Here is a 54,023-nt window from a genome sequence, read left to right as displayed (position 1 = left end):
GTTAACAATCGAAAAAGAAGACAAAATCTTCTATTCTGTACTGATAAGGAAGTGATGAACAAGCATAAGAAGGATAAGCTACCGCGCACCCGGGTTCTTGTTCAAATCCCCCAATTCACTAAACCCCATGTTTTTGGCTTGTTTCGGGTTTCTATTCCATAGGCTACGTCCCGATTCGAGAATTTTAATCAAACATGGTATTTGTTGGGGTAAGTTGATTTTCCCTACTAAAATGACATTCCAATATGATCCTTTTTTTCAAAGCCCGGGTTTTCTAAAACCTTTGAGTATCAACTGCACATATATTATTGATTTATCCTTACTCTTATGTTGCTTATTTGGCTATGGGTTCGATTGACTCTCATGAAAAAGAGTACTTAAATATGCATTCAATTTGTTCTAGTTCGGAGAACGGGAATAAGGAACCAATCAACTGAATTCAATATTCGTCTTCTTGTTCAAAGACTTAGGTTTCTGGAGTCTTCTTCGTTCCTTTCTCACGACAGCACATAGAGCAACACATCGGTTCTATCTCGGTCTCAATCAACAACATGAATAACGATCGTTTCTTTGCTTCGATATAGTAACAAAAAAGAAGAAAACGAGTCCCGCCTACTATACGTCGGTCTTCAATCCTGCGTCTATACTAGTTCAGTCTTCACCCCGTCGCCTATACTAGGCGTTATTTCGGTCTTCAATATTGAGTCGTCTTACTTAGTTATTTAGCTCTGCTTCACTAGGTCTAACGACCCAGCTCTAAAGACCCTACAGGAGTGGATACAGAAACAATAGCTATCTTCGAACCTAGTGTAAAGCATAAGGCTATTTACTTGCTTACTTTCTTACTTTAATGAGTAAGGTGAGATCCTTTATCAATGCATTTATTTCGAGATGCGAATCATATTCTAGTAAAGATATGCCCCTTGGGTTCGACTTTCCTTTCTTATATTAAGAAATTCTATAGTTATAGGGAGGCTAGACATTCGTGGGGGGATTAACCCGGTCTTCTGAACTGGAATAAGAATAAGTCTTTCTCGAGTAACTGAGACTCTTAGTGGTGCGGAGTAAGCTATAAAGTTGCTGTCCGGAAAAAACCGATAGAAGAAGGTAAGCTAAGTTCGCAGCATATTACCTATTCCGCTTCTAGTCCTCTTCTAGGCTATCTTTAAGCAAAGAGAACGCCCTACAAAGCTTTTCTCTATTCCCTCGGATCACAATTTATTGCCTCTATTAAGAGATGGGATAGAGGCTTGCATGCCGGCTAGAGATTGTTCTGGAACGCAAGAGTCAAGATGTAGTAACACCTTGATAATAGAATTCAGGCTCTTTATCAACCAGGGGAGAATTCCCCGTTTGTCCTTGAAGAAGAGTTAGTTCTGAGTGCTAGGAGTGGGATCCCCTTGAAAGGAATGATGTCCTTCCAACAAGTGTATTATTCCAATAGAGGGTTCAGAATTATTAGAAAGCTAATTCTTCAGTGAGGTCAAGTGATCGGAATGCCTAGGTGGAGGCCGCATCCGATTAGTAATATTAATGCATAATTAATATTATGGCTTAATCTTGATTGAGCCCTTCGGGTCGCACCCCAATCTAATAACCGGTCCGAGACGACGAATCAATCCGGAGAATTAGATGAGTCATTAGAGTATTACGAACAAAGACATCGGATGCCGAGCTTCGAGCGTCGAAACCGAGCATCATAAGTCGAGTCGAATTTAGATTTCGACAAGATGAGAAATCAAATAAGCGACAAGTTCGAGCTAGGCTGTAGCCTCGCATTGGCCTAGCCATGCGAGTGCTAGGCTAGCTTAAGCTACCATGCGCATCGCAAGCCATACCGCAAGCCTATCATGCATTGCGTGCTAGGCCAAGCATGCTAGCAAGGCTGGGTGCACAAGGCCGTAAGCATGCTAGCGTGCTAGCATGCTGGGCCACGCACCTAGCCCCAAGCATGCATCACATAGCATTCGCACAGCAGCTCGCTATGCGTGCTTATGCTATGGGCTATGCATGCTAGGCATCGCATAGCAGGTGCACCCACAGCAAATAGGCAGCAGCAGCTAGCAGCCCGCAAGACTTACGTAGCGTGCTGGCTACGCATGAGCATGGGCAGGCTGGCCAACAGCCTATCCTTGGTGCTAGGCGCCAGCTGGCAGCCTTGGCAGCCAAGGCAAGCTGCCAGCCAACCAAGTGGCTGGGACAGCTTGCGTTTTGTGTCGGGACCGATTTTAAGGGGGTTTCTTGGTGAGCAAGGGGTTTGGTCCCCCCCTTGAATGGTCCTCACCGCTCTTGCTCTCCATATGACACTAATAGCTTGTTGATTGATTTGCATTATAATTCTCCCAAATTGATAGAGAAAGGGAGATCAAGGCTCTATTCTCTATAAATACCCAACTTTTGGGTTTGGGAAAAATCACTTGAGTTGAACTCAATAAGGCATCTCATCATTAGTGAGAAAACCTTTAAGTTTTTAATACTCTAGTTTTATTTGGTTTAGTCCCGAATAACCTTCGGGATTAAGACCGTTCGGGTCGGGTCGAGGGTGCGAGCCGTAGGAGGCCGTCGCACTTGCGTGGCTCGAGCTTTGAAGTAAGAGCTCGTGAATCGATCGAAGCACGCATCGAGGGTGAGAATGTCTTTTCTCCTTCTCTCTCTCATGTTGTTAATTATGTGATTCCATGTTTAGTTGCTTTAATTAGTGGGCGGGTCTTGGGCGGGTTTCTCTTTCGCGTAGTGTTGGACACTACGAAACCTAACACCCCTAGCAATAGTTCACCACTTTCCCAAAGAACCGGGTGAAGACCTTAGAAAGAGCTCACTTCTCTGAGAAAAGATGGTTTCAATCTTGAGTTGACTATAGTTTTTTAATATCCTACTACCCTTCCTCCCTTTTTCTGAAAGCTAGTGTCAGGAAACATAGGAAACCTGGTACTCTGATATCTCTGGTTTAGGTGAAAGGGTTGGTCTGTGAGAATACTTCAAAGCATCTATTGATGGTCCAAATTCATCATCTTCCAGGGGGTGATCTCCTTGTAGCATCTCTTCCAAGAGCAAAACTTATTCGTCTGAAAGAGCTGATTCGGCAACAGAAGAAGGGAATACAGGCTCAGAGCTAAGCAGAGAAGGAGGAACGGAGAAAGGCTGATAAAGGGCGGGTCGAGCTGAATGAAATCCGGGTGGTGTTAATTGAGTTACCGCCTTTTCCACTTCCTAACTAAGATAAGGGGAATTCAAAGGCTGGTTTCTCGTATTATAGAAGAGTTGTGTGACCAGGGCAAAGATCACCACTAGCCCTACTAATGTTCACCCTTATTTGGGCAAAGCCTAAACCGTTGTACTCCTAGTAGTTTAGTTCACTCACTCGCTTTCCAACTCTTTATTATGACCTCATCTTACAACCCCGGAAGACGGAATCATTTAAGACTCTTTCAAGATTACCTGAGTCAAACCTCAACTTGAGTGTATAGCAGATCAGGAAGGACTTCATTAAACGGCCCTGAGGAAGACGGGTGCTAAGCAAGACTGTTTCCTTGACCTTGTAGGGAACTTCTTTTAGGGATCAGTCTCCACCCATAAGGGTCGAGGGTTTTTTCTCCCTCCATTACATTCTTCGCTCTATATCAATCATTTCTTTTGGTATATGTAGTACTCTTGTCTTCTTATTTCACTATCTCTCAATTATAGCATATTATTGATTTTGATTACTCTTTTCTTAAGAACATCCAAGAAAAGATATTACTTCTCACTTCGCTCTAGTAAAAAATTAACATGCTAGAATCAATAGGCCATACGGTTCATGCTTACCAAAGACAATCATTCCTTCTTTATCATTGCATGGAGACTAGGGAGTTTGATGCGCGAACCTTTAGAGGACAGGTACTAGGGCTTCAGGAGAAAAGGGTATGAACCGCTTGGTTACTTATCAAAGCTCTTTCCCTCTCTTATTCCACTTTCGGTGGCAACGACTCTTTGAAGAAAGACACTTGTCACTGCTGATGGTCTAACTAAGGAAATGTGCGTATCAGTTTACTTGTATGCGAATGAAGTCAAGAGACTATATATAAGGTGTTAGGGGCTTTGTTCCTTGGCATATACTATATGGCGCTCTTCAAACCTTGCATTGTATTGCAAGCAAGCTCTCTTTAGATTGCCTATGGAGGTGATCTCGACGAGCTCACGATCACTTACCAGTTCCGTCTCTTTGACCAGGTCTGGTTTCCCTCGTATATCCATTCCCTTGTGGGTTAGATTGCCTAACCTTCCTCTTCATTGCTAGACTGAGGATTCCTTGAGTAGAGTTGGTAGTATTCTAGGTGTGCCTCTCTTTGCAGATGCTTATACTTCTCAACAGCTTAGGATCTCCTTTGCTAGACTCCTGATTGAAATGGACATCACTCAGCCTCTACCTACTGAAATTCAGGTTGAAGATGCTTCTGGTAATAATTATACTCAGCCTATTGCGTATGAATGAAAGCCACCATTCTGTGCTTCAGGCAAAAATCAAAACCTTCTAAAGCTAAGACAGTTCTGAAGTTCCTACTATTGAGCCTAGTGTTCCCGTTGTTACTACTGGTCCTGCCTCTATTACTACAGTGCCTCCTTTGCCTGTTATGGCCACTCCAGCTTAACATGTCCCTCAAGTGTCCTCTGATGATGATGGGGGATGGAAAGTGGTGACTAGAAGGTCTAGAGAAGTGGCAAGGAGAGTGATTTGTAACAACAAAGGTAGCCTCAAAAGCTCATTTATATGCTGGCTTGCTTTGAGTAACAGGCTGTATACAAAGGATAGGAAGCCGAAGTGGGGATTGCCATGTTCAGCTGACTTTGTTCTCTCTAATCAAGGATAAGAAACAGTAGCTCATCTGTTCTTTGAATGTGGATTTTCTAAGCAGATGTGGAGTAAAATTCTTACACTCATGCAGATCATAAGCCTGTGTTACAGTGCAAATCTTGATCGTGGTGGAGCCTAGAGTGAGCGGATAGAAGGCTAGGATTTACCGATTAGATTAGCGTCGAAGCTTCGGGGTTCTCCGGTGGTATTTGCATGCTTTGGCGCAATTCCGAGTTCGATGTCGACTATGTTTATTCGAATCCTCAACTTCTTCACTGCTTAGTGACGAAGAGGAAGACAAGAGAGTCGGTGCTCGTTACTAGTGTGTATGGGGAAACTAATCCTTCGGGGCGCATGGATCTATGGGATTCTCTTAATATTATTTCTGGCAGTATTAACAGATCGTGGCTTGTCATGGGTATTTTAACATATACTTGTCTCCAGAAGAGATAAGTAGGGGTACTACACCAAGTACTCAATCGATGGAGGCTCTCAAAGGTTGCATCATCGACGTGAATCTCTTTGACCTTGACTTTGTTGGCGATAGATTCACCTGGGAGAGAGAAGGGTTCAAAGAACGTTTGGATTGGCTTTTTGTAACCAATCTTGGGCAGCTAAGTTCCCCCAGATTCATGCTTGGAATTTTTTGATATACGGTTTGGATCACAACTGCAGAAGGGCTAAGAAGATCAAAAGTAAAGAGCAGAGCTTCGACAAGAAGAGCATGAGATGCACTTAGGACGATGTCGTGTACATGGTGGAAGACACCTGACGAGGAGCCATGTAAGAAGAAGAACTGAAGGAGAGTTACTAAGCTAAGCTCACTGGCCATCCTGATCAGGAAAGAACCCAAGACCTCTACCTCATGGAGATCCGGAAGTACTTTCTTGATGATGAAGATCCTATTGAAGCAGAAGAGAGTATCAAACCCGCTGATATTGAGGAAGAGGGTATCACTGAAGTAAGTCCATCTTCCCTATTCATAGAAAATCTTCTAACTTGGATGGACTCTACTCTCGATCTACGACCCTTTCACTAGTTACACGGGTACACTTAAGCACCAGCTAAACGACTTCCTGAACAGCGCCCTTAAGCATCTCTAGCCATTTCCAACTCTTCAAAGTTCCCCCAAAGATCAATCACTTGTCTCGGATCTCGGAGCAGCCAGTCAGAATCCATATGGATATGAAACCCCTAAGCATGTATGCTCCGGCTAAGGAAAGCTCGTCTCAAAATCTCACTTAAGTATAGATTCGTTTGGACATCTGAGGGAAGAAGAAGAGAGCTTTAACGCCACGTATACGCCCATTTGAAAGGAAGTGAAGTAACACCCATTATAGAGAGATGGAGCTTTAGCTTTAAAGTATTCTCCTAGAGCTTAGCTCAAGCAAGGGATCCTGGGGCATAAGCTCGGTAAATTTAAGCTGTCTAAATGGAAGCGATAAAAAACCGGAAATGCAACTTGAGGGGTACTTTGTGGAGATTGAGCCTCAAAAGTATTGATTCAAAAATAGGTCCGAAAAAGCCACGTTTGGATGCTATGCTAATCAAGGTAATCCCTAGCGAAGGGTCCTAAATTGGCGCTAGAGCCCACGCTTTTGGCCTGTGTAGTTTGGTTCGTAGCTCTAGCCTAATTGCCGAGGATAAGTCGGCAGAGATTTCAACGTGGGATCGGTAGTGAAACTAGTAATTGAAAGAAATGGTGTCCTTCCAACAAGCGTATTATTCCGGTAGAGGGTTCAGAATTATTAGAAAGCTAATTCTTCAGTAAGGTCAAGTGATCGGAATGCCTAGGTGAAGGCTGCTTCCGATCAGTAATATTAATGCACAATTAATATTATAGCTTAATCTTTATTGAACCCTTCGGGTCGAACCCAATCGAACAATCGATCCGAGACGACGAATCATCCGAAGGATTTGATGAGTCATCAGAGTATTACGAACAAAGACGTCGGATATCGAGCTTAGAGCGTCGAGACCGAGCGTCGCAAGTCAAGTCGAATTTAGAATTCGACGAGACGTGAAATCAATCAAGAAACAAGTTCGAGCCTAGCTGTAGCCTTGCCTTGGCCTAGCCATGTGAGTGCTAGGCTAGGCAAGGTCCCAAGCAATGCGTGCCTAGCAACCCCTAGCACACGCACATCACATGGCACAAGCATCGCAAGATGCGTGCATGCGTGTGGTGTGGTTGTGCATGCGTGGCTAGGCGTAGCCATCGCATCGTGCTAGGCATGGGCTAGCACAGCTCGCAAACATCGCAAGCATGGTGCGTGCTTGTTAGCATGCTAGGCCAAGCACCCAGCCATTGCTAGCCGCAAGCATCGCACATGCTAGCAGCGTGCTGGGTTGTGCGTGCTTGTTCGCGTGGTAGGGCCTAGCGCATTGCTAGTAGAAGCACGTCACACAACACCACGCACCAGCCAAAAGCGTGCTGGGCATGCTTGGCTGTGCGTGGGTGCTAGCAAGCAGGAGCCTCGCATAACATCGCCTAACATCACGCACCAAGCAGCAGCGAGGCATGCGGGCTGGCTGGCCTTGTGCTGGCTAGTTGCGCATGCATTGCGGGCTAGCTGTGCGTGTGTGCAAGCTGGCTGGCTGGGCTGCCCAGGCTTGGTGCTAGGCACCAGCTGGCACATGGAGAAGTGGTCCGGTTTCTTGTGTGGGGACCAATGGTTGGTCTTTGCCTTGGGGAGCAAGGTGGGTTGGTCCCCTCCCGTTGTGGTCCTAACCTTCTCCCTCTCCTCCCATTGCTACTTGTAACTTGTTGATTGAATTGCAATTTTATTTTGTTTTAAAATAAAATTGGAAAATTGCAAATCTCCACATTGATTGAGAATGGGAAATCAAGGTTCATTTCCCTAAAAATACCCAAGTTTTAAAATTTGGGAAGAACACTTGAGTTGAACTAAAAAGGCATCTCCGTAGAAAAGTGAGAAAACCTTAAAACCTTAAGTTCGTAAAACTCTAGTTTTTATTGGTCAAGTCCCGACTAACCTTCGGGACTAGGACCGTTCGTGTCGGGTTCGTGGTTACGAGCCATGAGAGAACTTCGCATTTGCGGGGTTCGGGTTTTGAAGTAAGAGCTCGGGATCGAGCGAAGCACGCGCCAAGGGTATGAATTTCTTTTCCTTCTCTCTCTTAATTGTTGTTTATGCTTAGTTGCCTTAATTAGTGGGTGGATCTTGGGCGGGTTTCTCTTCCGCGTTGAGTCGGACTCTACGAAACCCAACAAATCCTGCTTCCGATGTCCTTTCTTCTTGCAGTAGAAACATTCGAAATCGAATTTAGAAGAGGCTACCTTCTTGTCCTTGCCGCTTTTAGCAGCGCTTGACTTAGGAGGAAAATTCTTTTTCTTTTTCCCTTTAAAGCTTCTCTTCTTGCCCGAGCGCTTGAATGGCTTGCCCTTTTTTTTTATCATGAGCATGTCATGCTTCCCCTCATCCTTGAGCGTTAGCTCGGCTTACTTCAACATCCCATGAAGCTCAGTGAGGGTCTTCTCCATGCTGTGGATATTATAGTTCATCTTGAACTGATCATAGCCTTTGTGCAGCGAATGGAGAATGATGTCAATTGTCATCTCGGTTGAATACCCAGCATCAAGCCTTTCCATGTTCTCAAATTATCTAATCATTTTAAGTACTTATGGGCTGACTGAATCTCCTTTCTTGAGCTGGCTCTCAAGGATCTGCCTGTGGGTTTCGAACCTTTTAGTTCGGGCCTGCTCTTGGAACATGTTCTCACGTTCAGAAATGATCTCAAAAGCCGTCTCCTTTTCAAAATAAAGTCTTTTGGAGGTCTTGAGACATTGTGGCCAACATGATGCATTTGACATCCCGATTGGTAGTTTTCCATCAGTTTAAGGCAACCTCAGTGACCTCCTCACTGGGAGCGTCGGGCATTTCCTCATCAAGGACATATTCCTTTTGCTCTTGCATGAGAACTATACGCAAGTTCCTTTGCCAATCAAGAAAATTTGGCCCACTGAACTTCTCCTAGTCGAGAATTGAGCGTAACGAAAATTGGTTGTTTGAGTTATTTACATACATGAATTTACAATTGAAAGAATTTAAAATGAAAAACCATTCATAAAAGCAAAAATTTTGGATAATAAAGCATACATGCAAATTTTCAATCTTATTGAGCGTTTTATCCACACATTAATATTTTTCCCTTTTAGGCGAGAATAAAACGATTCCAAGATCCCAAAAATCAAAAAGTAATTAAGCATTCTTTGTCTTGTCTTAACACTTAATATTTTAAGGTAAGCAATCCAATTGCTAATAGCTCTAAACTACTCTTGGTTCGATAAAACGTCGCATCTAATGCTTCCTTGACATTTTATCTCAATTGCCACGACATCTAAGGACTCCTTACTAATATCATTGAGCTTAACCAAGACCAACTTGTATACCTAGTATACCTTACGTTCCTAGGGAAGTAGTGATGCCTCGCTTTGGCGTAGCCCATCACTACGCGCATTAATTCAGTAAGTGTTGTTCTTGGAATGGCAAATTTGGCTCAATATTATAGGGACCTAGGGTTTCTATGTTGGTTGATTTAAGTGAACTTAATTAATCATTGCAACATTTGAAATCCCAAACATGCATCTATCATACCATTCATTCATATATAAACATAATTATATATATATAAAACATAAGTAAAAGATGCATTTGGCAACTAGCATGACCCCTTGAGTCTTCGAGTCTTCAAGGGTCTTCGGTGGATCCTTTTGGCTTGTCTTCTTAGAAACGCCATCTTTGAGACATCTCCACCAAATATGCATATTAGTTATTATGATTAGGACTAATCTAAATATTAAGGTACAAAAATACGCAACGGTACGCAAACCGTATTTTGATTTACAAAAATACATAACGGATCGCAGTCCATATTTACTATCCTAATCGGACCCCACTAGTTGCCATTTTCACAAAACCTGTGATACAATATATATTCCATTCATCCATTCACTATTTGTGAATGGCCCATGCATTTTACAACGTAAAACAAGTAACAATGCATAACACGTGCAAACAAGTTACTAACTTAGGTGGCTAATCCAATTAACGCGCCTAATTAAAACTAGTCAAAGTTGTTAACTGATTATGTGATTAAGCGCAATAAAATTAGCTCAAGTAATTAACGAAGCTCCCACTAAATTCCACATCCAACTTAATTAATCCAATTAATTAAGCCGGTTAACCCATATTTTGCCAAATTATTTTGCAAGAGCCGGCAAAACCGAGGCTTAGCCTCGTTAAAACAATAAAATAATTAAAACGGCAAAAAATCGCAAAACACATAGCCCAACGATGCCCAAGTGCCTTGCACCAAGGCTCGAGGTACCTTGCGTGGCCGCACCCGCACAACCGCTTGTGGCCCAAGCACGTGGGAGTGACTTACATTGTCGCTTACGCGTTACATCGACCACATCAGCGCACTTGAACACACACAAGACATGGCCTCAAAGGTCCTTAATCATGCGAGCTTATGCTGCCTAGCAACACATCGTACCCTTATCGTACCATGCGTGCATAACCCATGCTTCCTCGATGCACCAAGCACGCACACACCGCACTATGCGTGTAGCAACAAGCGTGCACCTGCCCAACACGCCACACAGCAGCAACGCTTTGAGGCATGAGTAGCACCATGCGCACATCGGAACCCGACTAGCCGTAGGTTGTGCTTGGACGACCTTTGCCTCGATTTGCGTGCTTTTATCTTTGGATTTAATCCCGATATATGTGTGACATAAAATTGTTTCTAAATTTATTTTAGAACCAACATTGAGCAAGAATGAAAATAAAACAAGTCTAACTTAAATAAATTCAATTTTAGTGCACTAACCAAAATAAATTCAAGAACCATTGTTTAAATTATTTTAGGTTCATCTTGATGCTACAAATTGAAGGGCTATACTCACAATTAATTTAACCATACATAAATTAATAATGAGATTTTACAAAATTAAAGGGGTTGGAAAAATAAACCCATTCATCCAATAAAAAATTTCCAACACTAACTTGTGTAAAATTGAAAAATTACATCTTCCAATATGAAGATTAATTAAATTTCAATTACAATTTTTGAACTTTTAGGACTTTACTCAACCTAAAAATGATTAAATCAAAAAATTAGTTCAACATGAAATTTAGAAAGTAAAGTTCCAACCAAATAAAAAATTAAAGATTGGATCTTTAAGGGACTTCAAAATTACAAATTCACTATAAAAATTCACATTTGAAGCAATTGATTTTCACCAAATTAAGCACCAAATATGACTTCATAAACATGATTAATAAGGCTTATTATTGCAGTAGATTAGTGATGCAACCATACATATAATCTACCTAAACATGCCATAATTAATCAAGGTTTAAAGATTTAAAATTATAGATCACTTGACCTCACTGAATAACTAGCTTTCTAATAATTCCGAACCCTTTATCGGAATAATACACTTGTTCGAAGGACATCATTCCTTTCATCACCAACCTACAACCTTCATTTTGTCTTTGGCCTGTGATGAATCTTTTTCAACTTTGGTGGTAGCACTAGGTCAGAAGTCAAGGGCCATTCCTGAGGTCCATTTAAAGGCTCTAACAAGTGTTCATATGCCTTTAAGTATGTTGCCTTTGTGTAATAGTTATTTTTATATGGCTTAGGATTGTTTGACTTGTTCCAAACAGCAACCACAACATGTTTGTAAGGGATGCCTCTCACTTGCCAAGCTCTACAGCTGTATGTCCTGTCAGATAGGTTTACCACAAATTTGTCTTGAGTTGGACCCTCCCTTACACCATTACAGAACCCCCCATCCCAGTATGCATTCCAACCCCTAGCCCAAATCTTGCATCTTTCTAATTTTTATTGGATCTAGGGCACAACAACATGTCTTTTTTTGCCAATCTGATCCCTCTTCTTATGTAGCCTGTCCATTAACCCTTCTGTAATGTCCTCTAGCATAGTGATAATGGTTTATGTCTAGAATTCATAATGTATGCATTAATTACCTCACTAATGTTGTTTTCAACACTGTCACAGCATGAAAGAGGAGTGTAAAATGCCCTGCACCATTTTTTATAATTCATGCTCATAAGATCTTCAGCTGCATCTTCTGAAATAGTCCTCAACAACTGTATGTCAGCCTTAAACTCATTCTCAGTTGTACTTTTTGGAATCTTCCAGAACTGCTTCCTGAACTCAAGACCCACACCAAAAACACCTTTAAAATTACAATACATATGTCTTGCACAAACCCTTGTCTCATCCTCTGGCAATGTGTTAGCCACAGCTGCAAGTAACCCTTTCTACTAATCACTCATGAAAGTGTATCTAACCCCCTGAATAATGCCTAAATCAGAACCTAAAAGTTCTAAAAACCATGTCCATGTGTCTATGCTTTCTACCTCTACCACTGCCCTTGCTATTAGGAACATCTGGTTGTTCCCATCCCTCCCTACTGCAACTAATAGATGTCCTCCAAAGGGGCCCTTTAGAAAGTAACCATCTAGGGAGATGAACCTTTTGCACCCAGCTATGAAACCCTTCTTCAGAGCATCAAAACATAAGTAAATCCTCTCAAAAACATTGGCATTCATCTTGATCTTCACAGTTGTGCTCCTATTACTTCTTAAAACTTTTGCAGCATACCTTGGCTGAAGATCAAATTGTTCTTCATGCTCCCCAACAATCATCCTTTGACCAATATTTCTAGCCCTATATGCTAGGTACCTACTCACTTTCAGCCCTTTCTCAAGCCACATAGTTTCAATTATATCATGGACCTTCATATAGGGAATAACTTTGAATTTGCTTTGGAAGTTTGTTGCAACCCAGGAAGATGTAATCTTTTTGCTGCTTGGTGCTCTACCACATGTATGGTTACCCAAATGAGTTTTAACCGTGAAATTCCTCTTACCCTTTTCCTAAGATGCCTATATCTTCAATGGGCAACCTTTATCTTTACTCTTGCAATAACCACCTACCCTGTTCTTGTCAAACCTACTGAATTGAATGTCTTTACCAATCTCAATACAATAATCACTCATAGCTTTCTTGAAGGTGGCTGCATTCTCAAATGACTGACCAACATAAAATTTTTGAACTACTCCCTTCATATCCTCCTTTCCTTACACTAACACTCCTACTCTCTAGTTGAACTAGATAGCCAATGTCCTCTTCATTAGATTACTGACAAGGGCTATCTGTGTCACTAAGGCCATCAGAGTCACTAGCATATCCATTAATGTCCTTGCCTTTTTATTCTGCTAAACTCTTCAACATCTCCAATTCATCATCGTAAGAATTTTCCTGCTCTTTGTCCTGAGTCAACCTTGTTCTTGTTGTAACCACCTCAACATCATCTTCATCTGAACCCTCAGTATCGTAGTCTATAAAAGGATCAGTAAACCTAGGCACAGTTACACTACTAAGAAGCTTGTTTAGCGTAAAAATACCCCAACAAGTAGTCCAATCCCATAGTGACACGTGGCCCAAATAAAGGGCGGCACGTATCCCTATAGGAAGATGACACATGGCAACCCTAAGAGCACCTTAATGAGAGAAAGGCCTCCTTATATCAGGAGGCCACCGAATGCCGAGAAAGTCGCAAAACGACGCCTCTAAAGGACACGTGTCCTTATCTGATTGCGCCGCCAATCAGAGCCCAGCTACTAACCTGAAAGGGGCACACTTTCCCACCCCTATTAATACCCAATCATTTATGATGGGAGGGGTGGATTAAGACATCATTCAAGAGCATTGAATAGCTCCAATATCTTTCTACTTTCTCTCTCTACATTACTCTGTTTTCCGGTCACTAACTTGATCGTCGGAGGCGAATATTCCGTCAACCGGAATTTTCGTTCCGAGTCCATCCGCCCGTGTTCAAGGAGAGGGTGTTCGAAAGAAACCCTAGGGCAAGACGGCCAATACTGAGGACGTTAGGAATACTCCGTTTAGAAGAGATGCAAGGTCACCTAGGGTGCCTCGGATGAACTGGTCCAGGCTACTTGAGAAAACACAGTCGACTGGTGGGCAGACCAAGCAACCTTAGAGGTAGCCGAATAAACCGTCCTAGCGTTAGAAGGATGTTAGAGACTATCTCCAGCACAAGCGGCAGGAGCAGGCACACTATTCGGACACCGCCTCCACTCCTACCATGCCGGATGAATTCTCCAACCACACCCTCTCCAAGCATACCAGCTCGCCAGGACTAGCAGGAGTTAAGCTCATTGTACTATGAAATTGTTATTTTGTATGATTTTAGAGTGATTTAAAGCCTTAGAATTGTGAGAAATCAATGCCTTAGTTCACTAATTACTCTACTTTTATGCATTTTTTGTGTATCATATGCTTCACGGGTTTGCTAGTCTTTTACTGCATATTTAGGTATAAATAGGGCAATTTGAAGCTTTTGGACAAAAAAGAAAAGAAGTTGGAGACAAGAAGAGGAAATAAGGGAGCTATGGAAGAATGAAAGAAGCCAAGGAAAAGTGTCCAAGAGTGAAATAAGAGCATTAAGAAGGGTTTTGGAAGGATTTTTTTCTTAAGATCAACTTCAAATGACCATCACTTTTTTTCTACTCAAGTTTTTGAAGTGATTCAAATTGGAGATTAAAGTTCATCTCAAGAATTTTCCAACGATTGGTTACATGCCTTATTCCAATGAGTAATGAAGAAGTTATGACCTTCCGATATGAAGTTGTTTTGCTAGAAAAAACTGCACATCCGTGAAAGGTCAGGCAGTAGCTACTGTTCTCATTTTAACAGGTCTCCACGTTTGTGCAACATTTGGCATGTCCGTACCGACCTGTAGATGGGCTGATTCTTGTTGTCTCTGACCTTTTACTTGAGGGTTATATAATATCCCTTTAGTTTCATTTAGAGAAAACTTTTCTGTAGTCTTTAGCTTAGGTTAAGGTTTTTAGAGAGAGAAGCTCTCATTTTCTAGAGAGACAAAGTAAGAGAAACTTGTTGAAAGCTTGGATTAAGAAGAATTAAAGAAAGGAGACTTGAAGATTTGAATACTCCTTGCAATATCAATGAGAATTTCTTACTCTCTCTCCTATTTTGTTATTTTATTTACTTATTTTTGTATCTTTTCATCCTTAATTACTTGTTAATGTTAGATTAGTTTTTGATTTCATGTTCTTAGTTGTTAATTCCTGTAGTTTTTCAATTTATTATGATTTGTGAGTAGTTCTTTTACTTGGGATTGTTGAAACCATTGATGAATTCACAAATACTTGTTTGTATGTGTTGATTTAGCTAATGTGGGATGTTCATTAGTTGAGCTTAAGTGGTTTCATTGTTAGTTCTTGTAAGTGGCCATTGCTAGAACTATTTATCTAAGATTTCTCAACGAAGGATCGAGAGATGAACTTGAGTTAGCTCTCTTAATGCTTAATTTACTTTAAATGCCATGAGAATACGAATTTCTAGTCAAGGGAATGTTTATGTCATCGTGATTATGCTTTACCACTTGTTTTATGCTTTGTAACCACGAGAGTAGGTTATATTCATGACTCAAGTAATCCCTTTAGCTTCAGAGAGTAGTTGGGTGCCTTAGATGACTTCCCCTAATTTATCCCCAAATTGCTATGTCTTGTGTGTTAAATTGTAGTTTGTGAATGACTTAATTTGTGGATACCTTCCCAAAATCCTTTTTATTATTGTTTGTAGTTTTTCTTCATAACTCATATCCCAAAAAGACTTGACTTAGTTTGTCACAAATCGATATTTGTTAGTGCTCCCCTTAGTCCTTGTGCGATCGACCCTTACTTGCCCTTTCTACCGATTAGAGAGATCAAGTTAGGTTTTTATCTTCTGTAGGCTCGACGACGGCCTATCAAATTTTGGCACAGTTGCCGGGGACTTCGGTTGACATTGTCTAATTATTGATTAGATAAGTCTAAGTCTTTGTAAATAATTTTTTTTCCTTTTCTTCTTCTTTTTTATATTTTTTTTTGGGGTTTCTTCCATTGAAATAAATGGCAATTTTTCCCTTCCCCAATACGAGAATGAAACATTTCGGAGATGTTACCATAGGGTTAATGATTATGTTTGTTATAATTATGGTCATAGACTTTTAAAGGTGGATATTTGTGAAGTAATTTTAGAAGGTTTAAATGATGAAATGCGAATTGTTGTCGAATCTACGCCCGAAGGTCAATTTATGCCTAAACCATTAATGAGAATTGCCGTATGTTTGAATGGCTACCTAAAGATGTTGGGTTTCGAAGAGTCTGACTCTACGCGGAAGAGAAACTCACCCAAGACACGCACACTAATTTAGGCGGCTAGGCTTGCAATCACTAATTAAAGAACAATTAAGAGAGAGAAGGAAAATACATTCTTACCCTTGGCGCGTGCTTCGCTCAAATCCCAAGCTCTTACTTCAAAACTTGAACCCCGCAAATGCGAAGGTCTCTGACGGCTCGTACCCACGAACCCGACTCGAACGATTCGAGTCCCGAAGGTTAGTCAGGACCCGACCAATTAAAACTAGAGTTTTATGAACTTAAGGTTTTCTCACTTTTCTGCGAAGATGCCTTTTTAGTTCCACTAAAGTGTTCTTCCAAAATCCCAAAACCTTGGTATTTATAGGGAAATGAACCTTGAATTCCAACTCTCAATCAATGTGGGAGATTTGCAACTTTTCCATTTTATTTTAATTAAAGCAAAAATAAAATTGCAATTCAATCAATAAGTTACAACTAACACAAGGAGGATGAGAGATTAGGTGAGGACATTTCCACGCGGGGGGGGGGGGGGACCATAGCCTTGCTCCCTAAGCCAATGCGAAGCTACGACCTAACTTGAACTTGTAACTTGATTGATTTCGCGTCTCGTCGAATTGTAAATTCGACTTGTCTTGCGACGCTCGGTCTCGACGCTCTAAGCTCAATATCCGATGTCTTATTTCGTAAAACTCTGACGACTCATAAAATCCTTTGGATTGACTCGTTGTCTCGGATTGGTTGTTCGATTGGGTTTGACCCGAAGGGTTTAGTCAAGATTAAGCTGTAACATTAATTGTACATTAATATTTCTGATCGGAAGCGGCCTCCAACTAGGCATTCCGATCACTTGATCTTACTAAAGAATTAGCTTTCGAATAATTCTGAACCCTCTACCGGAATAATACACTTGTTGGAAGGACACCATTCCTTTCAATCTCCTACTTGTCCTTCCGGACAAGTGTGCAATTTGTGTATAGCCCTTTTCCTATGTCAGTTAATGTCTCTTCATGAACTATAAGGTAAGATTCTTCGTCATCCTTATTATGTCCAGAAGTTTTTCTCGATTCCCGAGTTTGACTGTCAATAAACAGATGATTTCTAAAATCCATCTAAGCACGGCCATGAATTTTCATAGTCTAGCTCTTCGAGAGGCCTTGTAAACAACAAAGACATATTCCCTATTATTAATACGGGGACATTCCCAGTCTTGTACTGTAAGCTTCCCTTACTAAGAGGACCTAGTCGCCTAAGTGCTGCAGTTATAATCCCCATTTACGGCAGACGTTTGACAACATCAAAACGACTAGTACTCAAACAAGAGAACTTGCAATACTCATGGTCGAGGAAAAAGGTTCTGATAGCTATAATGAGAAAAATACTTATGACGATTTGATATCTCTTAAAGTATTCTCATAGGTCTATCTGGTATAGTTCCAAACTAGTACTTGTGTAAATGATTTATGACTCTCATGTCCTTGTAGCACAAATAACGGTGCTATAAATCATACTACACACTAATCTCAAGTGGTCATTAATCGTCCATCGTTTAAATGACCTCGATTAGTGATAATTTTCGATTAAAATATTCAATGTTCACTTAACAGGTGTTTCTTTATCCAAGACATGGTCTTGATACCCTGTTTTGAATATTCTCAAAAATCGAATGGACTCATTATTTAATTCTAAACCACAATTAAATAGATATGGAGCAATCATAAATTTGTAGAAAAATTAATTGCTCCAAAATTGAATGGTTCAACCTAGTGTTTTACATTAAGACATCGAGTTTAATTAAAACATCTATACAGGGAAATCAAAGCCAATATCCAATGTGCTTGATTCCCCTTGCCTCAACGTGCTTTTTGTGCTTCACTTGAGACAAAGGTTTATTTAGAGGATTGGCTACATTTTCGTCTATTCCAATCTTACAAATTCTGATTTCACCATCGGATTTCCATTCCCTTATCATGTGAAATCGTCACTTGATATGTTTGACCTTCTGATGTTCCCTTGGCTCCCTGGCCATAGCAATAGCTTCATTGTTATCACAATAGAGGTCTATTGGACCCTTGATTGAGGGTACAACACCAAGTTCACCAATGAACTTACGAATCCAAATTGCCTCCTTAGCTGCTTCCGAAGTTGCCAATTATTCGGCTTCAGCTGTAGAATCTGCAGTGGTGCTCTGCTTAGCACTCTTCCAACTAAACGCTCCTCCATTAAGGCAAAATATGTACCCCGACTGCGACACTTGGAGTCGTCTCTGTTAGTCTGGAAGCTCGCGTTAGTATAACCTTCAACAACCAACTCATTACAGCCACCATAGACCAGGAATTTATCCTTGTTCCTTTTCAGTTACTTTAGGATATTCTTGGCCGTAGTCCAATGCGCCTCTCCTGGATCTGATTGGTATAGGCTCATAGTACTCAAGGCATACGATACATCTGGCCTAGTACATATCATGGCATACATGATCGATCCAATAAGCGAAGCATATGGAATCTGACTCATTCTCTCTCGCTCATCAGGTGTCTGTGGACATTGTTTCTTGCTGAGAGTTATGCCATGGGACATGGGTAGGTGCCCTCTCTTGGCCCCTTCCATGTTGAATCATGCCAGTACCTTATCTATATAAGTACTTTGGCTCAATCCAATCATCCTCTTAGATCTATTCCTATAGATCTTGATGCCCAATATGTACAGTGTCTCTCCCAAGTCCTTCATTGAAAAACACTTTCCCAGCCAGCCCTTTACGGACTCTAACAGTTTAGTACTGTTTCCAATGAGTAATATGTCACCGACATATAAGACTAGGAATGCGATGTAACTCCCACTGACCTTCTTGTAGACACAAGACTCATTTGGATTCTTGATAAAACCAAACTTACTAATGCCTTCATCGAATCGCAGATTCCAACTTCTGCTTGCATGCTTTAGTCCATAAATGGACTTCTTAAGCTTGCATACCTTCCCAACATTGCTTGGATCAACAAAACCTTCCGGCTGTGTCATATACACAGTTTCTTCCAAAATCCCATTAAGGAAGGCGGTTTTGACATCCATTTGCCATATTTCGTAATCGTAATATGCAGCAATCGCTAGGATGATCTGGACGGACTTAAGCATTGCAACTGGTGAAAAGGTTTCATCATAATCAACTCCGTGAATATGCTTGTAACCTTTTTCCACCAGTCTATTTCCATCTTTGTTTGTTTTCAATTTGAAAATCCATTTGCATCCGATAGGTGTATAACCTTCGGGCAAATTAACCAAGTCTTAAACTTAATTTTCAGACATGGAGTCAATCTCGGATTTCATGGCCTCTTTCCATTTAGCAGAGTTGGGGCTCGTTATAATTTGTTTGTATGTCGCTGGCTCATCTCCATCTGTAACTAGGATGTCTCGATCTTCGGTTAAGACAATACCAAGGTATCTATCTGGTTGAGATATTGGTCGTTGCAACCTACGCAGGGTAATAGGTTGAGCATTTGCATTATCGGTTTGACTCTGACCAATGTCAATAGCTGCTTTTAAAGCACTTTAATTGTCAATTTTGTCATGTTGACTTTGTTGCTCTACCTCTCGAACTTCGTCGACTTCGATTTTCCTCCCACTTGTCATTTTGGAAAGGTGTTCCTTCTCCAAAAAGATACCATCACGAGAAAAAAACACTTTGTTCTCGGATTTATTGTAGAAGTAATACCCCTTGGTTTCTTTTAGGTAGCCCACAAAGAAACACTTGTGTGATTTTGGGTGAAGTTTGGGTGATCTTGACATATGCTTCGCAACCCCAAATCTTAAGAAAAGATAACCTCGGAGGTTTCTTCGTCAATAATTCATATGGAGTCTTTTCGACAGCTTTTGACGGAGCGCGGTTTAGTGTTAGTGCCGCAGTTAGAAGTGCGTGTCCCTAGAAAGAGATAGGAAGTTCACTAAGACCCATCATTGATTGAACCATGTCTAACAAGGTTCGATTCCTCCGTTCGGATACTCCGTTCCATTGTGGAGTTCCAGGAGGTGTCAACTCTGAAAGAATACCATTTTCTTTCAAGTGATCGTCGAATTTATGGCTCAAATACTCGCCACAAAGTGCTTTTATTTTCTTGCCAAGTTGATTTTCAACTTCACTCTGAAACTCTTTGAATTTCTCAAAATATTCAGATTTGTTCAACATAAGGTAGCCATAACCATATCTACTGTAGTCCTAGTAGTATCTCGACCTTTAACTACTAGAGCATTGTAAATATTGGGCATCTTTCCTGGAGGAAAAGCTACGTCCAATACCGAACCAATAATTTGAGCAATACGCCCCAGGTTTTTTTTTTCAAGGGTGAAAGTAATGAAATATCAATAAAACCTTGCCTTGCGGGTGTATATACTCATTGGTCCACATACATCCGTATGTATTAGACCCAATAAGTCACTTGGCCTTTCTCTCAACTTGGAGAATGGCTGCTTTATCATCTTGCCTAATAGACATCCTTTGCAATTTTTAAACGACTCCAAGTCGAATGAGTCAAGAACACCTTCTTAAAGAAGTTTCTTGATGCGTTTGACATTAATGTGGCCAAGACGACAATGCCACAAGTAGGTTTGATTCGACTCGTTGGTCTTAGCCCTTTTGGCGGTACCATTAGTTTGTCTAAACATATAATTCTATAGAACATATAAACAAGACATTTTTAACAAACCAACCATTGATTAAGTCTTGTGATCAAAATAACATGGTGTCCAACACCATAAATCAAAAATATGTTCAAAATCATAAGAAACAACCATTGTTTAATTACAAGTCATAGACAAAATAAATGTGCCTACAAGCACGATCAAAAGACTATCTTTGTCGTTCGCTTGTTGATGCACATGGTATCCAATATCCTCTTACTTGTGATGCCCTCTCACTTGGTTCCTGAAAAGGAAACATAAAGTGAGTTATACATGGTATCCAATACCTATGAATAGCTTTAAACACAAGTGTTAATGAAGATACCTGAGGCAGATGCAACATTCCTCTCCTCCTCCTCCTTTCGAAAGAGCTTGCATTCCTTCTTGTAGTGGCCTTGCCCACCACAATAGAAGCACCGCATCCTTGCCTTGTTCTTGAACTCCTTCTTCTTTCTCTCAAAGGCCTCTCGGTCACTCCATAGGCGGTGGCTCGGCTAAGTAGTTGCACCACCTCTTTTAAAAAGCGTGTCTCCTTTCCCGCAGCTATATGCACTCTAAGTGCATCATAGCCCGAGTGGAGTGAAGCAAGCAAGATGTGCCCCGCCATCTCATCCTTTAATGAGATTCTGAGAAGCTGCATGTGTTTGAAGAGCCTAGTCATTCCAAGCACATGAGGTCGGAGGGGCATCCCGGGTCTCAATTTGGTATTGTAGACCCTTGACCAAAGCCGGCGCCTTTCCTTAGCAAGACAACCCACATTCGGTGGCTTTATCTTCATGTTTGAGAGTATCCTAGTCAAATCAAACACGAGTCCATCATGGTTGCCATTGTCATTCTTGGTGACTCTTATGTTGACAACATCCTCCAATGATTTGAGGAAAATGTCCGGAAAATAGAAGGAGAGCTTTTCCTTCCAATCTTCCGGGATGGAATTAGCCATTAGATGTGTGACTTTCTTGCAATCGAAAGACCATTTATCATGAGCCTCATCGCTCATGATTCCCTTAGAGAAGAAGCTTGGATTAGGAGTATCAAGAGTGTACTCTAAGGAACAATTCCGAAGAGTTTTCCTGAGTTCCTCCTCTCATTCCTTGAAGTTGACCAAGTTAAGGCTAAAAGTCAACTTGTCGGGGAGTTTCGGGCACATAGAGTTGTTGTTTGAATTACTTGCAGACATATTTTTACAATTGAAAGAATTTGAAATGAAAAACCATTCATAAACCAATAAGTTTGAAATTTAAAGCGTTTATGCAAATTTTCAATCTTATTGAGCATTTTATCCACGAATTAACATTAGTCTCTTTTAAGAGAGAATAAAATAATTCCAAGATCCCAAAAATCAAAAAGTGATAAAGCATGCTTTGGCTTGTCTTACACTAGTAGAAAAATTGAAAAAGGCACCCCCCTTTTCCCACTGGTTCTTAAAAACCGGTGGGAAAAGATTTGGGCGGGATTCGGATATTTACTTTTCGCACTGGTTCTTTCGAAACCGGTGGCAAATGTATGTTTTCGAACCGGTGCTAAATGTGTTGTTTAAAAAAAAAAAGGGGGTAAATGGATATGCCACCGGTTCAACCCAAACCGGTGGGGAAAGTACGCAAATTAAAAAAAAAAAAACCGTGAAATACTCTTCTTCTTCAATTCCTTCAGCACGAACAATTTCATTCCCCTGCTTCCTCTTCAATTAATCTTCTTCTCTCGTTCTCGCCTGCCCTCACCATCTCCTTCACGCATAGGTTGTCCTCCATTGAAGCGCATTCCCTGGGCTTTCTCACCTCCATTGCCGCGCAACTCCTCTCTTTCTCTCCATATATAGCTATCTCCTCCATTGAAGCGCATACTATCGAGCTTTGTGACCTCCATTGAAGCGCATTCCGAGCTTTCCAACTCCATTGTAGCAGCTTCGAGGTAAGAAATATTTCGTGGTCTTCCTAGTCTATTGAATACCTTTGCAATCTAGGGTTAGTCGTTGATTTAGGGTTTTCTGTTCTTTGTGGTTTGGTTTTGTGACCTTAATTTCGAGTTGTGCATTCAACAATAGTTCATTGTTTTAGGGTTTTCTGTTCTTTACGGTTTGCTTTGAGATTTTGGGTGGATTCTCCTATGCTTAAAATGTGAACATGGATCGAATGACTTTCTTCAATACAATCTTTGATGTTGTGTGTGGTCTTTTGTCTTTATCCACCAGTATTATGTTTGCAAATCATGTAGCTTCCATTAATTGTTATGTCTACTGCTCCTTGTTCACTGTCTTTTTGTTCTGTGTTAAGTTGTGTGTTAAATTTATTATTTCTGCCTTCATGGAATTCTGTTGTAAAATAGTTCAAACCCTCTGTTACTGTTAGTTATACTTCCTCTTTCAGGGAATATAATCATAAAAAATAAAAATTGGTACTATTATAAAATTGGCATGATGAAGGCGATATGCTATACTTCCTCTTTCAGGGAATATATTTTGTTGATCATTGAATAGGTTTGCCTATTTGGTATGCTTGATCATTTGAGTTGATTGATTACCAATTTTTTCGAATTCGGTTTTTTGTTTGGTTTAATTCTTGTTGAGCATGCAGTTGCTTATTGGCTGTTGACTAATCGGTGATCAAGTTAGCTGAATATAAAGGTTTTGCGCTATTCAAATTTTTCGAATTAGGGTATTTTTTGGTTTGATTCTTGAGCATGCAGTTTTTTGTTAGCTGTTGAATATTTGGTGATCAAGTTGGCTGAATAAAAAGGTTTCGGTTAATTGAGGTTTGATCTATTGGCTCATTGATTATAAAATTCTTCAAACTTAGGGTTTTTGGTTTGATTTTTGATTATTAGAAAGGCTTGCAGGATTGGTGTTTGATCTCTAGAGCTGTTATGATTTAACGTTTTGTCTGTTGCTGCATTGTCCTTTATTACATAAAAATGTGGCAGAGTTTTGGGCAGCTAATTTTGCAGTTTTTTCAAGCTTGTGAATATTACCAGTTATCACCAAAAATTATCCACAAACCTATCTTAACCAAAAAAAATTTGGGTAAACATATAAATTCTATATAACTAATCTGATATTGTAGTTTGTTTGACTTGGTATTAATTAATTTCTGATTAGTGATTAATTTTACGAATATTATTATTGTTAATGGTGCTTTTTAGTGACTAATATGGCTAACTACCCGTACACCGGGACTCGCAAAGAAAAATTGCCTTGCGGTGAGGAGATGGGTATATGATTGAAGTTTGAGGTTTGAAGTTATCATAATCAGTTGATTTATTGGTGGAATTTCCTTTGCCTTGACTTGCTTCTTTGCTGTTAAGTTATTGGTGATCAAGTGGGTTCTTTGCTAAAAGGTTTGCTTATTACTGGATATTTCTTTTTATTTGGTCATGTGGCTATTTCTTGACAGTTGAATTATTGATCATCAAGTTGGTGTTGTGTCAATTGTTTCTTCTATGAAGCATTTGGTCTAGGTGGTGTAGTGCTCTGCAGATATGTAAGTGCTATCCAGGAAGTGCTTCTCCTAAGTTATTGTTATTTGTTATTTAGTTAAAATCAAGTCATGGAATCTCTTGGTCCATTATACCAGCGTTCACATGGCCTGTCGGATTTTTGCACACTAATCCTCGTCATGTATTTGCTTATTCATTTTTTCTGTTTTGGTAGGGATTGAATGTCCAACAACTATATACAAGGTCCTTGGTGGCTTCTCTTTGCTTCCATGCTTACCAGCAGGTAACCCCCCCCCCCCCCCCCATAACACACACACAAATTTTGTAATTGTGTTATTTTTGCTATTGCAGAACATTTTCCTTATAAACTGTACTGTATCTTGAATCTTGACATGTTTTCAGCATCATATCTTTGCAATGACGCGTCTCAATCTCATGGAATTGATGATTTGTTGTTGCATGCTTATTGTGTCTGCTTTTGTAACTTTTGTTTTTTTTGTGTCTGCGGAATTAGTTTTACATGGTAGAATGTAGGAGCCTATGAATTGTTCGTATATTGGAGCCATTGTCAGTATCTGTATTTATAGTCTTTCATTCTTAATATGTGATTCTCTTTTCTATCATGTTGCTGCTGCTGATTCTCTTTGCTATCATGCAGCTCTGGAGCCCGCAGTGATCGGAACAAAGAATGTGATTACAGCAGCAGCAGATGCAAAGGTGAAGCGTGTTGTGTTGACATCTTGAATTCTTCTTGTTGAACTATGATCCTCAGTTTACTTAAAATACAGTGAAATTAGGTTCTTTCATCATCTCAGGCTTCTTACACTAGTAGAACCTGTTTTCATTGCATAACCTGGTTTGTGCCAAGAATTTGGTGATAGACAAGAGCATCCAAACAGCATACATTGAAGCAATCAGATCTGCTCAACATTTCATTTATCTCACTCAACTATTCTTTTAATATATAGATTTATTTCCCTTCCATTTTCTAGAACTCACAACTCGATTCTTTTCTTTTAATTTCTGTGAGAAATGGTATGCATACTTTGCTATGAGTTAATTAATATTATCTCTTATCCAATTTGTGAATGACAGCAATTAACAAAGGTGGAAGACAGAAGCCATAGAGAAATGTGATGTGATGGTACATACAAAAATCTTCCTCAAGTTTCCATCTAAGTTTTGGCCTTTTGGGGTGGAGAAAGAGTTCTTCATCTATGCACATGACAGGAGAGGCTACTACACATCAGTGCAGGAGAACAGAAACAGTCGCATAGCAAACAAAAGAGCAGCCTGTCAGCCTGAACACACAACACAACAGCCAGCAGAGCAGCCACCAGCACAAGACCAGGATAGTTCTTGCTGGAACTCAGACAATATGCTGTTTTTGAAGAAAATATATATGTTAGTGTTTATATGTCCATTTTTTTTTTTTAGTTTTTTTAAAGTGTAATATTACAAGTTATTGAGGCAAATATATGTGTTTTATGTATATTATGATTATATACAAGTATTTGGGACAATTTAAGTGAAAAAAATGCAAAAAAAAAAAAAAAAAAAAAAAAAAAAAAAAAAAAAAAATTAATTTTTTGGGGCACTTTTGGCACCGGGTCAGTGTGCAAAACCGGTGGGAAATGTTATAGTTTTGCCACCGGTTCACTTGAAAACCGGTGGGAAAAGTCCTCCAGCTACAAGATAAATCACATGTTTTTGCCACTGGTTCACTCCAAAACCGGTGGGAAAAGTGGTTTTTGCCACCGGTTTTGAACCGGTGGGAGGGATTTAGCACCCCCCAAATCAAGAACGGTTCAAAACCGGTGGGGAATGTGTGGTTTGAACCGGTGGGGATTGGGGTTTTTCTCCTAGTGTTAAAACTTAATATTTTAGGGTAAACAATCCAATTGCTAATAGCTCCAAGCTACTCTTGGTTCGATAAAACGTCGCATCTAATGCTTCCTTGACATTTTATCTCCATAGCCACGACATCTAAGGACTCCTTACCGATATCGTTGAGCTTAACCAAGACAACTTGTTTACCTAGTATACCTTACGTTCCTAGGGAAGTAGTGATGCCTCGCTTTGGCGTAGCCCATCACATACGCGCATTAGTTCGGTAAGTGTTGTTACTACGACTAGGATTAATCTAAATATTAAGGTACAAAAATACGCATCGGTGAGCAGACTGTATTTATATTTACAAAAATACATAACGGATCGCAGTCCGTATTTATTATCCTAATCGGGCCCCACTAGTTGCAATTTTCACGAAACCTGTGAAATAATATATCTTCCATTCATCCATTCACTATATGTGAATGACCCATGCATTTTACAACGAAAAACAAGTAACAATGCATAACGCGCGTGAACTAGTAACTAACTTAGGTGGTTAATCCGATTAACGCGCCTAATTAAAACTAGTCAAAGTTGTTTAACATTTTATGTGATTAAGACGCAATTATTTCATGCAATTAACGAAGCTCCCACTAAATTCCGCATCCAACTTAATTAATCCAATTAATTAAGCCGATTAACCCAAATTTTGTCAAAATTAAAATTTTGCAAGAGCTGGAAAAAACCGAGGCCTAGCCTCGTTAAAATAATTAAATAAATTAAAACGGCAAAAATTTGCAAAACACATAGCCCACGCATCGATAAATCAGCCTTTTCTAAACCGAGTGTCTAGCATCCTAGCCATGGGGCTAGGCTTGCTAGGCACCAAGGCTATGGCTGGGGGGTTGCTTAGGCGTTGGCAGCATGCCTAGCAAGCCACTGCTGCGCCTGCTAGCACCAGCATGCATCGCAGCATGCTGCGCATGCTAGAATGCGTGCTGGCAGGTGTTGCTGGGCCTGCATGGGGCTCCCTGCCTTGCTGCCCAGCTTCATTGCAAGCATCCTAGCAGCCACGCACCACAAGCCACAAGCATGTCCTTTGCGCACTCCTAGCCCTGCCACACAGCCGCAACGCTTCGAGGTGGGAGCACCACCATGTGCACCAAGGCAGCCACATGTGGGTTGCATGAGCAGCCCGGCTAGCCTTGGTGGCGTTTGGGTGATTTTGCCTCGATTTGCATGCTATTATTTTGGGATTTTAATCCCGATATACATGTGACATAAAATTAATTCTAAATTTATTTTAGAATCAATTTAGAGCAAAATGAAAAATCAAAATAAGTCCAACTTATTTAAATGCAATTTAAATAGGGCACAAACCTAAATTATTGAAGAACCATTCTTTAAATTAATTTAATTAGGTCTATCTTGATGCTTCAAAATTTAAGGGCCACACTCATAATTAATTTAATCAAATGTAAATTAATAATGAGATTTGACAAAATTAAAGGGGTTGGAAAAATAAACCCTTTCATCCAATGAAAAAATTTCCCAACAATAACTTTTGTAAAATTGAATAATTACATCTTCCAATATGAAGATTAATCAAAATTCAATCACTAGTTTTGAACTTTAAGGACTTTAATCAACACAAAAAAAATGATTAAATCCAATATAGTTCAACTTGGAATTTAGCAATCAAAGTTCCAACCAAATAAACAATTAAAGATTGGATCTTTGAAATTTTAGGGGCTTTAAAGTTGCAAGTTCACTATAAACATTCACACTTAAAGCAATTTATTTGCAATAATGTGAAAAATTCAAGTTTATGTGAAAAGTGAGCACACCAAATTAAGCACCAATTATGACTTCATAAACATGCTTAATGAGGCTTATAATTGCATTAGATTAGAGATGCAACCATACATTTAATCTACCTTCAACATGCAATAATTAATCAAGGTTAAAAGATTTAAAAAATTTCGTCAAAAACGAAAATAACCCTCGAAAAACATATTTCTGGGTGGATTTTAGCTTTTGGACATCCTTATAAGGATCAGAAACGATTTAGAACATCGATTCCACTCAAAAATCACTATTTTTAAGTCGAAATCTGGGTTTGTCAGCCAAAATTAGAAAAAATACGAGATTAAAATTAATTAAAACGAGCTTCTAATCTAATAGCACAACCAGAAATTTAAATCCATTTTAAATCACCTTAATTAATTATTAGTCACAATAATTAAAGTGAGCGCGGCTCCGATATCGCTGTTTGGTTTTGTAGAGTCCGACTCTACGCGGAAGAGAAACCCGCCCAAGACCCGCACACTAATTAAAGTGACTAAGCATGCAATCGCTAATTAAACAATAATTAAGTGAGAAAAGAAAAGACATTCTTACCCTTGGCGCGTGCTTCGCTCGAATCCCGAGCTCTTACTTCAAAACTTGAACCCCGCAAATGCGAAGGTCTCCGACGGCTCGTACCCACGAACCCGACTCGGACAATCCAAGTCCCGAAGGTTAGTCGGGACCCGACCAATAAAAACTAGAGTTTTACGAACTTAAGGTTTTCTCACTTTTCTAAGGAGATGCCTTTTTAGTTCCACTCAAGTGTTCTTCCCAAATCCCAAAACCTTGGTATTTATAGGGAAATGAACCTTGAATTCCCACTCTCAATCAATGTGGGAGATTTGCAATTTTCCCATTTTATTTTAATTAAAACAAAAATAAAATTGCAATTCAATTAATAAGTTACAAGTGGCACAAGCAGGATGAGAGATTAGGTGAGGACCATTTCCAAGGGGGGGGGGACCATAGCCTTTCTCCCTAAGGCAAAGCTCACACCCCTTGGTCCCCACTAGCAAACCGGCTCTCCCAATCCAAGTGGCTGACTGGCAGCCTGCCTTGGCTTCCAAGGCTGCCAGCTGGCACCTAGCACCAAGGCTGGGCAACCTGGCCAGCTAGCTAGCATCCCACACGCACAGCCAGCCCGCATGCGCAGCCAGCCAGTGCATGCATGCTACTAGCGAGCCACGCATGTTGGGCGTTGCTGCTAGGCGAGGCATTGCAAGCTGTTTGCTGGGTGCTACTATGAAAAGCACACGCACCCACACGCACAGCCAAGCATGCTGCTGGCTGGTGCGTGGTGTTGTGCGATGCTATGCGAGGCACACGCACACACATGCACAGCTTTGCACGATGTTGGCTGATGCGTGGTGTTGTGCGATGCTGCTAGCGCCTAGCATGCTAGCAAGGCCTAGCCTTGCGATGCTTGCTGGGCTAGCTGTGCGCCAGCACCTAGCATGCCAGCAAGGCCTAGCCTTGCGATGGCTGGGCACATGGCATGCTAGCACACACGCAAGGCTGCGATGCTTGCGGTGGCTAGCTAGAATGCATGGGCCTAGCACGCCTAGCATGCTACGCTTGCGACTAGCATTACGATGCACATGCTAGCTTGAGATAGCTTCCCTCGCATGGCTAAGCCAATGCGAAGCTACGACCTAACTCGAACTTGTAACTTGATTAATTTCGCGTCTCGTTGATTTCTAAATTCGACTCGACTTGCGATGCTCAGTCTCGACGCTCTAAGCTCGGTATCCGACGTCTTAGTTCGTAAAACTCTGGCGACTCATCAAATCCTTCGGATTGACTCGTCGTCTCGGACCGGTTGTTCGATTGTGTTCGACCCGAAGGGTTCAGTCAAGATTAAGCTGTAATATTAATTATATATTAATATTACTGATCGGAAGCGGCCTCCACCTAGGCATTCCGATCACTTGATCTTACTGAAGAATTAGCTTTTTAATAATTCTGAACCCTTTACTGGAATAATACACTTGTTGGAAGAACACCATTCTTTTCAAAAGATACTTATGATTGGGAGATGGCTAATCATGAGACTTATGACCATTTTAATGATGGGAACTCATTTGAAGAATGTGATGATAATGTTTTGGATTCTAATGTTTCAAGTTTTGGTGATGTAAATTGTCAAAATTCCCTAACTTTTTTCTTAGATTTCAATTTTATGTCATGTACTCCTTATGATGTGGCTAATGTGCATCATGTTGACACCTCTTCCCAATGTGATTTTCGAAATTTCTCCCATCCTCAAGTACCTAAGTCTTCTTTAGAGCTCACTCTAGAATGTTTTTTAGAGAGTAGTGAAGAGATTTCTAAGAATCTAATGGACATAAAGAGCAATTGTACATCCATGAATCATCATAGTGAGGCTTTTAGGGTTCAAATGAATGAAAATGAAAATTTTGAGAAGCCTCTTCTTGAAAAACCTTAGGTTGATGACCCTATTTTTCCAAATATCATCAATTTGTATAATGAGCCTAATGTACCATTAATTATGAATAATGACAAAGTTGATGATTGTTTGTTGAATTCCACTAATGATATAAGTCTACTAAAGTCCAAATATAATGTTGATGATATTCTTAAATTTGATTATATTGATGATTATTCAAGAGGTGTTGAGGATAACTATCAATTTGGAAAGAGTAGCCTAGATATTCATGATGAATTTTGGGAAAGTAAGGATAAAAGGTATGAAGTGGAGGAAAGTCCTTCTTTTGAGGACCACAGAGTTGAGAGTGAGGTGATTGTTGAGTCTTTACTAATTGACCATTCTTTTTTTGAGCCTCATGTCCCTTTCTCAAAAACTCTTGATATTATTGTCTCATTTCCAAGCCTTTGCCCCCCTTTTCTTCCCAAGTTCACTTCACATGAGCCTCTTTGTACTTTATTCTATGATTGCATGATCAATTTCTAACCAACGATACTCAATTGGGTGAATTTGATGTAATATGGTTTTTAATTTACCAAATGAATCTCCAATAAAGTGTTTTGTTGATAGTTATACTTTTATTTTTCCTTATTCTTTTCAATCTAGGACCTTTTTTTAGATCTTTTCATTTTCATTTTAGGAAACTTTGTAGATTAATGTATATCCTTTTCTTCTTCTCTCTAAATTTTCTTCTTATTTTTATGGTTGCAATTTGTAAAATTTGCTCAAGTGCATATGATAAGCTCCTTAGGAGTTTGTCAAATTACTTACTAGCTAAGGTCTAGCCAAAGACCGAAAAGAAAGGCAAATTTTCTTTTTCTTTTTTTTATATGATTATTTTTGAATAACGATGTGCATGGATTATAATTGTATGATGATTTGAACTAACGAGCTTTATGAAATGATTCTCAATTAGGTACTCTTTATCACTCCATTCCAAATTACATCATATAGTCTCAAATTCACAAGAATTTTGGAGTTTTTGCTACATTGGAAAGACACAACATACTCTACAAAGTATTGAAGAATTTATGAAGTATTTTGCATCAAATTAAGTAATATCTCTTCCTCTCTTCATCCCTTCTCAAGCTATTGATTTTATAATTATTTTTTCCATTCATTGGTTGCTTGTCAAAGAGTTTGGTTTGGGGCTAGATTTTATTGTTGTGGTTTTCGTTGTAGTTATGGATGTTGGATTAGATGTAATTTGTTGAGATTGATTGTGTTCCCTTCCCTCCCTCCCTCCCCCTTGATTATGTCTTCAAAGCATTGAGGACAACGCTTCGTCTAAGCTGGGGGGGGGGTAGCTTCACGCTTTCATGAAGAGTGGTTAATTGTTAGTTTGATGCTTGAATTCGTTCATAGCTGTACATTTGGATACGCATGATTCTCTTTTTTTTCTTTAATATAACTTGAAAATTAAAAAAATTAAATATAAAAAAATTGCCCAAGGATGAGACTCAAATGACGATACTTATATGTTTTGCTTGCTTGACTCTTAAGTGATGAGTAAAAGTTCTTTTAAAAGGTTGTGTGCAAGAGTTGGGGTCACTTAGAGTTCTATTAATCTTGATTGCATTAGAGTATATGAAATGAAAGCCAATGAATTCTCAATCGCACGCCTAGTATAGGATATTGTCTAATTTGCTCAAGTAGGATATGTTTGAATTAATTTGTGGTCCCTTAGCTTGTTCCCTTGATGTGCCCCCTTTCCTCTTCGAAATGAAACTCTATTAGGGAATTGGTTCTACTTGTATCATGTGTAATAAGTGGCGTAATAAGCCACACGTTCTCAATAAAGAAAGAGCCGCTCACAGTTAAAAGAGGCGAGGGCATTGAAAATTGAAAAAAAAAAAAAAAAAAAAAAAAGTAGAGAGTAGAAAAAGGGGAGAACAAATCCTCCCCCAAAACTTCTCAAAAAAAATTTCTTTTCGCTAGAGGTCAACTCGTGGATGCCTCCTACACCTTGTTTGCATTGTTGTTTTTAATGAAATTCCCGAGTTAGAGTGTAGTAAAGGGGACTTGGGTGTGCATTTTGGGAGGTGGACTAACATTTTGAGATTTTATAACCGAAAGAGGGCTTGTTACAACTTTGGAATATCTAGGTGTGCTCTAATGAACTAGTAAAAGGCCTAATGAAGTATCCTAGTACAACCTTGCTTAGTTATCCTCTCTACCCCCAACTCATGTGTACATTTGTATGATTGGTAATTCTTGAAAGTTGTTCACTTGTCTTGCTTGTGTCTCATATCCCGATGAGTTGACTTGGGCGAAAAATTGAAATTGTGTGATTTTGGACGATGTGTTGTGGATTGCATGAGTTGTGGGGAAATCTCATTGGAAACCCTCACGATATAAAAACTCGTCCTCTAGGGCGACTTAGAGGTTTAAATTGCTTCTCACTTGCGCTAAAAGTGATTGTGGTTGCTACCATGCGGATTAGTGTGTATATGCATTCTCCTTGTTGCCCCTCGTTATTTTGATTCTAGCAAGTTATTTCCCTTCTTTGGTTTGACATTATTGTTTTTCTCGATGACGAGCAAAAGCTTAGCTTGGGGGGATTTGATAACTTGTTATTTTGTATGATTTTAGAGTGATTTTGAGCCTTAGAATTGTGAGAAATCAATGCCTTAGTTCATAATTACTCTATTTTTATGCATTTTTTGTGTATCATATGATTCGCGGGTTTGCTAGTGTTTTGGTGCATATTTAGGTATAAATATGGCTCTTTGAAGCTTTTGGACAAAGAAGTAAAGAAGTTGCAGACAAGAATAGGAAATAAGGGAGCTATGAAAGAATGAAACAAGCAAGAAAAAGTGTCCAAGAGTGAAATAAGAGCATTTGGAAGGGTTTTGGAAGGATTTTTTCCTTAAGGTCAACTTCAAATGACCATAACATTATTTTACTCAAGTTTTTAAAGTGATTCAAATTGGATATTAAGTTCATCTCAAGAGCTTTCCATTGACTGGTTACATGCCTTATTCCAATGAGTAATGAAGAAGTTATGACCTTCCGAAACGAAGCTATTTCGCCAGAAAAAGCTGCACGTCTGTGCCAAGTGATGCACGTCCGTGCAAGGTCAGGCAGTAGCTACTGTTCACATTTTAACAGGTCTGCTTGTCCGTGCAACCTTTGGCACGTCCGTGCTGACCTGTAGACGGGCCGATTCTTGTTTTCTTCGTCCTTTTACTTGGGGGTTATATAATATCCCTTTAGCTTCATATGGAGAAAATTTTTCTGTAATCTTTAGCTTAGGTTAGGGTTTTTAGAGAGAGAAACTCTCATTTTCTAGAGAGACAAAGTAAGAGAAACTTGTTGAAAGCTTGGATTATGAAGAATTGAAGAAAGGACACTTGAAGATTTGAATACTCCTTGCAATATCAATGAGAATTTCTTACTCTCTCTCCTATTTTGTTATTTTATTTACTTATTTTTGTATATTTTCATCCTTAATTACTTGTTAATGTTAGATTAGTGCTTGATTTCATGTTCTTAGTTGTTAATTCCTTTAGTTTTTCAATTTATTATGATTTGTGAGTAGTTCTTTCACTTGGGATGGTTGAAACCATTGATGAATTCACAAATACTTGTTTGTATGTGTTGATTTAGCTAATGTGGGATGTTAATTAGTTGAGATTAAGTGGTTTCATTGTTAGTTCTTGTAAATGGCCATTGCTAGAACTATTTATCTAAGCTTTCTCAACGATGGATAGAGAGATAAACTTAAGTTAGCTCCCTTATGCTTAATTGACTTAAAATGCCATGAGAATAGGAATTTCAAGTCAAGGGAATGTTTATGTCATCGTGATTATGCTTTACCACTTATTTTATGCTTTGTAACCACAAGAGTAGGTTATATTTCATGACTCAAGTAATCCCTCTAGCTTGAGAGAGTAGTTAGGTGCCTTAGATGACTTCCCCTAATTTATCCCCAAATTGCTATGTCTTATATGTTAAATTGTAGTTTGTGAATGGTTTAATTGGTGGATACCTTCCCAAGATCCTTTTTATTATTGTTTGTAGATTTTTTTTCATAACTCATAACCCAAAAAGACTTGCCTTAGCTTATCACAAATCGATATTTGTTAGTGCTCCCCTTAGTCTATGTGAAATCGACCCTTACTTGCCCTTCCTACCCATTAGAGAGACCAAGTTAGGTTTTTATCTTTGGTAGGCTCTACGACAGCCTATCATACTCCAACCCCAATTCTTTTAACTCAACCACTTCAGTTTCAAATGCCCCATTATGGTCACCTAGGGTCCCTTTATCTATGAGCAGTAGGGGCAGTATGGCCAGCCATACAACCAGGCAGCATATCTGGGCAGATCGGCCGCATAACCTCAGCCTATTAATTAGCAAATGCGCTTGTTGAATCTTGGCGACAAGCCGCCTCCGTTTTCTCAAGAAATTTTCAACTCTCCTCAACCAACTAATGTGAAGAGTACTTGTGGGTGCCTATGATGGCACGGGCAACCCGGAAGAACATGTTACTTTGTATAGAAATTTGATGTAGTTGCAAAGTGTGGATGATGCCACCTTGATAGGCGTGTCGCGTACCTAACAAAAATAACCTAACTCTTCCTCCTAACTATGTAGTCGGGCAAGTAAGGTTCGAATCCCAAGAGACTAAGGTCCACCTAAATTATCTAGACTCAAATAATTACCAAGCAAGAATCAAACAATGGTGGAATAAACTAGGAACTATTGTATGAAAAACTAGAATTAATCAAAAGAATATAATGAATTAATTAGCTAAAACATCCAAGATCAAGTATCACCACAATTACGATCGATGCAATTATATATCTACCCCTAACATACAATTCCAATTAACACGGGGAAAAGCAAACCCTAACAAATACCAAGGACCTCTCTCGAGTATCAATGGCTTCCTAACCCACAATCAAGCCTATTCTCATGGTATCATGCAAATCAGAGACATTAAACACTTTACTTCAATTCCCAATTATCAATTCAACTATTCTCATGATGAAATTTAAACCCTAAATTAATCTACTCAAATCCGTTAAAACCCAACTCTCGTTGTGATTAGAACTATGGAATAATAACAATACTAATTATCTCTAATCTAGTATTGGCATAATTACAATCAATTTAGCATAAACAATTGCAATACTTATTAGAGAATTTAAAGAATTAATTCATGCATCAATCATAATTGGGCTACCCTAGATCTTGGAATAAGAAAACTACTCACACATAGTGAAAGAAGTAATAAAAATAATAATCAAGGAAAACATAATTGAAAACAAAAATAATTGAAAGAGAAAGGAATAGAGATGAATACCAATGATGCTTCAATTGAAATTACTCAAATTGTTAATCAACAATAATCAAATCTAATGAAATAATTAAAATGCTTAAAAGAAATAAACTAGGGTTTTTGAGAGAAAAATAAAACTTAAGGAGATAATAAGTGTCCACTAATGATGATTACAATGGGTATTTATACCCTTAATAAAATAAAATCTCGAAAATAATAAAATCGTCACGCGCATACCTTGCCCGGTCTGACCGGGTGAGCACCACCCGATCGGGCAGGTGGTATCTGATGGCTGCGCACTTCTTCGTAGCCTTCTCCTCGGCGCCCAATCCAACCGGGCAAGTGGCGCCCGATCGGGCGCGAGGCTCCACTTGGGTGCCTTGCTTCCCTTGCTTCGTAGTCTTCGTAACAACATCAACCACCACGTGCCCGGTCCAACTGGGCACAGCTAGCCCGATCGGGCGCGTGGGATAAATGCCTAAAACAACTTCTTCCTCTTCGCATTAGCTCTAACCAAATCAATCCTTCTATGTCTGGTGCAACCGGCCATGCATAGGGCAACCGGGCAACGCAGAGTTGAACGCTTTATGGCTCGATCTTAGCTTGGTTCTCCATCCTTTCTTCACTAACATTTCCCATAGACATCAAAAATGTGTCTGAATCATCCAAAGAACTCGCATTTCCTGTAAAACTTATAAAAATGCACCGAACACACTAGAGAAGAGAATGTTAGCGGAAAATGGCTCTAAAGAGCCTCAAACCATACAAGAATGTATTGAAAAGTAGGTGAAAACATATGTGTAAAACGTGTATATCACACCTGGTGCAAATGCTTCCCGGCCACCCTCAAGGGTGAGGCACAAGACTGGTTCAACAGTCTGTCGGCCGGATGCATCAATTGCTTCACAACTCTGAGCTTATTATTTGTTGGAAACTTCTCCTACAATATTCCGCCCCGAAAGACTAATCTTAACTCGGGAACCATCGTCTAAGGAAAGAAAGAGGGGTTGCGCTTGTACGTCCAGTGGTTCAACTTGGAGAAAGCTCAAATTTAGAATATTCCGGATGAAATGGCCTACTCGGAGTTCCTTCGAGGTTTAAGGCATAATGGTTTCAAGTTTGATCTCATCAGGAAAAAGATTCGGACATACGCAGGTGTTCTGCGAGAGGCCGAATTTTATATTGAAGTAGCTTATTTTTATTCTCTTACAAAATCAGAAGAGCCAACCAAGGGGGCTGAGAAGAAACAATCTTCTCAGCAAGACTCGGCCGCCAAAAAGAAGGAAGGAAACAACAAAAGAAAGGAAGTGTGGGTGGCCGACTGACAACAGACGAAGTCAAAGAAAGCCAAGACGTACAAGCCTCCATACGAGTACAACAAAGATTATTATTTAATTTTGATGGAGATCAAAGACAAGTTCAAATTCGAGAAGCCTCAGCCTTTGAGAGGGCCGACCTAGTACAGAAACAAGAAAAAGTACTGTCATTACTACAAGGATGTGGGGCATGACACGAACGACTGCAACAATTTGAAGAGGTTACTGAATAAGCTAGTCGGGAAGGGCATGCTCTACTCGTACGTTCAGAAGTCCAAGTTCACCTACTCTCGGACAGACAACAAATATGAGAAGAAGAAAGAAAAAGAAAAAGGTGATGATGGAAACTGGACGGATTCAGGGTTCGTGGCCGTTATATCAGGCGTCTTTCCTGCAGGCAGCCCAACCATGAAGGGAATCAAGCAAGATGTTTGGAATATTTAAAATATAATGCACACCGAAGGGATGAAAATTGAGCCCTTCCCAGAAGTGACGGTCTGTGAAGCTGACTGAGGCCATATCAAAGCTACCCATAATGATCCCATGGTGTTCATCTTGAAAGTTGCTAATTTGAAGGTCGGACGAGTTCTAATAGACACAGGTAGCCCGTCCGACATAATCAGTCTAGCTTGTTTAATGAATCTGAAGCTCCTAGAGGACGCCCTAAAGGATATCTCTCACCCGTTGGTTGGGTTCAATGGGAGTATTATCCACCCGATCGGACGAATAGACTTGCCCGTCCGGTTTGGGCAGAAGGGAGAAGGGAGGGACATGGTTGTCCGCTTCCTAGTTATTAAAGAACTCACTGGCTACAATGTTATCATTGGCCGCCCAACTTTGACATCAGCAAAGGCAGTAATCGTCCCTCACTTGATGCTGATGAAGTTTGAGCAGTTGGATGGGAAGATAGGTATCATTCAAGGAAATCAGAAGATGGCAAAAGAATGTAATCAGCAGGCTGTAAAACCAACAGCACACGGACAGGGAAAAGCGTCTGAGCAAAATCCTGAAAAAGGGTCACTCCAAGCATACCAGGTCGGCAAAAAGCGCAAGTTGATCAAGAAAGAGCAAGAATAGCAGCTAATGACCGTCGGTCGGCCAAAAGAGTTGAGGCTCCAACCGGCCGGTGATCATATGGACATAGTGCTTGACCCAGACCAGCTTGGTCGGACGGTCAAAGTGGGCACTATGGCCATGGGATTGCTTGGAGATAACTTGGTGAGTTAGTTAAGAGAATTCAGAGATGTGTTTGCGTTTGAAGTTCATGAGATGCTTGGTACCAGCCCAGACTTACCAGTTCATAAGCTAGCTATGAACCCGGCTGTGAGACCTGTTCGTTAGAAAAGAGGAATCATGGTGAAGAAAGGAATCAGGCGGCCGCAGCCGAAGTTAAAAAGATGTTGTGCGCCGGTTTTATTCGGCAATGTTACTACCCTAACTGGGTGGCTAATGTAGTTCTTGTCAAAAAGCCGAATGAAACTTGGAGGATGTGCGTAGATTACATCGACCTCAACAAGGCATGCCCTAAGGATATCTTTCCGTTGCCTAAAACTGACCGCATGGTTGATTCAACGGTCGGGCATGCCCTGATGAGCTTTATAGACACATACTCTGGATTCCATAAAATCTCTTTGTGGGAAGAAGACCAAGAAAAAATAGCGTTTGTGACCAAGTAGGGGCTATATTGCTACTAAGTCATGCCATTCGGCCTGAAGAACACCCCTACCACATTTTAGAGACTTGTGAATACGGTCTTTAGATATCAGATCGGCCAGAACACAGAGGCTTATATTGATGATATGATTGTTAAATCAAAGAGGCCGGCCAATCATCTGAAGGACCTCTGAGAAACATTTATAGAACTCAGGCGGCATAAAATGATGTTAAATCTAAAGAAGTGTGTCTTTGGTGTTGAGTCCGGCAAATTTCTCGGATTTTTAATTGATTACTGCAGCATTGAGACCAACCCTGAAAAGATCCAAGCGGTCTTAGAGATGAAATCGCTCAGAACCATAAAAGAAGTTCAAAGATTGATCGGCTGCTTAGATGCACTCGGACAATTTCTATCAAGATTAGGGGATAAGTGCCGCTATTTTTTCCAGACTATCAAGAAAAAAGCAATGTTCGAGTGGATAGAGGAGGTCGAGGAAGCCTTCGTACAGTTGAAGAATCATTTGCATACCCTTCCTCAGCTCATCAGTCCCCTCAAAGATGAGAAGTTATACATGTATTTGGCTATTTCAGATCATTCCTTAAGTGTCGTCCTGCTTGCTGAAAGGGACGGTCATCAGATCCTGGTGTATTTCATTAGCCACATTTTGCACAATGCCGAGCTTAAGTATTCACCCATTGAAAAGTTCGGCTGGGTATTGTTCATGGAATCAAAAAAGCTAAGGCCATACTTTCTTGCTCATTCAATTGTGGTCTACAAAGACCAACAATTGAAGAGGTTGTTCACGACATTGGAGGCCAGCGGCCGAATGCTTAAATGGACCTTAGAATTGAGAGGATTTGATATCATATTCGAACTTAGAAAAGCAATCAAGGGCCAAGCCTTTGTAGATTTCTTGGCTGAAATGAAACGACCGGATTTACAGCCGGTAGGGGATCAGATCTTGAAAGTTTTTGTGGATGAAACTGCAACGACGACCGAATGCGGCGCTGGTATCGTATAACTATCTCCCGAAGGAGATAAGTTTGAATATGCTTTGAGATTTCAGTTTCAAGCCTCTAACAACGAGGCCGAGTATGAAGCCTTTCTGGGCGGCCTTATAATGTGTAAGGCGGTCGCGGCAACAAAAATTAATGTATGTTCGGACTCTCAGCTGATAGTCAGTCAAGTGAATGGTGACAATAAGGCTAGGGAGCCAACAATGATGAAGTATTTACAAATAGTGAAAGATGAGGCTGAGAGCCTAGAGAATTTCATGCTACAACAAGTCCCTCAGTCCAAGAATCATCAAGCGGACGCCCTGTCCGAACTAGCCTCCTCGGCATCATGTGATACTCCGAGATCTGTGTTTTGGGAAGTCAAGTAAAAGAGGAGCATCGATGTCGAGCTCGTGCAAATCATTGACATAAGCTCCACATGGATGGACGGAATAATCTCCTATCTTAAAGATGGAGTTCTTCCGAACGACCCCATGGAGAGCTAGCTGATAAAAAAAAAGGCGACATGGTTTGAGATGAAGGGAGAGGACTTGTTCAAAAGATCATTTGTAAAGCCCTACTTGAAATGTGATATGTCCGAGAGGGGGCATGAGATGCTGGACGACCTCCACCAGGCGCATTGCGGATCACACATAGGCGGACGAGCCTTAGTCGAGAAAGTTACCTATCTAGGGTATTACTGGCCGAGCATGAATTCAGACTCCGTGGAAATGGTGAGAAAATGTGACAAGTGCTAGAGATTTGCGACCCTTATCCACCGCCTGGAAAACAGCGGGTGCACTTCCCTTTGTAAAATGGGGCATGGACATCTTGGGGCCGTATACACCAGCATCTGGACAGAGGCGGTACGTGTTAATAACACTTGACTACTTCACGAAGTGGGTAGAGGCCGAGGCCGTCCGAGGAATCAAATGGAAAGATGTATCCACCTTCATATGGAAAAACATAATCACACGCTTTGGTGCGCCACAATCAATGGTGTTCAACAATGGATCACAATTTGAGACCGACCATCTCAGAGATTGGCTGAGTGACCAGGGCATAACACACTGCTTTGCCTCGCTCGGACGCCCAAAGGCTAATGGCCTAGTTGAAGCGTACAACAAGTTGATCTCCTTTGGCATCAACTGGAAGCTTGAGAAAGCAGGCGGCCTATGGGTTAATGAGTTGGTAAATGTGTTATGGTCCTTTCGAACGACATCAAAAAGTTCAACAGGGGAGACCCTATTCTTTTTGGTCTACGGTGCTGAGGACGTGCTCCACCAATTGAAATGTATGAGCCGACTCTACAAGTGATGTTGTATGATGAATCGGCCAATTGGGAGGCCATGAAGACTGCCCTACACTTCCTTCCAGAAGCTAGGGGCAATGCAGCGCTTAGACACAAAATTTATCATCTAAGGATGACAAGGGCATATAATCGCAAAGTGTCAAAGCAGCCGCTAAAGATTGGAGACTTGGTCTTGAGGAAAATGGAAGCGGTGAGCCGAGAAAAAGAGGATGGCAAACTAACCCCAAATTGGGAAGGGCCTTACCGAATTAAAGAAGAAGTCCAAGATGGTACCTACCGTCTTGATGCCTTAGATGGCCGTCCTATTCCCCGTACGTGGAATACGGACAATCTAAAAAAATATTATGTATATGATAAGTCGTGTTTTGTGCATATTTGTTAGCTTATTTTTAGTTGGTTTTATTAGCTTAGTTGAGTGTTTTAGTCTATTTTGGTGTAATTTGGTTTAGTTTCAATGATTCGATGCTTTTATGGGTAGTTTCGTTTTTTTTATGTATTTCAGGATTAACGGAGCTAATTTGGATATTTTACGAAGTCACGAAGCTAAACCGAGGCCCACGAACCTTCACGAGTCTTGTTGATTGAAGAACGAGCTATTTAGGGACTTTTGGAGTAACGCACGTTCGTGCCTAGCAGAGGTACGTCCGTGCCTCCAAGTCAGTTTACACAGCTATGAGCTTCGACATTAGGCACGTCCGTGCCTAGCAGGGGCACGTCCGTGCCCAAGACTGCAGAATTACACTCGTCAAGAGGCACGTCCGTGCCTGGAAGTCAGAAGCCAAGGAAGTTTGCACTCGATCAGAGGCACGTCCGTGCCTCTTGTAGGCACGTCCGTGCCTCCTGGGAGAATTATGCGCCAAGTCTTTTGAGCGTTTTATTATCTTTCTAGGGCTATAAATACACTAAGTATTGTTTTATTTGAGAATTAAGTTTTTATTAGTCTAGTTTTACATTGTTAAAACCTAGTTCTCTCCATTAAATTGCTTTGCTTTTGTAATTCAAGATTCAAGATTTCTACTTTCCGTTTTCCATTCAATTCAAGATTAGGTAATTTCTTTTCATCTTTAATTTTCTTAATTATGTTTTTGTTATTGTTTATTTCATTATGAGTGAGTAGTTTCTTTATTCCAAGATCTAGGGTAGCCCAATTATGATTGATGCATGAATTAGTTCTTTAAATTCTCTAACGACTTTTGTAATTGCTTATGCTAAATTGATTGTGATTATGCCAATACTAGATTAGAGATAATTAGTATTGTTATTATTCCATTGTTTCTATCACAACGAGAGTTGGGTTTAAACGGATTTGAGTAGATCAATTTAGGGTTTGAGATTCAACATGAGAATAGTTGGGTTGATAATTGGGAAGTTAGAGTAATGTTTTTAATGTCTCTAATTTTCATGATACCATGAGAATAGGCTTGATTGTATGTTAGGGAAGCCATTGATACTCGAGAGTGGTCCTTGGTATTGATTAGGGTTTGCTTTTCCCCATTCAATTGGAATCGTATGTTAGGGGTAGGAATATAATTGCATCAATCGTAATTGTGGTGATACTAGATCTTGGATGTTTTAATTACCTGATTCTTCATATCCCTTAGTTTATTTTCGATTTTCCATACATTAGTTCATTAGTTATTCGACCATTGTTGATCCTTGCTTAGTAATAACTTGAGTCTAGATAATTTTAGGTGAACCATAGTCTCTGTGGGATCGACCCTGACTTGCCCTACTACATAGTTAGGAGTATTAGTTAGGTTATTTTTGCTAGGTGTGCGACCGCCTATCAAATTTTGGCGCCATTGCCGGGGACTAACAGTTTCATTTGATTATTTGTGATTCGTTTTTACTAAGCCTCATTCGTTGCTTCAGCTATTGTTTCAAGAGGTTACAGAGACAATGCCCTCATCACGGTATCCCAGTGTGGTTGTTGATTCAAACCTTCTATAATGGCCTAACCCATGAGTTCCGAATCTACATTGATGCTGCATCAGGGGGTTCTCTCTTGACAAAGAACGCAACTGAGGCAAAGGAGCTGATTGAGAAGATGGCGGCCAATGATAATTATCATCCAAGAGGTCGTCAGAATGTGAAAAAAGGAGGTAAGCTTAATGTAGATGCTTTGACTATGTTAGCCAGTTCTGTGCAGGCACTAACAAGCAGGTTTGATAAGCTCCAAGCTGAAACTTTAACTAGCCCCCAAGAGGTTTGTCAAATGTGTAATGTGCAGGGCCACATCGCACCTGATTTCCCGCAGAACATGAGTGAGATGTCTATTGAACAAGCCAATTCTTTATACTCCTCAAATCCCAAAAATCCCTATGACCCCTACTCCAATTCCTACAATGAAGGTTGGAAACACCATCCTAACTTCTCTTATAAGAACACCCAAGCACAACAGAATCCACCACCATCGCCTCGACCCAACAACTACAACTCACCACCCGGCTTCCAACAAAGACCACCTATGAACCAACAACCAACGCAACTACTTCCCCAAAAATCTAGCCTTGAGTTGATGATGGAGAGCTTCATTACCACAACCAATAGTGCCATCCAACAACAAGGTAGCTCCATTCAACAGTTGCAAGCCCAGAGTAAGCTTATGGAAACCCAAATAAGTCAGCTTTCACAACAGATGAGTCGTTTATCAACTCTTCACGATCAAGCGAAGGTTCAAAAGGAACAATGTAATGCCGTTTTCTTGAGAAGAGATGAACCACCTCCGAGGCAAATAGATGAGAAGGTGTGCAGTGTGGAGTCTAGAGAAAATGAAAGGGGCGAAGATGTTCAAGGTCCCTAATATGTTGCTCCACCGGCTTATGAGGAACCGATGCCCTTCCCGCAAAGGTTGTCAAAAGCCGTACTCGATAGACATTTTGGGAAATACTGCGAAGCTCTTAAGAAGGTACACGCCTCTACTCCCTTTTCTGATCTTTTAATTCAAATGCCTCAATTTGCAAATTTTGTGAAGATTATTAAAGATCAACAAAAGGATAAGGAAGTAGTAAATAAGAAGGGCCCTACTCTCTTATATGATAACCTACCACCTAAGCTGCATGATCCGGGTAGTTTCACTATTCCCTGCACGATAAACGAGAAATTTTTCAATAGGGTTTTGTGCGATTTAGGTGCTAGTGTTAACTTAATGCCCTATTCATTATATGAGAGTTTAGGCTTGCAAGGACTTAAACCTTCCCTTATCTCTCTTCAATTGGCTGATAGAACCTCTAGACTCCTTAAGGGTATGGTTGAAGATGTATTAGTTACGGTTGGTGAACTTGTTTTTCATGTTGATTTTGTTGTCATGGATATGAAAGAAGACCATATGATCCCGATTATATTTGGTCGACCATTCCTCGCCACAAGTCAAGCCGTAATAGATGTTCCCGAAGGACAAGTCACCATTAGGGCCCAGGATAAACAAGTCATGTTCAAGCTCTTTGATGAACATAATTCTATATTTGATGGTGGTACTTGCTTAAGAATCGATGCTACTAACCCCTTGGTTGATAAGTATGTATTTGATAGAATGTTCGTGAGAAGCAAAGACAAAATTCCACCCGATGATGTGTTTGGCCATATGAAGGTGAGTTTGGATACAAGGCAGGTTAATTATAAAATGAAGGAGTCACTTGGAAGCAGATATTTTCATGGGAAACATCACGGAGTTCCTTCTTCGTGTGGTGACCCGAGCTGAGCTATCACTACGGTTAAGCTAAAGACCTTATAAACAAGCGCTAAATGGGAGGCAACCCATTCTCGATCTTTTACTTGGTTTTTATTCTTATCTTTATTTTGATTTTAGATTTATTTATTAGTGTTCTTTATTTTATTTTATTTTAGTTCTCTCTCTTTATGCAGGTGAAAAGAACAGATTCTACGAAGGAGGACTACATGGAAGGGGCATGATGCGTCAGCATTTTCAGGGCGGTCCTAGCTCCGGCCCGAGGTATGATTCTCACCCTCCCGAGCAGTAGAGTTGTTTCCCTCTCCCCTTGTCCATTTACACTGATATATGCATGCATTGAGGACATTGTATGGTTTAGCTTGGGGGAGGATTCACTTTTCACCATGTATATAATTTTTTTTTTTAGTATTTGGTTAGTTTCTTTTTTTTTCTAGTGTTGTTGATATGCCTTTACATGCCTATTCTTCTATGATAACAATCATATATGTGTGCTTTGCGAAAAGAGTTTTCGAAAACCCATTCACCGATTTGCTTGGAATTGAGTTGGTTTGTGGCCAGGATGGTCTCCCCGCTCTACTTATGTGAATAGTTTGTGTACCCGGTGAGATTTTTGAGCCATATTTGACTGATTGCACTCTATCTCAGTCGTGTTTCTTCATGTGTGATTAGTTGTCCTTCACATAATTGAATTCTTGGTCTTGCTCTTTGACTGTTTGAGACTTGAATGATGCATGTTGCGAAAAAATGATTGAAATTTCCTTGTAGAGAATAGAGCCTCCACATTCTAGGCCTGCATAATTTTTTTTTATTTTTCATTCACCCGTAGGTTGAGCCAATTTGAGCCGTGTTTTAACCCCTTCTTGATACCCTACGTTTAAAGCCATAGAGCTATTTTCCTAGGTTTATTTTGAAGGAGCATTACACTTGTTAAAGCCCTATGAGTGATATATGAAAAAAAAAGAAAAAAAAATGAAAAAAAAATTGAAAAAAAAAAAAAGAAAAAGAGAAAGAAGGGAATTGATTTATTAGAAGGAAGGAAGGAAGAAGAGGAAAGAAAAGAAAGAAAAAAAAGGGTGTTGAACTTGCATACACCCTTACCTCGAATTAAAGAGTTTAAAGTCTTCCTAAATCCTAATTTGCTATGAATCCCTTTCTTTTTGCAAAAGAAAAAAAAAATGAATGAAAAAAAAAAGAGAAAAAGAAAAGAAAAAAAAAAGAGAAGGAAAAAGAAAGAAATAAGGGGCTATTCTTATTTTGTATGAAGTTGGAGGAAATAAGGTAGGTTTGAACCCAACATTTGAATGTGTAGTGAGATTAGGATTTGTTATATTTTAAGCACCACATTCCCAAATAACGTCGTCCAACCCTTGTTTACCAAGCTTACCCTTTATGGATTTCATGATTTTTGTAATTGCATCAATCATTAGAAGTGGAGAAAGTCACATTGCAAGCCTAAAGAGGACAATTCATGTGAAGTTGACATGCATTCTATGCTTAGGTTGAGTGATATCGTATTTCACCCCATAACACACATGAGCGTTATTTGTTTTTTATTTTTCACAACTAAGGTGAGAGCTATTCATGTTTGTGTGAGTTGGTATGGGGAGATGTGTGGTAAGATGTTTGTCGATTCCAAGTTTAAGAGGTTTATGGTGGTTTTATGCATATTAACTCTAATTTTTGTTTTCCTCGTGATTTCAAATTGATGGCACATTATGATGGTTTGAGAAGTTGTCTTTCTCCTCCCTTGTGATTCATGGTTAAATGCTTGAGGACAAGAATTAGTTTAGCTTAGGGGAGTTTGATAAGTCGTGTTTTGTGCATATTTGTTAGCTTATTTTTAGTTGGTTTTATTAGCTTAGTCGAGTGTTTTAGTCTATTTTGGTGTAATTTGGTTTAGTTTTGATGATTCGATGCTTTTATGGGTAGTTCGTTGTTTTTGATGTATTTCAGGATTAACGGAGCTAATTTGGATATTTTACGAAGTCACGAAGCTAAACCAAGGCCCACGAACCTTCACGAGGCTTGTTGATTGAAGAACGAGCTATTTAGGGACTTTTGGAGTGAGGCACGTCCGTGCCTAGCAGAGGCATGTCCGTGCCTCCAAGTCAGTTTACACAGCTATGAGCTTCGACATTAGGCACGTCCGTGCCTAGCAGGGGCACGTTCGTGCCCAAGACTGCAGAATTACACTCGTCAAGAGGCACATCCGTGCCTGGAAGTCAGAAGCCAAGGAAGTTTGCACTCGATTAGAGGCACGTCCGTGCCTCCTGGGAGAATTATGCGCCAAGTCTTTTGAGCGTTTTATTATCTTTCTAGGGCTATAAATACACTAAGTATTGTTTTATTTGAGAATTAAGTTTTTATTAGTCTAGTTTTACATTGTTAAAACCTAGTTCTCTCCATTAAATTGCTTTGATTTTGAAATTCAAGATTCAAGATTTCTACTTTCCGTTTTCCATTCAATTCAAGATTCGGTATTTTCTTTTCATCTTTAATTTTCTTAATTATGTTTTCCTTAATTATTTTTGTTATTGTTTATTTCATTATGAGTAAGTAGTTTCTTTTTTCCAAGATTTAGGGTTGCCCAATTATGATTGATGCATGAATTAATTCCTTAAATTCTCTAACGACTTTTGTAATTGCTTATGCTAAATTGATTGTGATTATGCCAATACTAGATTAGAGATAATTAGCATCGTTATTATTCCATTGTTTCTATCACAACGAGAGTTGGGTTTAAATGGATTTGAGTAGATCAATTTAGGGTTTGAGATTCAACATGAGAATAGTTGGGTTGATAATTGGGAAGTTAGAGTAATGTTTTTAATGTCTCTAATTTGCATGATACCATGAGAATAGGCTTGATTGTATGTTAGGGAAGCCTTTGATACCCGAGAGAGTTCCTTGGTATTGATTAGGATTTGCTTTTCCCCATTCAATTGGAATCGTATGTTAGGGGTAGGAATATAATTGCATTAATCGTAATTGTGGTGATACTAGATCTTGGATGTTTTAATTATCTGATTCTTCATATCCCTTAGTTTATTTTCGATTTTCCATACATTAGTTCTTTAGTTATTCGACCATTGTTGATCCTTGCTTACTAATAACTTGAGTCTAGATAATTTTAGGTGAACCATAGTCTCTGTGGGATCGACCCTGACTTGCCCTACTACATAGTTAGGAGGATTAGTAAGGTTATTTTTGCTAGGTGTGCGACCGCCTAACAGTATAAATTTTTGTGCTTAGCCAAAATTTGTATATACAACTAGGTCTAAACGGCCGAGCAATGTAATTAAAGCCATACGGCCAAAAACAATGTAATTTTGACGATATTAATGAAAAAGTCAAACATTGTTATTAAACTCTTGTAATATATTTTGTATATTTACTTATTGTTAAGAAGAAATGCCGACTAAAAACAGAAACAAGGGTGGCTTGCAACATAGCAGCTCGGCCCCTGACAAGGGTAGAGATGAATAAGCAATGCCGCCTAAAAAGAGAAACGAAGCTGCTCCCAACATAGCAGCTCGGCCCCTAAAGGGGGGAATAAGCGGCCGAGTCCAATGCCTAGCAAGGGCATTCCCCAGCAAAGCAATTCGGCCATAAGGGTCAAAATGTTAGACGCTCCATCCGGCCCTAGACCGGTCGGACGGATAAAACATAAGGTAGTCCGAAAATTGCCTAAGGTATTTTTACTCTAAGGGAAAAGGCATACCTAGGCGTGTGAGCCTAATAAACACTTAGGAAAGATCAGGTTGAGATAATACTTGAAATTTCACGAGTGCGTCCGAGAGATAGCATCAAAGCACGACTCGGCGTGAGCCAATTAAACGGTCGTATTGCTAAAGTTCATTCGGCATTCACCTAGTCCAAGTGCAATCATTATTATGATTTGATTAACTTACTAGTTGTCATACCCTTTGAGGTATAAAACCTACTAAGTTAATAAAACCTCTTTGTATGTGGACTAGGCAAATGTAGAATAAAGGGTCATACCCCCACTGTAAAATCATTCGTATGTTAAAGCAAATAAAGGCATGAAAAGTTGCTCAAAGATGCTAAGTATGGATAAAAAGAAGTTGAAGATACTTTGTAAATCAAAGCCATTCAAAACGGACGGCAAATAAAAACAAAAAGAGTATATTACAAGACCGCTCAAAACAGACGGCAAAAGTTGAAATTGTTCCAAACAAAGAAATAAAAATGAAGTACTGAAAGCTTAAACAGCTGCAGAAGAAGAAGAGAGCTCCTCATTTGGCCGCCTCCTCTCCACCATTTCCAGCGGTCGACTCACCTTCCTTAGCTGCATCGTCTGCCTTGGTTGGCTCATCATCCTTGGCCGACTCTTCCTCTTCCTCCTCCCCGTCTTCATCATCATCACTTTTAGTAGGGGAGGGGGTGGCGACGAATGGAGGGACAGGCTCCCCAATAGCTTGGCACTCCTCCTTGAAGGTGACATAGTCCAACCGGTTGGTGAAGTGCTCCAGGTAGTAGCCGATTTCGTTGACGTCAACCATCATAAAGTAGCCCTCCTCAAATCGATTCTTAAGTCGAGTGATGGTCGACTGCTCGATTCGGACCATTTCCTGAGGGGAGATATTCTTGGGATCCTTGAGCTGTTCTTTCAGCTCTTCTACCTCCTTTTTGAGGCACCTCAGCCTCCTGATTGTGTTCTTCTCCTTCCTTCAAAGTCTTCTCAAGGGCTACCAAGCAGGTCTCCAGCTCGGATTTGAGCTTTTCCGAAGCCTCGACTCCCTCCTACCACTCGGCAGCATGGGCGACCGCCTCGTCCCTCTCTTTCACGAGAGCCTCGTTAGCCAACCGTTCCTTCTTGAGGGCATCGCCCATTTTGACTATGTCCTCAGTCTGTTTGGCAGACTTCTCGCTCAACGCATCAAGGGCAGTCTTGTGCTGGATGCTTTGGAGGGCCAGCAGCCTAGTGCTCTCGTCCTAAATCTTCTTTATGTCCTCCCAGGCCGACTGGATTTCGCGCCTCTCCCGAGGGGTGCCAGTCTTGGAAGGCAGAGAGCCTAAGTAAGAGCTATGGATGAAAGAAGAATACAAGTTAGTAAAAGAAAAATGAAGATAAACTAAGTGTTAAAGTTCAAAGAAGCTTAAATACCTCAACACAGCTATTTATCATGGGGCCGAAGAACCTGTAATCCCCCATATTTTAGAGTAAATTATAATATATTTCTTTATTATTTAAACAAATATTTTATTTCGTTTTCATTAAATAAGTTATTTTATGAAAAACTTAATTAAACACTATAAAATTAATAGGCACTAATTTAATTTGAATTTCTCTTCCTATACATCAACTTATTTTGTCAATAATGTTAGTAGCCCAATCTTGAATAAAGAAAGCTCAAACTCTTATTCAAGCCCAAACTTCCACTTAATTTGGGAAACCAAGCCCACATACTCATTTAAACCCCCCCCCCAAAAAAAAAACAAAAAAATACCTCAAAATTTCCCCCCTCATTCACGTTATTTTGCTTCTACTGCTTTCCCCTACTGCTTCACGATTTCACAAAAAAAAAAATAAAAATAAAAAAAAGCCAATTTCGCTGTTGTACCTGCTGCCCCTGCTCAGCCACCATCGCCCACGCTGCTGTCACCGACCACCGCAGCTCCACCCGCAACACCCCACAACTACCAGTTCGCCCCTTCTCTCTCTCCCTCCTTCCTTCTTTCTTTTCTTTGATAAATTGATTCAATATGTCAATCTTTATTACATTTTGTTCTTAAATTGTTATTATTATAATTTGATTATGCATATGAATTGCAAAAGATTACAAATTTCTAAATTTTTCTATGTTTAATTTAATGACAAAAATTTCAAATTTGGTTTAACTAAGAACTAAGGGTTTAAATGTTGATTTTTCATGGTTTTAGGGTTTAAAACGTGTTGATTAAGTTATCTAATTATATTGTGTTTAAATTATGTTAAAGCATAATTATTTTGATTATATATAAAATTTCAGATTTATTAAAGTTTCAATTTTAGGTTTAAATTGTATTAATTTCATATTTTTATGTCCCTAATCTTATTAAACAATGGTTGTGAGTATTTTATGATTATAAAGCTTTGAACTTTAAAATCTAATCTCATGAATTAATTTTCAGATTATTGTTTTATGTTTTTGAAGTCTCCAATTACATTGGATTAGTGTATTTCTGGGTTTTAAGCATACTAACTTTAAGAACTCTATATAAGCTTCGAATTTTAGTAAAAGGGAAGGTTTTAAAGTGTTGTTTAATTGGATTTTGAAGGTTTTAAAGTAAGTTAGTATTGTTGTAAATTTAATTACTTGGGTATTGATTGAATTAATGTTGTTTGGTATAGGAGAGGACTTCGTAGAAGGCGATTTTTAGTTCCTAAAGTTGCCAACCAACTCATTTACTCAAGATACGTACAAGGATACGAAAACCTTGACTCTAGGAGCATGTTTAAGGACTTGGAAAATCTAGAATCATATTAGAAAACTTGCGGATTGGTTGAAATTGTATGGTAGTAAGTTTGATTGGTGATTAATGTGATGATTGGTTTTGATTCATGTATGCAAAATGTGTAACTTGTAAGTATTATTTATTCATTAACCTGCAAGATGAGTTTAGAGGCAAAGGTACATGAATATGTGGATTGAATTATTTTATTACTCATTCATTAATATTGAAATGGAATGAGTAAATGAAGAATTGAAGTCTATAAGACGAGGTTTAGGATTTGAAGTGTCTTATGCACTTAAGGTGTTGATACACCGAGGTAGTTTAAAGGGTTCAACACTAAATGTTGTTTGTCACTAATAATTTAAGAATTGAATTGGAAATTTGAATTGTTTAATGATTAATGTTTGATTGGTTATGTTGTTTTGCATTTGAGACGTCACCAAGTTTAAACTTGTAAATCACGTAAAGTGTAAGATGAATGAGCAATAAAACTCTGGATTTGTGCACATCTAGAGTAATGAAAAACAGGGGTTGGGGTACACGGGGTATTAGCCGTGCCCTTTTCTAGAGGCCGTCTGATCTACAAGCCTCTTGTTTTCAAATACTTTTTAAAACTATAAGGAGTTAGATGAGATCTCATACTAGCTATGGCCACAGAGTCGCGCTCGTCTGCCATTGGATGTTTATTGATGTTTCTGAAAGGAGGCATGTGGTTTTTCTTTTTATTGATGTTCCGAATTAGAGCATGGGGAGACAACCTTGTCTATTGCTTAATCCAATAAATAAAATGAAATAATCAGTATTAATTAGAGAAGTCTTAGACATGTCAACAGTTGAGTTATGTGTTTGAGTCAATAATTAAACTGTTGTGTGTTGATTGATTAATTAGTAGCATGCTAGGAATTCTTTATTATATTTATAGCTTGTATGTACTCAGCGTTGCTGATTGTGTGCTTTTGTGTGTCTTTTTCTTGGTCATGGCCTTCGCCTTTCAATGACCATGTAATGATCCAATCTTTGCACTTGTAATATTGGGTAGCAGACTTATCACAAGTGTTTACATAGTTTGGACATGCATCAAGGTGGTGGGATTTGGGAGGAGTTGGTTATTATTCGCAATTTATTTCATTTCATAAGTTTGAATTTATTTAAACTTTGGTTTGATTTATTTACTACTTTTGTTGGGTTTTGAATTAGGGCCTTCATGGTTCCAAATTGTAAAACTTAATTTGGTTTTGTTCGTTGGTTTTGAATCTTATTTATAATTGAGTTAGTTTTTCCACTACTAAAATTCTGAATTAGCCTTAATGTTTAAACACGTGGCGGTAGCATGTAAGTAATTCTCTTGCATTTTATTAAAGTTATTTACAAGTTTAAAGAGAGAATTATTGGGGTGTTACAGAACCCCTCGTGAATTCCCCGGAATTTATCTTGCACATCGGCCGGGACAGCCCTCAGCATAGCCTCTCGGACCGCCTTACGCTCGGCCCGGGTCAGTGACGTACCAGGGGCGCGAACGTCCATCTCCTCGGCAATGTCTGTGAAAAGCAAGAGTTAGAAAATTGAAACGAATCAAAACCATCAAATCCAAGAAAAAGTTTGACTAGGTACCTTCCGAGAAGGAGGGTGGTTCCAGCGGATGCCTCTCCGGAGTAGGAGTAGGCATAGGTTGTTGCTTGATCTCTCAAGGCGGCGACTGCAACCCTTTAGGCTGCTCATGAGCAGCCCGCGACTTCTCCTTAGTCGCCTGCGCCCATGAGCGGGTCTTGGACACAGTGATTTTGCCAGACTTGGACGACCCCTCGTCCTTTGAAGCAGACGCTGACCACACACACACACACACACATATAATACATACATATATACATATATATATATATATATATATATATATATAATATATATATATATAATATATATATATATATATATATATATATATATACGTATCCCCTTGGCCGCTTCGTAACTTTGTCTAAGGAGCCGGTAACGCTCCAACTTGAAGTCGGCCATGTCCGTTTCCCCTCTTTGCTTTGGATCCAACTGAGACATGGCTTGCTCTGTTAAGAAAAAGGAACAAAAAGTTTGATTATATTGAAAACTCATTCGGACGGTCATGTCATGAAGATCCACCTTGGGTATAGTTCCTTAGCAAGTCAAATGATGACATAAAGATTGGATCCCTAAGCCAGTCGGTTAGGGGAATCCAGTTGGAGACGACGGGCACTTGCTTCCCATCCCGATACACCTTCTTGACTTTAAAGTAGTCAAGCTGATGAGCGTGGTCCGGATGGACAGGAGGCCTATACGGCCGGTGATCCCCTCGTCCAAGCTGAACAGGCTTGGCATTGTATCTGTTCATCTTGCGGTTGAAGCGCCTGTCTTTGCTCTTAATGCGGTAGAAGCGATGCTTCCAGTCACGCCATTTGGACGGCTTGTGCAGAACTACTAAGTATTCTAGATAAGTGTTCAGGATGAACCAGCCGTCCGATTGCGCACTCAACTGTACCATGTTGTGCATCTCGCAAAAGACCGAGAAGTTAGGGGTGAAGCCTTTCCTAAGGCAAATCACCAAGTACCCAAAGATATTGGCCGAGTTGTTCGGTGCTAGCTGAAACAGCGCAATCTGGTATTCGACCAACAGCTCCTGGACAAATGGATGGAGGGGAAAGCGGAGGTCCACCTCTAAGGCGGCCCTGTAAACATTGAAGCCCCGGCGTTGGGCTCCCTCGTCGTCAGAAGCGATAACCGAATTAGAATTTCTGGGTGGCCAAATCTAGTGATCTTCCCCAAGCATGAGGAACTTCTCGAATTTCTCAAACTTGTCGTTGAGAAAAGCAAGGACTACATCCCCAACGGGGCAAGCATATGGGTCATTGAGGTCGACCGCATTGTCGCCCTTGTTCGCCTCCTCGGCGTCAGGGTTTTTAACTCCTTGCTCGGCCGGTTGTGGTTCGAGAATCCTTGCCGAACAAAAATCAGAGGATAGCACTCTGTCCAATTCAGT

At 39.9% G+C, this 54,023-nt stretch overlaps 2 protein-coding genes and 1 long non-coding RNA gene across 4 annotated transcripts; all 3 read left to right on the top strand.

Annotated features, from left to right (window-relative positions):
• Window positions 1-22,424: 22,424 nt before the first annotated feature.
• Window positions 22,425-25,643, top strand: LOC110704802. Of its 2 annotated transcripts, XR_002508008.1 has the most exons (5): window positions 22,425-22,656; window positions 24,135-24,221; window positions 24,392-24,460; window positions 24,836-24,894; window positions 25,273-25,643. It is a non-coding gene; the product is annotated as an uncharacterized LOC110704802 (long non-coding RNA). The 2 variants fall into 2 exon arrangements; XR_002508007.1 differs by having other exon boundaries at window positions 22,425-24,221.
• A 13,256-nt stretch (window positions 25,644-38,899) lies between these two features.
• On the top strand, window positions 38,900-43,669 carry LOC110704734. The gene is made up of 2 exons (XM_021882541.1): window positions 38,900-39,204; window positions 42,739-43,669. Exons 1-2 carry the CDS (start codon window positions 38,900-38,902, stop codon window positions 43,667-43,669), a joined length of 1,236 nt encoding a protein of 411 aa, XP_021738233.1.
• A 30-nt stretch (window positions 43,670-43,699) lies between these two features.
• LOC110704733 lies at window positions 43,700-44,778 on the top strand. The gene is made up of 2 exons (XM_021882540.1): window positions 43,700-44,455; window positions 44,731-44,778. Exons 1-2 carry the CDS (start codon window positions 43,700-43,702, stop codon window positions 44,776-44,778), a joined length of 804 nt encoding a protein of 267 aa, XP_021738232.1.
• Window positions 44,779-54,023: the final 9,245 nt, after the last annotated feature.

This window comes from Chenopodium quinoa, unplaced genomic scaffold (genome assembly GCF_001683475.1).
Source record: "Chenopodium quinoa cultivar QQ74 unplaced genomic scaffold, ASM168347v1, whole genome shotgun sequence".
NCBI lineage: Eukaryota > Viridiplantae > Streptophyta > Magnoliopsida > Caryophyllales > Amaranthaceae > Chenopodium > Chenopodium quinoa.
Note: the sequence above shows the minus strand (reverse complement) of the source record. Positions and strands in the feature narration are given on the sequence as shown.

Coding starts and splice junctions, on each gene's coding strand:
- LOC110704734 (XM_021882541.1), top strand. CDS start 38,900: ATGAAATCGCTCAGAACCATAAAAGAAGTTCAAAGATTGATCGGCTGC. Junction 39,205..42,738: donor GACGGTCATCAGATCCTGGT/GTATTTCATTAG, acceptor TCGTTGCTTCAG/CTATTGTTTCAAGAGGTTAC.
- LOC110704733 (XM_021882540.1), top strand. CDS start 43,700: ATGCCCTTCCCGCAAAGGTTGTCAAAAGCCGTACTCGATAGACATTTT. Junction 44,456..44,730: donor ATGTGTTTGGCCATATGAAG/GTGAGTTTGGAT, acceptor CTCTTTATGCAG/GTGAAAAGAACAGATTCTAC.